This window comes from Bos javanicus, chromosome 5 (genome assembly GCF_032452875.1).
Source record: "Bos javanicus breed banteng chromosome 5, ARS-OSU_banteng_1.0, whole genome shotgun sequence".
Lineage (NCBI taxonomy): Eukaryota > Metazoa > Chordata > Mammalia > Artiodactyla > Bovidae > Bos > Bos javanicus.
The window spans coordinates 107,410,858-107,479,687 of NC_083872.1; the positions used below are offsets into that span (position 1 = coordinate 107,410,858).

At 51.9% G+C, this 68,830-nt stretch overlaps 2 protein-coding genes across 5 annotated transcripts; one reads left to right on the forward strand and one right to left on the reverse strand.

The window, feature by feature from the left end:
- The first annotated feature begins 2,021 nt into the window (after nucleotides 1-2,021).
- On the forward strand, nucleotides 2,022-34,761 carry DDX11 (DEAD/H-box helicase 11). 4 transcript variants are annotated; one of them, XM_061418245.1, is made up of 27 exons: nucleotides 2,022-2,176; nucleotides 7,790-7,937; nucleotides 12,626-12,874; nucleotides 13,547-13,633; nucleotides 13,885-14,033; nucleotides 22,354-22,399; nucleotides 23,186-23,293; nucleotides 23,484-23,571; nucleotides 23,956-24,170; nucleotides 24,654-24,806; nucleotides 25,811-25,857; nucleotides 26,179-26,258; nucleotides 27,079-27,123; nucleotides 27,216-27,283; nucleotides 27,730-27,768; nucleotides 27,932-28,043; nucleotides 28,140-28,271; nucleotides 28,740-28,852; nucleotides 31,097-31,169; nucleotides 31,499-31,638; nucleotides 32,112-32,261; nucleotides 32,515-32,583; nucleotides 32,662-32,762; nucleotides 33,088-33,172; nucleotides 33,401-33,479; nucleotides 33,623-33,777; nucleotides 33,860-34,761. In XM_061418245.1, exons 1-27 carry the CDS (start codon nucleotides 2,025-2,027, stop codon nucleotides 33,887-33,889), a joined length of 2,913 nt encoding a protein of 970 aa, XP_061274229.1. In that variant the 5' UTR covers nucleotides 2,022-2,024; the 3' UTR covers nucleotides 33,890-34,761. The 4 variants fall into 4 exon arrangements, with proteins under 4 accessions (XP_061274229.1, XP_061274228.1, XP_061274227.1 ...); XM_061418246.1 differs by having other exon boundaries at nucleotides 2,023-2,176; nucleotides 31,453-31,556; XM_061418244.1 differs by having other exon boundaries at nucleotides 31,453-31,556; nucleotides 32,515-32,762.
- LOC133248314 (WASH complex subunit 1) lies at nucleotides 34,751-50,578 on the reverse strand. Its single transcript, XM_061418247.1, has 11 exons — nucleotides 50,495-50,578; nucleotides 47,493-47,646; nucleotides 38,313-38,424; nucleotides 37,959-38,105; nucleotides 37,686-37,822; nucleotides 37,348-37,483; nucleotides 37,003-37,204; nucleotides 36,745-36,909; nucleotides 36,182-36,340; nucleotides 35,300-35,368; nucleotides 34,751-35,188 (listed from the first exon to the last, which is right to left on the reverse strand). Exons 2-11 carry the CDS (start codon nucleotides 47,639-47,641, stop codon nucleotides 35,049-35,051), a joined length of 1,416 nt encoding a protein of 471 aa, XP_061274231.1. The 5' UTR covers nucleotides 47,642-47,646; nucleotides 50,495-50,578; the 3' UTR covers nucleotides 34,751-35,048.
- Between the last annotated feature and the right edge of the window lie 18,252 nt (nucleotides 50,579-68,830).

The window sequence follows — 68,830 nt, forward strand, 5'->3', positions numbered from 1 at the left end:
CATTTTCATCATTAGTTCCTCCTCCGGGTTGAGCAGGGGAGTTTTCTTGTCCCTGCATGGTTAATCTAGGTTCACAAACAATATTATTTTTCATCTGTGCAGAGAGCATGTCCTAGGGATCACTAACTTACTGAGCTCACTGGGCAGGATGTGGGGCTCATGCCACCACTGTTTTATTGTCTGGAGGCATGTCTCATGCTTCTGTCACATGGGTGTGTTGCTAAGCACACCTGCTTTCTCAAGTAATCATTAACTTACAGGAGTCTCCCATCTTTCTATATAGAACCCCTTAGTGGGATTAACTATTTAATCACTTAGTCTGTCTCAACCCTGCTGAGGTGGGCTGGGGAGGTGCTGTCCATTCCAGAGGTAAAATAACTGGGTCTCACATTAAGGTCAGACAGGAGCAGGGTCTATGACCAGATTGAGCTTCGGGGCTGCTCCCCCTCCACACTGCGTGGTGGTCCATGGGATTGCAAAGCGTTGGACACGACTGAGCGACTGAACAACCCTCCACATGGCAGTCAATTTCCTGACAGCGGGTTGTGGTGAGGGAAAGTACAAGGCTGACTGCAGGACTGAGCCAGGAGCACAGCGGCTGTCTTCTGATTGGTTGGAGATGAGGTAATAGGGCAGTGTTTCAGGTATCTTAATCTTCAACCTTCTGGTTCCAGACAGTCTGGGTTTCACATGCTTGTGCTCAGCTTGTAGCCACCGTCCTCCCCGGGGTGAGGGTCTCAGTTCCCACAGAACTGCTCAAAGATGGGTGTCAGATTACTATGTATACGTCTTGAGGAGGCTCCAGGGTTGTTTTATCAATGAATGATGCTCCTAACTTCTGTTTAACTGCTCTGTTTCTGTGTTCCTTTATCAATAATTGCCTGTGCCTTCCCTGGGGAACTCAGGAAGGGTATCAAAAGACCAAAGCCCTTTTCTACAAACAAGAAAGAGAACAGGGAGAGGCGTTTTCACCTGGGAAGCCCTTGTAGGGTGCTGCTGGGTTCCAATCCCCCCTTTTCTTGGATACTTTTCAATCCTGAGGGCAACAGGTGCGGGATAAGAAAGGGAGTAAAGTTTTAGATAAAGATGTTAATGAAAACCTGGGCAGAGGAAGCTGGTTTTACCAGGCTCAGTTCCAGGACCAGAATACTGGCTTCCTTAGTCAGCTACGCACCTGGTCCTTAGGTGGTGCCAGGTCGGTTCAGCCGCATCTGTTTGCGACCCCCATGGGCTGTAGCCCACCAAGCTACATGGGAATCTCCAGGCACCAATATTGGAGTGGGTTGCCTATGCTCTCCTCCAGGGGATCTTCCCAACCTACGGATCGAACCAGTGTCTCTTAAGTCTTCTGCACTGGCAGGCGGGTTCTTTACCACTAGCGCCACCTGTTCGATAAACATGGTCAATTGAAGTCAACCGACTGCGCTCAGCATTTATGTCTGCTGCTGCTAAGTCGCTTCAGTCGTGTCCGACTCTGTGCGACCCCATAGACAGCAGCCCACCAGGCTCCCCCGTCCCTGGGATTCTCCAGGCAAGAACACTGGAGTGGGTTGCCATTTCCTTCTCCAATGCATGAAAGTGAAAAGTGAAAGTGAAGTCGCTCAGTCGTGTCCGACTCTCAGCGACCCCACGGACTGCAGCCCAACAGGCTCCTCCGTCCATGGGATTTTCCAGGCAAGAGTACTGGAGTGGGGTGCCAATGCCTTCAGTATCTATGTCTCCCAGCTGGCAAAGAAACACCCCCCACGGATGGCGGCGGAGGGCGCAGAGAAGGAAGGGTACAGATCCCAGGTCACGATCCCTCCTCTAGGGTTCCCGCCCCAGCTGAACGCGCCGGGCACGCGCAGAGACACCAAACGCGAACTCCATCCCCAGGGTAAGCCAAGGAGCGCGCACGCGCAGTGACCCCGGAGCGCAGCGACGGGACGCTCTATTTGGCTATGGAGACAGAGCCCGGGACTAGCCGGCCGCGCAAGCGTAGTGGCGCAACACGGGGACCCGCCCCACCGAGCCCCGGGGTGCGCATGCGCAATGCTGGGGGCGGGGAGCGTGCAGCGCGGCGTGCTGCCCTGGAAGACGCTGACACCGGCGAGGAGCCGGAGTTTCAGGTTCAGCGGCGTCCGCCTGGACTGCTCGCCGGTCTGGCCTCGGCGGAGCAGCCCTCCCGCCGAGGAAGGTGAGCGCGGTGCCGAGAACGTGGAGCGAGATGAGAAAGGGCAGACTGGTGGATCTGCCGGGGAGCGGGACTGGCCGGTGGCGGGAAAGCGTCCTGGGGCGGGGTCGCCGTGTGATCGACAGGTCAGGCACCAATGGGAGGGCGGGAGAGGCTGCGGGGCGGGACCTGGTCGCCAGCTGGTGGCTGAGGGGCGGTTCCGCCGGAGGTGGTGAGCGCGCTTTGCACGTGGTAGTACCTGCTGATCCCTGCAGGGCCACCGAATGCGCCGTTCCCCGTCCCCTGCAAAGGACAGAGTCCCTTGGACTGCAAGGAAATCCAGTCAGTCCATACTAAAGGAAATCACTCCTGAATAGTCATTGGAAGGACTGATGCTGAAGCTGAAACTCCAATACTTTGGTCACCTGATGCGAAGAACAGGACTCATTAGAAAAGACCCTGATGCTGGGAAAGATTGAAGACAGGAGGAGAAGGGGATGACAGAGGATGAGATGGTTGGATGTCATCGCCAACTCGATGGATATGAGTTTGAGTAAACTCCGCGAGCTGGCGTTGGGCAGAGAAGCCTGGCGTGCTGCAGTCCATGGGGTCGCAAAGAGTCTGACACAACTGAGCGACTGAACTGATTGCCCCCTGCAGCTGGGGAAACGGAGTCAGAGATGTGGACTTAAGCGGGGATACAGGCTACTGCTGCTAGTGCTACTGCTAAGTCACTTCAGTCGTGTCCGACTCTGTGCGACCCCATAGACAGCAGCCCACCAGGCTCCCCCGTCCCTGGGATTCTCCAGGCAAGAACACTGGAGTGGGTTGCCATTTCCTTCTCCAATGCATGAAAGTGAAAAGTGAAAGTGAAGTCGTTCAGTCGTGTCTGACTCTTAGCGACCCCATGGACTGCAGCCTACCAGGCTCCTCTGCCATGGGATTTTCCAGGCAAGAGTACTGGAGTGGGGTGCCATTGCCTTCTCCGGGGATACAGGTGGGATCCCAAATTGGGCGGTCTGACCCCCCAGAGCCATCCTGCCACTCGGCGAATCCTTGTGGAGCAGTGGCTGGCCAAGAGGACTGGGACAGATGGAAATGAGTTTGGGTGAACTCCGGGAGTTGGTGATGGACAGGGAGGCCTGGCGTGCTGCGATTCATGGGGTCGCAAAGAGTCCGACACGACTGTGCGACTGAACTGAACTGTGGGAGGCAGTGCCGTGAAAAGTGCAGCTAAATCGTCACACAGTGTGACAGCTCCGAGAGCAGAGCCGGGTGGGAGACAGAAGCAAGACGAGGACGTGGGGTTGGGGCCAGCTGGCAGCTCTCAGCCCTGCCACCCCAGATTCACAGCAGGTGAGCTAGAGCCACGTTGTCTCCCAGGTATGTGGAGTTAAAGCGCTTTAGGAGGAGAACAGTAGGATGGTACCTGGAATACAGGTGTCTCACCTGCTCAGGCTGCCATAGGCTGGGAGGCCTGAACAGGAAACTTCTCTCTCCAGGTCTTTAGGCTGGGAAGTCCAAGGCCACCAGTCCTATAGGGGACAGGACCCCACCATTAGGACTCCATTTAATCCTAATTACCTCCTTCATTTAATGTTAAAATGTTAGTCACTCAGTAGCGTCTGACTCTTTGCAACTGCATGAACTGCAAGTCCACCAGGCTTCTCTATCCATGGGATTTCCCAGGCAAGAATACTGGAATGGGTTGCCATCTCCTTCTCCACATTTAATGTTAATTACTCCCTAAAAGCTCTTTCTCCAGATACAGCCTCACAATGAGGGTTAGGGCTTTTAACACATGAATTTGGGGTAGGGGGAACACCATCTGTCTGTAGCAAGCTTGTACCCAGGTAAATAAGTGATCATCGAAGACTACAGAAAATGAGAAAATGAGTACTTTCAGGACTTGTGTGTACCCTGACGCTGGGAAAGATTGAAGGCCGGAGGAGAAGGGGACGACAGGATGAGATGGTCTGATGGCATCACCGATTCAATGGACATGAATTTGAGTAAACTCCGGGAGTTGGTGATGGACAGGGAGGCCTGGTGTGCTGCAGTCCATAGGGTCGCAAAGAGTCGGACACGACTGAGCGACTGAAGTGTACCTGAGATACCTTCGTGTGTCTTAACCCATTGAGTGAGCGTGAGATTGCCGTTCCTTCTGTCTTCACACTGGTGGGGAGTTCTAGGGACAGCTTGTGTGTGTGTGGGCTCATGTCCAGGCAACCAGCCTGAAGAGATTGGAAAAGTTATACTAAACATCTTTGAAACAGCACTTAGTGAATCCTTTATCCTTGGATTTAGCTAAACCCTTTTTTCACTTATGGTTTAGCTTGTGCTGCTCCTGGAATAATGAGATCCCTAATTACCACCCACAGAGAAGTGAAATAATAATTACTTTTGTTCTTTATTGTTTCGTGTTGTCATTCTAAAGTTTGGTAACCAAGTCTTTTCATCCTACTTACCCTGGTGGGAGGAAGATTAGAAATCTATAGCTCAGGAGCTCAGAGGCTGCTGCTGCTGTTTAGGTGCTTCGTTGTGTCCAACTCTTTTGTGACCCCACAGACTGTAGCCTGCCAGGCTGCTCTGCCCAGGCAAGAATACCAGAGTGGGTAGCTATTCCCTTCTCTGGGGGATCTTCCCGACTCAGGGATCAAGCCCAGGTCTCCTGCTTGGCAAGCGGATTCTTTAACCACTGAACCACCTGGGAAGCCCTGGCTCAGGCAGATATATGTTAAAATCTTGGATTCAAGCACTTGCTGAGTGATTGTGAGCAAATCACTTAACTTTTCTGAGCCCTGGTTTCTTCAACTGTGAAATAGAACTAATAAAAATCCTGACTGCATAGGGTTGTGAGGTTATATGAAAACAGTTTGAAACCATCAAAGAACTGGCCGTTGGACTAGACACTGAAGTAATAGATATTCTCTCCCCATCTCTCTGAATGACAGAAACCCCCTCCCACAGCCCCTGCCTCAGACTGGGTATTCATTTATTGCCTGTTTACTGATTGCCTGCTAAGTGCCAGAGCAACCCTGAATGCTAGGGCAGGGAAGAGCAAGGCAGACAAGGTTCCTCCTTTTATGCTGTTTATATTCTAGTGGGGGAGGACAGTAAATAAGTTCAGATAGTGCTGAGAGCTATGAGCAACAAAAATACAGTGTTTCAAATAATGAGATAAAAGAATGACAAAGCAGAGCAGTGTGTGTGTTTGGAGAGATGTTTGACCACTGCTGCTGCTGCTGCTGCTAAGTCGCTTCAGTCGTATCCGACTCTGTGCGACCCCATGGATGGCAGCCCACCAGGCTCCCCCGTCCCTGGGATTCTCCAGGCAAGAACACTGGAGTGGGTTGCCATTTCCTTCTCCAATGCATGAAAGTGAAAAATAAAGTGAAGTCACTCAGTTGTGTCTGACTCCTAGCGACCCCATGGACTGCAGCCCACCGGGCCCCTCTGTCCATGGGATTTCCCAGGCAAGAGTACTGGAGTGGGGTGCCATTGCCTTCTCCGGTTTGACCACTAGAGGGTGGCAAATAGAGTGAGAGGCCTCTGAGGAGCTGAGTCCTAAATGTCCAGGACTCCAGTCCCCAAGCAGAGAGGGACGGCAGGCACAAGGCCCAGGCTGATTATATCATGGCTCAGCCAGTGGTCTCTAGGCTGTCGAGAAATCTGTCTTTAAAGACAGGAGATTTGCAGGGCAGGGGTAGAGATGCAGATGTGGAGAACGGACAAGTGGACATGGTGCGCGGGGTGGAAGGGAGAGTGGGACGAATTGGGAGATTAGGATTAACATATACGTACTACCACGTGTGAAATAGATAGTGGGAAGCTGCTGTACAGCACAGGGAGCTCAGCTTGGTGCTCTGTGATGACCTAGAGGGGTGGGAGGAAGGAGGGCTGGGAGGGATATCCAACAGAGAAGAGATATATGTGTCCATATATATGTATCCATGTAGCTCATTCCCATCATTACAAGTTAAGTGTTAGTCATGTCCAACTCTTTGCAACCCCATGGACTATACTTGCCAGGCTCCTCTGTCCATGGAATTTTCCAGGCAAGAATACTGGAGTGGGGTTGCCATTCCCTTCTCCAGGAGATCTTCCCGACCCAGGGATTGAACCCAGGTCTCCCTCATTGCAGGTGAATTCTTTACGGTAAAGAATAAATGCCAGTTAAAAATAAAAAACAAAAGGGTTGGGCAGGGGGTGGTCAGATTTCTCTCCTGGGATTTAGAACTAAGAAACAGAAGACTTTGCTTGACAGTGGGACCTGAAGCCAGAAGGTTAAGGGGCTGCAGAGGCAGTGTGCAGGCTAGTGTCTGGGTAAAGCTGAAGCAGCGATTGAGCAGAGGAGGCTGGGCAGGCCCCACGTGGCATGTGTTGGAGCAGAAGAACTGGGAATCCCAAGGCATTTACTGCTGGTGGACTTCCTGGAACCGTCTTAAAACCTGAACCACTCTGCAGTTCTAGTCTGCAAGAAGTACTACCCTGTCCATGGCTTCTGCTCTTGGATTTCCCAGATCGGCTGTATTCTTAATCTCCAAGTATGTATCTTTTCAGTAAATCTCCCTTTTATTGATGCTAGTTCTCTTTTGCTGACACATGAGTTGGACTAGAACAGCCATGTGAACCTGGGCTTGGATCCCTGGGTTTCCTTTCTGAGCTGAGTCTTTTGAACAGTTATTTAATTTCTGTGTCAGGATCCAACAACTATATCCTTACAGTATTGTGCAGATTAAACAAGAGGACAAAAATGGAAGGGCCTGTGGAGTGTTTAACACAGGGCAGGTATTTGGGTTTGTTAGGGCCTGTCTCCTTTCCCTCCATGTTTTAGTGGGTTTTTGATTACAGGCCTACCTCTGCTATTGAACTGTCCTGGTTTTGTCATCCTTATTTTTATCGTTCCACCTCAGTCCTCATTTTAACTACCCCTAAACTCTTAACTGGAAGAACACCGTGCAACTCCCTCTCCTCATAAGTGAATCAACATGGTCACTGGTCTTCCTGAGGCCACTTGTGTAGCGGAGGTGTACATGGGATTTAGATTTATTCATATTTGTACTGAGGTGAGCTGGTCCCGTTTACCTAGCTCAGAGCAGTGACTTCCAAAGAGAAAGAGCGGGGGCCAGGATGGAAGATGGTGATTAAAGGAAGAAAGGGTGTGTAAGAGCTGTCTCAGAGAAACCAGGGTCAGAAGAAGAGGAAAACGGAACATGGTGGCGTGGCCGGGAGGTGTGTCATTATTTCTGCAGCCATTAGGCTTCTCCCATGCAGGCGTGGCTGGGAGGTGTGGCCGGGAGAGAAAGCGTAAATGGCTGGAGATATGACAGGCCATCCAGGGGAAATCTCCAGGCCCTTAGAAAGGTGTGCAGGCAGGTGGAGCGGCAGGGGTTTCTGTTAGGGCTGCCTGGGCCAAATTCCCCTGTGTCCAGTTTTGATGAGTGTCTCTGGATGAACTGCGACTCTGGCCAGGCCTCGTGGAGAGGCCCACAGTTGGAGAGATCTTTGCTTGCCAAAAATGGTCCCCTCTGGGGAGAAAGTGGGTAACTAGTACTAAAGCTGCTCTTAGGAACTGTTCTAGATCTCAGGCCAGTACTTGTCCATCGGAGAGCTGCTGGCTTTCTTTCCCTCCAGGATTATGGCTGACGAGACCCAGGAGGCTGGTGGCATCCACTTCCCGTTTCCCTTCACACCATATGCCATCCAGAAAGACTTCATGGCAGCACTGTACCAGGTGCTGGAGGCTGGCAAGATTGGGATATTTGAGAGTCCAACCGGCACTGTAAGTATGACCAGTGGGGCCCGAGAAGGTCTGGGGAGACGCTGATGACAAGTCAGAGGCCACCAGAGCATGCTCATCTGCCTGCACAGAGAGTCATGGTGTGAAGCTTAGAAAGGTTGTTCTTTTTTTTTTTTTTTTAATTTTTTATTCCTTTATTTCTCATTTCTCACGTGTTCCCCATCCTGAACCCTCCTCCCTCCTCCTTCCCCATACCATCCCTCTGGGTCGTCCCAGTGCACCAGCCCTAAGCATCCAGCATCGTGCATTGAACCTGGACTGGCATCTCGTTTCATACATGACATTTCACATGTTTCAATGCCATTCTCCCAAATCTTCCCACCCTCTCCCTCTCCCACAGAGTCCATAAGCCTGTTCTATACATCAGTGTCTCTTTTGCTGTCTCGTATACAGGGTTATCGTTACCATCTTTCTAAATTCCATATATATGCGTTAGTATACTGTTTTGGTGTTTTTCCTTCTGGCTTACTTCACTCTGTATAATAGGCTCCAGTTTCATCCACCTCATTAGAACTGATTCAAATGTATTCTTTTTAATGGCTGAGTAATACTCCATTGTGTATATGTACCACAGCTTTCTTTATCCATTCATCTGCTGATGGACATCTAGGTTGCTTCCATGTCCTGGCTATTATAAACAGTGCTGCGATGAACATTGGGGTACACGTGTCTCTTTCCCTTCTGGTTTCCTCAGTGTGTATGCCCAGCAGTGGGATTGCTGGATCATAAGGCAGTTCTATTTCCAGTTTTTTAAGGAATCTCCACACTGTTCTCCATAGTGGCTGTACTAGTTTGCATTCCCACCAACAGTGTAAGAGGGTTCCCTTTTCTCCACACCCTCTCCAGCATTTATTATTTGTAGACTTTTGGATCGCAGCCATTCTGACTGGTGTGAAATGGTATCTCATAGTGGTTTTGATTTGCATTTCTCTGATAATGAGTGATGTTGAGCATCTTTTCATGTGTTTGTTAGCCATCTGTATGTCTTCTTTGGAGAAATGTCTATTTAGATCTTTGGCCCATTTTTTGATTGGGTCATTTATTTTTCTGGAGTTGAGCTGTAGGAGTTGCTTGTATATTTTTATATATTGTATACCTGACTTCAGGCTCTACTACAAAGCCACAGTTATCAAGACAGTATGGTACTGGCACAAAGACAGAAATATAGATCAATGGAACAAAATAGAAAGCCCAGAGATAAATCCACGCACATATGGACACCTTATCTTTGACAAAGGAGGCAAGAATATACAATGGATTAAAGACAATCTCTTTAACAAGTGGTGCTGGGAAATCTGGTCAACCACTTGTAAAAGAATGAAACTAGAACACTTTCTAACACCATATACAAAAATAAACTCAAAATGGATTAAAGATCTCAACGTAAGACCAGAAACTATAAAACTCCTAGAGGAGAACATAGGCAAAACACTCTCTGACATACATCACAGCAGGATCCTCTATGACCCACCTCCCAGAATATTGGAAATAAAAGCAAAAATAAACAAATGGGACCTAATTAAACTTAAAAGCTTCTGCACATCAAAGGAAACTATTAGCAAGGTGAAAAGACAGCCTTCAGAATGGGAGAAAATAATAGTAAATGAAGCAACCGACAAACAACTAATCTCAAAAATATACAAGGTTGTTCTTTCTATTTATCATTCTGAGTAAGTCACTCCTGTCTATTAAACAGTTGAACACAGCCCTGGGGTCACAGAAAAATTAGGCTAGAGGCAAATGAGAATTTGAATGGCCGTGGAAACCACAACTCGGAGCACTGAAACCTTCCCTCTTACTCTGGGCACACAACTGAGAAACATAGAAATTAGTCTGGCTTACTCACAGATCAAACACGGGTTTATTCTCCACAAACTGGGTCACCAAGGGCCAGAGTAACCCCGTCTGGAGCCCCGCAGTTTTCCTTCCTTGCCTGGAAGGAGGGGGTTTATTGGAGGTTGACCACTGAGGACTGTTGGGGTCCGGCTCCTCTCTTGCACTTTATTGTTGCAGCAAGTGCCATGTGACAGCGGGCTGCCCGTGCGGGCGTGGCTGTGACCTGGAGGACCTTTCGGGCCTTGCCTCTGTGCCCCTGCCACCTGGGGAGCTTGGCCTAGCTGGCCCGGGGTGGTAATGTGTGTGTTGACTGAATGAACAGAGGAAAGTGACTCATGTCTTCTCATCCGCCGATGGGAGTGTGTCATCTTTTCCTGGGGAGACACAGACGGGGCTGCTCTCCTGGTTCCGTTTTGTTCCTTCAGACGCAGTGAGTGGGAGGGACTCCCTCCTGCCGATTCACGCGGTGTGGATCACGAAGTTGCTATGCGGATGAGGATGTTGTGTGGGACGAGGATGCTCTGCAGGTTGAGGAGTTGTTAAAGCAGCATCTTTCTGCCAGTCTCCAGCCCTCCATTTATAGCCAGTGCACGCTTCCACTGCAGGGTTATGGGTTTGATTCCTGGTTGGGGAACTAAGATCCCAGGTGCCGTGCAGCGTGGCCAAAAATAAATAAATAATGCAGCGCATGGGACTTCTCCCCTCCAAACCCACTGAAAGACTGACCGGGATCAGAAGCGGCTTCCTGTAAATAGATCTGAGGACATTCAAGTCCTCATCTGACCATCTGCCTCACCTGATGTCATGAAGCATCTTTTCCTCTCTTTTTTTTTTTTTTTTTTTTTAATAATTTTTTTATGTTTATTTTTGGCTCTGCTGGGTCTTCATTTGCTGCTTTGGCTTTTTTCTGGTGGTCAGTGGGGGCTACCCTCTAGTTGCACTGTGCAGGCTTCTCATTGCAGTGGCTTCTTTTGTAGCAGAGCATGGGCTCTAGGGCATGTGGGCCTCAGTAGCTGCAGCTCCCAGACTCTAGAGCACAGGCTCAGCGGCTGTGGTGCATGGGCTTAGTTGCTCTGGGACATGTGGGATCTTCCCAGATCAGGGATGGAACCTGTGTCTCCTGCATTGGCAGGCGGATTCTTTACCACTAAGCCATCAGGGAAGCTCTATTTATTTATTTTTGGCCACGCCATGCAGCATGTGGATCTTAGCGCCCCGACCAAGGAGCAGACCTGCACCCCCTGCTTAGAAGCACGGAGTCTCAACCCCTGGACCACCAGGGAGGTCCCTTGTCCTCCTGTCTTTAAAGTCACACGAAACATTGAATCAGAGAACAGTATGTGTAGTTTAAAAAGTCACATTTATCAAACTTGGTTCCTTGGGCTGGTGCTTTGACCTGTCTTATCTATTTCTTAAACACCGTTGGTCTGCATATGTTGAAATCACAAGCCGATGCTGCTGTTTTTCGCTTTATTGGCTGTGGTCACTGGGGCCTCTTTGCCATAGGTAAGATGGAGCTTTCTGACCACCTCTTTCCCCTCCCTCTGCCCACCCTCCTGCTGCAGTTACATATTTTCGGTCTCTTTTTTTTTTCTCTCTTGAATAACTTTTAAGTCAGCAGTTGTCTTTTAAAGGTTTGTGTCACTTTCAGCGTACTTACACCTGTTCTTTTCTTCACCATCCAGCGGTGTCTCAACATTACAGCTCATCATACAGTCATCCTCTTTGCCTGCCTGCCCGGGCTGCCGTGAGAAAACACCACAGACAGTGGAGTAAATGTGGGAATTTATGGTCTCACGTCTGGAGACGTCCAGAATCAAGGTGTCAGCAAGGTCCCTCCTGAGGGCCTGGGGGAAGGATCTGTCCACGCCCCTCTCCTGGGCATGTGGACAGCAAGCTTCTTCCCATCTCTTCACATTGTCTGCCTTCGTTGCTTCTGTGTCCACATTTCCCCTTTTTACTATGCAAGGGTACTGTTGTATATACGGGCTTCCCTGGTAGCTCAGCTGGTAAAGAACCCGACTGTCGACACAGGAGATGCAAGAGACGTGGGTTCGATCCTTGGGTCGGGAAGATCCCCTCGAGAAGGGAATGGAAACCCACTCCAGTATGCTTGCCTGGGAAATTCCATGGACAGAGAAACCTGCTGGGCTACAGTCCATGCGGTTGCACAGAATCAGATGCGACTGAGAACATACACACAGACGCTGTTCCTCCGGATCAGGGCCCACCCTCTCTTAACTCAGGATGTCTGTTTTCTAGTGGGGCCGCGTTCTGAGACACTGGGGTCAGGGGGACACAATTCAATGCACATCAAGGACCCCCAGGGAAAAGTCTGAAGTTTAAACCAATAGATGTATTCTCCAGAGCAATTGGTTTGCTTCAAAATTTCACAGCACTGGAACTCCCGGGGCCAATCACCTTCTGTCTGCACAGATGTGTTGACTGCATCTCTGCCTCAGCAGGTTGTATCCAGGATTTCATGACGTGCCCCTTTCGGTGGGGGAGCCTTAATTCATTTTCTGGGCTATTTATTCAGTTTCTGCCATTCTTCTCATTGTGATGACTTGTGGTACTTACAGGTAGTTTGATAAGCCTCTTTTATTCTTTGAAGAACAGTGAAGACATAAAATTAAAGAATTTCACTTTTATATATTTTTTTTCTTAGCTGTGATCTAGGAAAAGGCCAGTTCCCTTCCCTTTTCTTCCTTTCAGAAGCAGGTCTTGGAGCACCCTCTGATACTAAACGTCAGATGCTTTATTACGACAGGAAAGGTCATTCAGGAAGCTGGGTCTCTTGGCTTCTATGTCTGAGAGGATTTTTCTGCCTGTAGGGAAAATCCCTAAGTCTCATCTGCGGGGCCCTCTCCTGGCTCCGCGACTTTGAACAGAAGAAACGCCAAGAGGAGGAGCGTCTGCTGGGGGCTGGAGCCCCGGCCTCACACAATGGGCTGGCCCCAGCCCTGGGTCTCCCATCCTCCTGCCAGGGGAGCCCAGGCACCTCAGAGGCCACCGGAGAGCCCGACTGGATCACTCAGTTTGTGCAGAAGAAGGAAGAAAGGGACTTGGTGGGCCGATTGAAGGTGAGATTGGGTTATGGGAAGTGGGGCGATCTGGGAAATGGGGCGTCCGGGTGACGTCAGGTGAATCCCAAGGCCGGACAGCCTGTGTCCTTGCTATGGGTCCTCTGGCCACCTCCCGGGTGGATGGTGCTGCGCCCTTACTGTCTGTGGTAAGCTGATGTCACCAGGCTTTCTCTAGGTTGGCGTTCACGAGTACGTGCTAAGTCAATTCAGTCGTGTCTGACTCTGTGCGACCCCATGGACTGTAGCTCACTGGCTCCTCTGTCCATGGAGTTCTCAAGACAAGAATACTGGAGTGGGTTGCCATTCCCTTTTCCAGGAGATCTTCCCAACCCAGGGATCAAACCCGGGGCTCCTGTATTGGCAGGTGGGTTCTTTAGCAGCAGTTCCTTTCATTGCTGGGAGAGGAACCGCACTGTTGCCAGTGGTAGCACAGACCTGGCTTCCCTGGCGCTGGACGCCTTAAGGGCCATGCTGGATGGAGAGCGTGTCCTTTCTACAGCAAGCCCGGGGGCTCAGGGTCTGCTGGCCATGCTGCAGCCGACTGGAGGCCAGCAGGGCAGGGCAGGCTGCCCAGGGGCGAAAAGCCCTGGACCGGGGCACCCCGGCTCCAGAAGCAGCCTGCTCCAGGGCTTCCTGCAGGAGTCTCCCTTCTGGCTTCCCCCGCTCCAGGAGGAGCAGGTCCGGAGGAAGAAGCGAGAAGAGCGTCTGCAGCAGATCCGTCACAATGCGAAGCTCCGGTTTGCGACCAAGCGCATGGTGAGTGTGGTCCCTGGGACCACGTCCAGGCAGCATCTGCCCGCGCAGCTGGTCGGGGTGAGCAGCCGGGCCCTCAGCCCCTTCCCTGGGAGCGGGGCAGCCTGAGCTGAAGGACTGATCCTGGGGCATTGGCACCAGTCGCTTGAGGCCCATGTCAATGGCAGGCGCACTGCCCTTGGCCATGGCTGCCTGATGCTGCCTCATTGTGGGTGGGGCACCGGCACCAAGGTTTCTTTCTCTTTGCCCCGCAGAGACAGGAAGATGAGGAAACAGAGCGTCTGCTCCGGCTCAGCAGTGAGATGCTGGCCACAGGCACAGAGCCTGAGCAGGTGGCCTCTGGGGAGGAAGAGCTGGTCCTTGCAGAGTATGAGAGCGACGAGGAGAAAGGAGTGCCCAGTGGGTAAGAGCATCACCTCCACCCACTGCCCTGCCTGGGTCTGCGCAGGTTTCCAGGGAGCAGCTCCTTCCTCCACCCTGAGAGGCGGGCCCCCTCTTCTGCAGTGAGGCCCCTCTTCATGGCACGGAGGATGCCCACAGTGGCAAGCCCTTTCTCTGCCAGCTCGGGCAGCTCCCTCCTCTCGGTGGTATTTGCATCTCGACTCTGCATTCAGGGCACCGTGGTCCAGCAGGGTGCCAGGCCAGGGCCAAGGCCACCAGCTGGGGATCTGAACCCCACTGGTCTGACTCTTAAGTCTCAGGCTCTAGCACCAAGTCAAGCTGTGTAAGGCTTGTGAGGTAAGCCCTTGAGTTGTCGTCAGGCTGAGTTTTTCTTAACCTAAGGCTTCTGTTGGTCTACGCTCATAGGTTTCTAATTGGTGAGCTATTATTTCCTGAGTGAACTAGAAATGCTGGTTTTGATTTGCATTTCTGTGTTGATCAGTGATGTTGAACACCTTTTCATGTTCAGCTCTGCTTAGTCGCTCAGTTGTGTTTGACTCTGCAACCCCATGGACTGCAGCATGCCAGGCTTCCCTGTCCTTCATCAACTCCCAGAGCTCGCTCAAACTCAACTCCATTGAGTCGGTGATGCCATCCAACCATCTCATCCTCTGTCATCCCTTCTCCTCCTGCCTTCAATCTTTCCCAGCATCAGGGTCTTTTCAGATGAGTCAGCTCTTCACATCACGTGGCCAAAGCACTGGAGTTTCAGCTTCAGCATCAGTCCTTCAAATCAATATTCAGGACTGATTTCCTTTAGGATTGACTGGTTTGAGCTCCTTGCAGTCCAAGGGACTCTTAAGAGTCTTCTCCAACACCACAGCTCAAAAGCATCAATTCTTCGGTGTTTAGCTCTCTTTATAGTCCAACTTTCACACCCATACATGACTACTGGAAAAACCATAGCTTTGACCAGGTGGAGCTTTGTCAGTAAAGCAGTGTCTCTGCTTTTTAATATGCTGTCTAGGTTGGTCATTGCTTTTCTTCCAAGGAGCAAGCATCTTTTAATTTCATGGCTGTAGTCACCATCTGCATCTGATTTTGGAGCCCAAGAAAATAAAGTCTGTCACTGTTTCCATTGTTTTCCCATCTATTTGCCATGAAGTGATGGGACCGGACGTGTGGACCACAGCCTTGTCTAACTCAGTAAAACTATGAGCTATGCCATGTAGGGCTACCCAAGACGGATGGGTTATGGTGGAGAGTTCTGACAAAACATGGTCCAGATGACACCACCCTTATGGGAGAAAGCAAAGAAGAACTAAAGAGCTTCTTGATGAAAGTGAAAGAGGAGAGTGAAAAAGTTGGCTTAAAACTCAACATTCAGAAAACTAAGATCATAGCATCTGGTCCCATCACTTCATGGCAGATAGATGGGGAGACAATGGAAACAGTGAGAAACTTTATTTTTTGGGGGCTCCAAAATCACTGCAGATGGTGACTGCAGTCATGAAATTAAAAGACGCTTGTTCCTTGGAAGAAAAGCTTTGACCAACCTAGACAGCATTTTAAAAAGCAGAGACTTTTGCTGACAAAGGTCTGTCTAGTCAAAGCTATGGTTTTTCCAGTAGTCGTGTGGATGTGAGAGTTAGACTGTAAAGAAAGCTGAGTGCCAAAGAATTGATGCTTTTGAACTGAGAAGACTCTTGAGAGTCCCTTGGACTGCAAGGAGATCAAACCGGTCAATCCTAAAGGAAAGGACTGATGCTGAATATTTGTTGGAAGAACTGATGCTGAAGCTGAAACTCCAATACTCTGGCCACCTGATGTGAAGAATTGACTCATTGGAAAAGACCCTGATGCTGGGAAAGATTGAGGGCAGGAGGAGAAGGGGACAAGAGAGGATGAGATGGTTGGATGGCATCACTGACTTGATCGACATGAGTTTGAGTGAGTTCTGGGAGTTGGTGATGGACAGGGAAGCCTGGTGTGCTGAAGTCCATGGGGTTGCAAAGAGTGACACGACAGAGCAACTGACTGAACGGATGGGACCGGATGCCATGATCTTGGTTTCCTGAGTGTTGAGTTTTAAGTCAGCTTTTTCACTCTCCTCTTTCACTTTCATGAAGAGGCTTTTTAGTTCTTCTCCACTTTCTGCCATAAGGGTGGTGTTATCTGCATATCTGAGGTGATTGATATTTCTCCCTGCAGCCTTGATTCCAGCCTGTGCTTCATCCAGCCCTGCATGTCGCATGATGTACTCTGCATAGAAGTTAAATAAGCAGGGTGACAATATACAGCCTTGACATACCCCTTTCCCAGTTTAGAATCAGTCCCTTGTTCCATGTCCGGTTCTGACTGTTGCTTCCTGGCCTGCATGCAGCTTTCTCAGGAGGCAGGGAAGGTGGTCTGGTGTTCGCATCTCTTGAAGAATTTTCCACAGTTTGTTGGATTCCACAGAGTCAAAAGCTTTAGTGTAGTCAGTGAAGCAGAAGTAGATGTTTTTCTGGAACTCTCTTGCTTTTCTGATGATCCAGTGGATATTGGCAGAGGCCTTTTCTAAATCCAGCTTGAACAACTGGAAGATTCTCTGTCCACGTACTGTTGAAGCCTGGCTTGGAGAATTTTGAGCATTACTTTACTAGTGTGTGAGATGAGTGCAATTGTGCAGTAGTTTGAACATTTTTTGGCATTGCCTTTCTTTGGGATCGGAATGAAAACTGACTTTTTCCAATCCTGTGGCCACTGCTGAGTTTTCCAAATTTGCTGGCATATTGAGTGCAGCACTTTCACAGCATCATCGTTTAGGATTTGAAATAGCTCAACTGGAATTCCATCACCTCCACTAGCTTTCTTCATAGTGATGCTTCTTAAGGCCCACTTGACTTTCCCATTCCAGGATGTCTGGCTCTAGGTGAGTGATCATACCATCGTGGTTATCTGGGTCATTAAGATCTTTTTTGTATAGTTCTTCTGTGTATTCTTGCCATCTCTTCTTAATATCTTCTTCTTTGTTAGATCCATACCATTTCTGTCCTTTATCGAGCCCATCTTTGCATGAAGTGTTCCCTTGGTGTCTCTAATTTTCTTGAAGAGATCTCTAGTCTTTCCATTCTATTGTTTTCCTCTATTTCTTTGCACTGATCGCTGAGGAAGGCTTTCTTATCTCTCCTTGCTATTCTTTGGAACTCTGTATCAGATGGTTATATCTTTCTTTTTCTCCTTTGCCTTTCACTTTGCCTCAGCTATTTGTGAGGCCTCCTCAGACAACTATTTTGCCTTTTTGCATTTCTTTTTCTTGGGAATGGTTTTGATCACGGCCTCCTGTATAATGCTGTGAACCTCTGTCCATAGTTCTTCAGGCACTCTGTCTATCAGATCTAATCCCTTGAATCTATTTGTCACTTCTGTATAATCATAAGGGATATGTATAATGATAAGGGATTTGATCTTTTCATGTACTGTTGACTATTTGTATGTTGCTTTGGAATAATGTTCATTCAGTCCCCCTGCCCATTTAAAATATGGGGTTTTTTTTGTTTGTTTTTTTTTTTGCTATTGAATTGTAGGAGTTCCTAGTATATTTTAGAAATTAATCTCTTAATAGATGAATGGTTTTCAAATATTTTCTCCCATTCCATAGGTTTGCTTTTCACTTTGTTGATTTTTTTTTCTTTTGTCTGGAAACTTTTTAGTTTGAAGTAGTCCCTCTTGTTTATCTTTGCTTGTTGCTTATACTTCTCGTATATTCAGAAAAGTCATTGTCAACACCAGTGTTAAGGAGCTTCTTCCCCGTGTTTTCTTCTAGGAGTTTTGTGGTTTCAGGGGTTACATCTTAAGTCTTTAATCAAGTTTGAGTTAATTTGTGAGTGGTATGTGATATGTGTCTAATTTCATTCTTGTTCTTGTGAATATCTAGTTTTCCCAGTACCGTTTGTTGAAGAGACTCTTTTCTCCATTGGGTATTCTTGGCTCCCTTTCACATTAGTTGACTGTATACACAAGGGTTGATTTCTGGGCTCTCAGTTCTGTTCTACTGGTCTGTGCATCTGCTTTTATGCCAGTTGTTGATTTTCAGTCATTAAGTCGTGTTCGAGTCTTTGCAACCTCATAGACTATAGCACTCGAGGCTCCTCTGTCCTCTGTCTCCCGGAGTTTGCTCAGATTCATGGCCATTGAGCCAGTGATGCTATCTAACCAACTCATCCTCTTCCACCTTCTCCTTTACTGAATGTGTTTATTAGTTCTAACAGTTTTTCGGTCATGTCTTCATGGTTTTCTACATATAAAATCATGTTATCTGCAAACAGATGATTCACTTCTTTCTTTCCAAATTAGATGCCTTTTATTTCTTTTTCTTGCCTGATTGCTCTGGCTAGGACTTCCAGTACTGTGCTGAGCAGGAGGGGTGAGAGTGGGCCCCCTTGTGCCTGATCTTAGAGGAAAAGCCTTTACCACTGAGTGTGATGTGACCTGTGGGCTTGTCACAAATGGCCTTCGTTGTGTCAAGGTAGGCTCCTTCTCTGCAGTTTCTTGAGAATTTCTATCATGAGAGAACATTGATTACTTTTTTAGAGCTATTAGCTTTTTTTTTTTTTTAAGAGAAATTTCATTGATTTATTTTTGGCTGTGCTGGGTCTTCATTTCGGACTCTTTTGTTGACCATGATGGCTACTCCATTTCTTCTGAGGGATTCCTGCCTGCAGTAGTAGATATAATGGTCATCTGAGTTGCATTCACCCATTCCAGTCCATTTCAGTTTGCTGATTCCTAGAATGTTGACATTCGCTCTTGCCATCTCTTGTTTGACCACTTCCAATTTGCCTTGATTCATGGACCTAACATTCTAGGTTCCCATGCAATATTGCTCTTTGCAGCATCTGACCTTGCTTCTATCACCAGTCACATCCACAGCTGGGTATTGTTTTTGCTTTGGCTCCATCCCTTCATTATTTCTGGAGTTATTTCTCCACTGATCTCCAGTAGCATATTGGGCACCTACTGACCTGGGAAGTTCCTCTTTCAGTATCCTATCATTTTGCCTTTTCACACTGTTCATGGGGTTCTCAAGGCAAGAATACTGAAGTGCCATTCTGTTCTCCAGTGGACCACATTCTGTCAGATCTCTCCACCATAGTTGTGAAAAGAAGAGAAGTGAAAAGCAAAGGAGAAAAGGAAAGATATAAACATCTGAATGTAGAGTTCCAAAGAATAGCAAGAAGAGATAAGAAAGCCTTCCTCAGCGATCAATGCAAAGAAATAGAGGAAAACAACAGAATGGGAAAGACTAGAGATCTCTTCAAGAAAATTAGAGATACCAAGAGAACACTTCATGCAAAGATGGGCTCGATAAAGGACAGAAATGGTATGGACCTAACAGAAGCAGAAGATATCAAGAAGAGGTGGCAAGAATACACAGAAGAACTGTACAAAAAAGATCTTCATGATCTGGTGCCAGCCAGATAATCACGATGGTGTGATAACTGACCTAGAGCCAGACATCCTGGAATGTGAAGTCAAGTGGGCCTTAGAAAGCATCACTATGAACAAAGCTAGTGGAGGTGATGGAATTCCAGTTGAGCTCTTTCAAATCCTGAAAGATGATGCTGTGAAAGTGCTGCACTCAATATGCCAGCACATTTGGAAAACTCAGCAGTGACCACAGGACTGGAAAAGGTCAGTTTTCATTCCAATCCCAAAGAAAGGCAATGCCAAAGAATGTTCAAACTACCACACAATTGCACTCATCTCACACGCTAGTAAAGTAATGCTCAAAATTCTCCAAGCCAAACAATACGTGAACCGTGAACTTCCAGATGTTCAAGCTGGTTTTAGAAAAGGCAGAGGAACCAGAGATCAAATTGCCAACATATGCTGGATCATCGAAAAAGCAAGAGATTTCCAGAAAAACATCTACTTCTGCTTTATTGACTATGCCAAAGCCTTTGACTGTGTGGATCACAAGAAACTGTGGAAAATTCTGAAAGAGATGGGAATACCAGACCACCTGACCTGCCTCTTGAGAAACCTATATGCAGGTCAGGAAGCAACAGTTAGAACTGGACATGGAACAACAGACTGGTTCCAAATAGGAAAAGGAGTACAACAAGGCTGTATATTGTCACTCTGCTTATTTAACTTCTATGCAGAGTACATCATGAGAAACGCTGGACTGGAAGAATCACAAGCTGGAATCAAGATTGCCGGGAGAAATATCAATAACCTCAGATATGCAGATGACACCACCCTTATGGCAGAAAGTGAAGAGGAACTCAAAAGCCTCTTGATGAAAGTGAAAGTGGAGAGTGAAAAAGTTGGCTTAAAGCTCAACATTTAGAAAACAAAGATCATGGCATCCGGTCCCATCACTTCATGAGAAATAGATGGGGAAACAGTGTCAGACTTTATTTTTGGGGGCTCCAAAATCACTGCAGATGGTGACTTCAGCCATGAAATTAAAAGACGCTTACTCCTTGGAAGGAAAGTTATGACCAACCTAGATAGCATATTGAAAAGCAGAGACATTACTTTGCCAACAAAGGTTCATCTAGTCAAGGCTATGGTTTTTCCAGTGGTCATGTATGGACGTGAGAGTTGGACTGTGAAGAAGGCTGAGCGCTGAAGAATTGATGCGTTTGAACTGTGGTGTTGGAGAAGACTCTCGAGAGTCCCTTGGACTTCAAGGAGATCCAACCAGTCCATTCTGAAGGAGATCAGCCCTGGGATTTCTTTGGAAGGAATGATGCTAAAGCTGAAACTCCAGTACTTTGGCCACCTCATGCGAAGAGTTGACTCATTGGATAAGACTCTGATGCTGGAGGGATTGGGGTCAGGAGGAGAAGGGGACGACAGAGGATCTGGATGGCATCACTGACTCGATAGACGTGAGTCTGGGTGAACTCTGGGAGCTGGTGATGGACAGGAAGGCCTGGCGTGCTGCGATTCATGGGGTCACAAAGAGTCGGACACGACTGAGCGACTGAACTGAACTGAACTGGGTCTTCATTGCTGTGTGGGCCTTTCTCTAGTTGCAGCAAGCGGGGGCTACTCTCTGGTTGCAGTGCTTGGGCTTCTCATTGCCGTGGCTTCTCTCGTTGCGGAGCACGGGCTCTAGGGTGTGTGGGCTTCAGTAGTTGCAGCTCCTGGGCTCTAGAGCACAGGCTTTGCAGTCGTGGTGCATGGGCTTGGTTGCTCCGCGGCATGTGGGGTCTTCCCAGATCAGGAATCAAACCCGTGTCTCCTGCATTGGCAGGTGGATTCTTTACCACTGAGCTGCCAGGGAAGCCCCAGATGTTGACTTTTGTCAAATGCTTTTCTTACACCTATTGTGATGATCATATAATTTTTTTTATCTTTCATTCCACTAAGTGATTTATGACATTTATTGATTTACTTATATTGACACATCCTTGCATCCGAGGGATAAATCCTACTTGATCATGAAGCATGATGCATTAACATGCTGGTTTGCTGATGTTTTTGTTGAGGATTTCTGTGTCTGTAGTCAGTGGGGATCTTGGCCAGCAATTCTCTTTTCCTCTGTGTCATTATCGACTTTGGTATCAGAGTGACACTGGCCTCATGAAATAAATGAGTTCGGGACTGATCCCTCCTCTTCGGTTCTTTGGAAGCGTTTGAGAATGATTGGCATTACTTCTTTGTTTGGTAGAATTGACCGGTGAAGCCACCTGGCCCTGGGGCTTTTCTGTATTGGTAATCAAAGGCCTGCCCTGAGCCACAGGTTTCAGCACCTGGACAAGAACTGACACTTGTGACCCCACCCAGGGCTAAGGTGCCAGGCTGCTCTCCACACCCCATCCTGCTCTGGGGAGACAGGAGCAGCTAGTGCCCCACAGCCCTTCCTACCCATCCCTGGATTGCTGGCCTGCTCTCCTGCTCCTTGCCCGGAGGCCCCTGGGGGACATGGTAAAGAACTCGAGTGCACTTTGTCAATATTCAAGCAGAAAGTGCACCTCAGGGTCCAGCCAGGCCCCTGATCCCGCAGCTTAGCCTCTGTGGCTTCGATGCCCTGCGTCCTGAGATGCCAGCCTCTGAGGACACGCCCCCCTGGTTCTGACCCACAGGATGTGCTTTGCCCCCTCCCACATCCAGCCCCTCATGGGGGTCATGCCAACTTTGTCCTGGGTGGCCTGTGGTTTAAATCCCAGAGTTGTCCGAACAGCCCTTCACGGACCAGGAGGCTGGCCCTGTTGATAACTCCTCTCTGAGAGCCTCGGGCAGTGCACACTAATGCCTTTTAAAAACGTTGAATTTCTGTGTGGATAAAAACAAAAACTGAAGTCTGAGAAGACTTTTTCCGTGTGTGTGTGTTTTCCTCTCAGAGTGGACGTGGATGAGGATGATCTGGATGAAGAACACGTAACGAAGGTGAGACACAGGGTCCTGGGTCCCAGGTGAGCCACCCGGGTCTGCGGATGAGGCAGGAGCCTCGTCTGCATGTCTCCAACCCCCAAGTTTCCGGGTACTCACTGGGCAGGGCCCCTGGGAGATGGCTGCGCCCCAGGGTGTCGAAGGGCAGCCTCTGGGCCAAGGGCCCAGGTCTCCATGGGGGTGGGGGGAGGGTGGCGAGTGCTCTGCTCCCTGTCTCCAGGGGGTGGGGGGTGGTGGCAGGCCCCTGTCCTTGGTCTGAGTGTGCATTTGCCTGGGGGCTGGGAGCCCTGTATGGTTCTTACGCTGCTCCAGCTTTCTGCACTGAAGACTTTTGGTTTTCTCTATTGACATTAGATATCCCCCCCTCTCCTTTTCCTCTCCTGGTTCTCAGAGGGGCTCAGAGAGAACTGAGCTCAGCCTCCTCCTGCTTTATCCCCACCCAGCCCCCAGCCCCTGAGCCCTGAGAAGTGTGTGTGGACCCTCACCCCCACCCCCACACCTCTGACTCTCAGAGTCCTTCTGGTGTCTGAGTTACCACTGAGGGGACACTCCCTCTCCTGACATGACCGAGCCCCGCAATGCACCCGAGGCAGAAGCCGGGCGTGACCCAGGGGCAGGGGGCACCTGGGGTCTGCTGGCGGTGGGGGGATGGGGGGTGGTCGCCTTCTTTAGGTCTGAGTCCTGGCTGCCCTCCCCGTTCCCTTGGCCTCTTTGGCCCCGGCCGTCCTCCCTGTGTGGAGTGTTTGGAGTGACGGTCTCCCCCGACGCCCCCTCCCCGGGCAGATTTACTACTGCAGCCGGACGCACTCCCAGCTGGCCCAGTTCGTGCATGAGGTACAGAAGAGTCCCTTTGGCCAGGACACCCGGCTGGTCTCCCTGGGCTCTCGGCAGGTGAGAGCCTGGTGCCATCCCACTGGTTTCCATCCCAGAAGGCAAAGACCACCATGGGGCCGAGGCGGGCCTCAGGGCAGGACGGGCCGTGCTGGCCCCTGGAAGGAAGTGGGAGGGCGGGCAGGCCTCGGGGCTCCCTCTGTGTCGCTCAGGCAGCCCCGTTTCTCTTGCCCTCTCCTCGGTCTTACAGAACCTGTGTGTCAATGGGGACGTGCGGAAGCTGGGTTCAGTGCAGCTGATCAATGACCGCTGTGTGGAGATGCAGAGAAGCAAGCATGGTAGCTGCCGACGCCCCAGGCCTCTGGGACCCTCGTGCAGCCCAAGGCGGTGCTGGGAATGGAGAGGGGAGTGGCTCCAGGGATGCGGGAAACGGTGGGAGTGAGGGCAAGGCAGACCCGCCTTCCTTCCTAAAGAGCCTCACTTGGGGAAAAGGGGCCTGTCTGCCTTTTAGTCCAGATCTAGCCCAAAACCCTGGCTGAGAGATGGTTTTGTAGGCCTTTTCTAGAAAGACAGTAAAATGCCTGGATGTTTCAATGAGACCATAAGCAGCAGTTCTGGAAGGTCCATAGGCTCCGCCCCGTGGGAACGGGTCTGGATGGTACAGAACCATTCCTGGCCCTGGGACAGCTGTGGCTTTCTGCCTGTGCCCCTGTGCCCCTCAGAGAGGAAGAGCATCACTGAGGAAGAGGAGCCCACGAGGAGGAGGCGGAGGCAGGAGCCGAGGGCTGCCTGCCCCTTCTACAGCTACGAGCGGCTGCAGCTCCTCCGAGACGAGGTCCTGGCGGGGGTGAAGGACGTCGAGCAGTTGGTGGCCCTGGGCGAGGAGGCTCAGGCCTGTCCCTACTACGGGGGCCGGTTCGCCATTCCTGCAGCCCAGGTGAAGACCAGGGGTTGGGCAGTGGTGGTTTGATGTGAGATAGTGTATCGAGCCCATTTTGCAGATAAGGAAACTGAGGTTGACTTTCCCAGAGTTGCATGGCTCCAGGACCAGAACCCAGGGCTGCCTTGGGGGCACAGAAGGGGCTCTGCAGCCGGGGTCCCAGCCTCCTCCCCCAGGTCCCTCCCCACTTCCAGGGGCACAGAAGGGCCTCTGCAGCTGGGGTCCTAGCCCCCCCACTCCACAACTGCCAGTGGTCCACTGGGCTCCAGCTTTATCTGTTTCCTATTTGGTCCACACAAGGCTTTCTAGGCAGGGTTTCGTGTTCAGTTCACAGTGTGCTGCTCTAGCTTTCTCCTTTCTGTGTCCCCACATATGTTCTGGGCTGGAAGTGGAACCATGCACATGGCTGCAAGGGGGCTGGGCCAACGCCCCTGGGAAGGAAGGGGGTCCCACCCCCTCAGTTCCTCTCTCCCCCTCCAGCTGGTGGTGCTCCCCTATCAGATGCTGCTGCACGCACCCACCCGCCAGGCAGCGGGGATCCGGCTGCAGGGCCAGGTGGTGGTCATCGACGAGGCCCACAACCTCATCGACACCATCACCAACATCCACAGCGTGGAGGTCAGAGGTTCCCAGGTGGGTGGGCCTCCGTCTTCCCGGGCCAGGGCCTGCCTGGGGTTGAGGGGCAGGGCGTGTGCTGAGCTGAGACTGGGACCCCCCAGCAGGATTTAGGACTGGGCCCATCCCGGCGGTGGGCACTCTGCATGGTCCTCCCTGGCCTGTGACCCGAGGCCTCCAGGTCAGAGTGGCAGCGTGTGAGAAGCGGGTCCTCACGTGGCTGGATGTTACTGTTGACACTGCCGTGAGGGATGCTAGAGATGGTTGACAGCCGCTGTTTATTGCTTGTTATGTGCCTTGCACCTCGTTGGCGGGGCTCCCTGACTCTGCATCGGGCTGGTCCTGTTAACTCCGAGAGCTGGGAGTCTGAGGGAGGTTAAGCGCTGTCCCTGAGGGTTTCCGTGGTGGCTCAGACAGTAAAGAATCTGCCTGCAACATGGGAGACCTGGGTTTGATCCCTGGGTCAGAAAGATCCCCTGGAGAAGGGAATAGGTAGGTACCTACTCCAATATTCTTGTCTGGAGAATCCCCATGGACAGAGGAGCCTGGTGGGCTACAACCTATGGGGGTCGCAGAGAGTTGGACACGACTGAGCGACTTTGACTTTGAGGTCAGTGGATTTGACCACTGGCTCCTGATCCTTAAGCCCACATGATGCTCCCCTTGACAGACCTGGGCCAGGGTGTGAGGGTTGCCTTGAACCGTCTCTCTCAGCAGACAGCATGTCCTTCCCGTCCCAGGAAACACTAGCAGAGATGTTCTTTACGTGCGATTATTGCCGTCTGGCCTTTTCCTGACCCTCACTGGATGCCCCAGCAGCAGTCTGCCTCCCCCGTCTCTCGGCCCCACCAGCCGAAGGGCCTTGAAAACCCACACGTTGGTCTGCCCCAGCTCCCCCTTCATTTCAACTGTCCCAAGTGTCCTGAGCTGGCATACTCAGGCGTCAAGGGGTCACTGGCACCGCCCAGGGCGGCTCGCCCAGGTCTGCTCTGCCCTCTCACCTGCGCTGTCTTCTCCCCCAGCTCTGCCAGGCCCACAGCCAGCTGCTCCAGTACACGGAACGATACGGGTGAGAGGCTGCCTCCTAGGCGGGTGGGAAGGCCCCGCTCAGCCCTGGTGCCCCAAAGCCTACCTGCGAGAGGAGGCATCGCTGGGTGTCTCTGGCCTGGGCTCAGAGCGGTGGACCGGCATGCCCTTCACCTCCTGGTTCATTGGGTTTGCATCCCACTAGGCCGTGGAGGCCTTGGGCCCCGGCCAGCCTGTCTTCTGGGAGACCTGGCTGCGGCTTATGCCCCAGTTGGGAAGGCAGCAGGCAGGAAGGCCTCAACTCGGAACCAGGAGGGGAGTTGGGATCCCTCCCACTGATGTGCTCGGGCTTCCCCCCTCCCAGGAAGCGCCTGAAGGCCAAGAACCTGATGTACATCAAGCAGCTCCTGTATCTTCTGGAGAAGTTCGTGGCTGTCCTGGGCGGTGAGCGGCGTCCCTGCCCCCCCAAGCCTGGTGGAGCCTGGTCCCCGGATGCCAGTCAGCACCCCCAGGGTTCCGGTCGCAGGCATCGTCTCAGCCATTGGTTTAGGAATCCTCATCTGTCCCCGCTTAGATCTTTTTAGAACCTGGATGTGTATGCTCCTGTCCCGAGTCCTTTTTACTTGGCCAGGCCTTTTCCTCGGGTGGCAGCACCCATCACGTGTTGTGCTATAAACGTGTGTGTGACCCTGTTGGTGCTGGGACTCAGGCCTCGGTGCTCCCACACGGAGGGAGGCATAGGCGTGCTCACCCTCAGGGCAGTGACTGAAGCCCGGGCAGGGGCATGGCCGGCCGCTGGTTCGTGAGCCCAGCGAGAGGGACTGGAGTCCCTGGCTCCTGGCCCCACGCTCCTTTGTCTTACTCTGTGCACCAGCATCCCTTTACTGAGTCCCTTTACCCATAGAAGCTGAAGTGCAGAAGGGCAGGGGAGTTTCCAGGGTATCTCTCAGCTCGGCACTCTTCACTCGGTCTCTGCCCTGCAACCTGGGGGTCTCCTGCTCACGCCTATAGGAATGGGGGTGGGGGGGTCCCTGTCCTTCCCTTGCAAAGGGTGACATCGCCAGGCTCGAGCTGTACATGCAACACGTGGGTCAGACCTCTGGGCCCCTGGGACATCCTGCCCCCCTCAATGGGTCCTTTGGGTGCTATAAAGGGCAGAAGACCCCTTCAGATGGCAACGCTCTTGCTCGATAACTACAGAGCAGAGGGAGAAGACCGGAGGCCAGGCCCACTGTCCTGACCTGTTTGATTCTCTTTTTTTTAGGGAACATTAAGCAAAATCCCAACACACAGAGCCTCTCGCAGGCAGGTAAGAGCGGGAGGCAGCTGTTGGTGAGCTTCCCTCCGGGATGCAGGCCTTGGTCCCCGGGGGGGACGTCTGGCCCACGTGTTTGTTCTCAGGGACAGAGCTGAAGACCATCAACGACTTCCTCTTCCAGAGCAAGATCGACAACATCAACCTGTTCAAGGTGGGTAATCAAAGGTACCCGCTTTGGGGGTAGGCACCCCCAGGCTCCTTTATTACTCCCCACCTGTGGGCAGGACTCTGCATCAAGACCGTGGAAGGGATCAAAAGTGAGTTCCTTCCGTCCTTGAGCAGCTCAGAGGCCTGAGGGTCAATGGGATAACTTAACACACAGCTCGTGTCAGGAGAGGGGTCGTCAGCTTGGGGTGAAGGGTCACTGTGATGACAGCCGCACTTTTCTCTGTGATAAGCTGGTGCTTCCAGGTCCCCCCTTTCTCCTCTCTGCAGTGATGGGGGCAGTGGCAGAGGAGAGGCCCCAGGCGGGAGGCTGACGTGGCCACAGGAGGCTCCGGGCACTGGGGGTGGTGGTGGGCCCACTCCCAGGCGTGTGGACGGTCTCTCTCCAGCTGTGTCCATTTTCACGGCGCCTCTGGCCGGGTGTTTTTGCAGGTGCGGCGTTACTGTGAGAAGAGCAAGATCAGCAGAAAGGTACCCGACCCTCTGCTCAGCCTGAGGCTGCCCCGCGTGCCCCTCCCTCCTGCCCTGCAGAAGCACCAGGGCACCTGTCCCCGTGTTCACTGGGGGCAGCTTGTGGGCGGGCAGGGAGGCCCGTCCGTCTCCCCTCACGGCTGCTGCTCTCACCCCATCCCAGCTCCTTGGCTTCACAGAGAGATACGGGGGAGTCCTGGTGCCCTCCATGGAGCAGCCCAAACTGTCTGGCTTCCAGGACTTCCTGCAGAGCCTGCAGCCCGGGGCGATGGCGGGTGAGTGGGGACGGGCAGCCTGGGCTGCGGCCTTCCTCACATGCGTCGTCTCTGTCGTGTCTGGAGTCGCTGACCCTCTTCTTTTTCTCTATGCAGCCCCTGCCGCCCCCGTGGAGGTTGGGGAGGACCGGTCTCCGCGGCCTGCTTCCCCGCTGATGCATGTTGAAGGCTTCCTCGAGGCTCTCACCACTGCCAACCAGGATGGCCGGGTCATCCTGAGCCGCCAAGGTAACTGGGAGGAGCCGGGCTTCTTCACCTCCAGTTGGTGTTCATATCTCGCTGGGTTAGGACAGGGAAACGGCCGCCTGTGACCCGCGCCGGCAGTCGAGGGGGCGAGGAGGAGGACGCGGACGTGCTGGGCTGCTGGCCGGCCTCGGCGAGGTTACCTGAGAAGCCGCGCGGCCTGGTGTGAAGGTCAGGGGGGCTGCGTTGGAGTTGTGGCCCCATCATCTACAAGCTGCGTAACTGGGACCAGTTTCTCCCCAAACCTCAGTCCCTCGTGTGGGAAGGGAGACGATTGTGCATCTCCCTCGTGGTCGTCCTGGGGACGAAATGGGTCTCATTTAAAGAGAAAGCGGCATCTGTGTGGCTCCTGTGTGGACCCGACTGGACACCATCTTTGTCTCAGACAGACGGAGGTTTTGGTTGGCGTGCACCCACCCACCCTTCTCCACGTGGCTGTCTTTTTGTCTGCAGGCAGCCTCAGCCAGAGTAGCCTGAAGTTCCTGCTCCTGAACCCAGCCGTGCACTTCACCCAGGTGGTGAAGGAATGCCGGGCGGTGGTCATTGCCGGGGGCACGATGCAGCCGGTAAGGACACGGCCCAGCCTCGCACCCGGATATTGGGAGGGGAAGGGTCCCTGGCCCATAGGGCCGGGGGTGGAAGGGTAGGAGGGTGGGGTGGGCGTGCAGCTTGAGCCGGCCAAGCAGCGTCCACCAGGTGGCGTTGCTATTCTGTCTCTAGGCCAATGTCTGGGGTCAGGCAGACCGGATGTTTCTGCAGCCTCTTCTCCAGAGAAAGCCATCCTGGAGCTTCAGACCCAGGATGCAGTGGCCGTCCTTTGTTGTACCCACCCTACATACAACTCTCTTTCTCTCTTATAAACTCAAGTTTTAATATACCCATTTTAGGGGAGTCTAATGGGAAATCAGTAATAGATCGTAATCCCACCAGGAAAAGACTGATTTTGGTGTACGTCATTACTACAGAATTTGAACGTGTAATTGTCACAGACATACAGACACATTTTGAGAACAAAAGTGGTGTCTCCACACTCTGCTATTGTCATTCGCTTTTTTCACTCAGCAGCAAAACGTCTTAGGCGCTTTTCCTTGTCGGCAGATTGGCATTTACCTGCCCAATTCTGGCTGCACTGTATTCCGTTACGTGACTGTGTTGTTATATATGACCGCTCTTCAGCGGACAGACTTAGGACTTGGTTTTCAGAAGCTGCGAATCCACAGTGATGTTTCTGTATCAAAGCCAGTCATTTTACTTGACTTTACACAATGCCTGTTAAGCTGCAGTTTGGTTTCTTACAGCACATTAACATCATTCTTTGCTCTGTCCCACAAGGTACTTAGAACAGTTGTAAAATTATACCAACACTCAAACAAACTGTGGATTGAATTCGTTTACCTGCGTTTATTCTTTGCCCTTGAAGCTCCCCACCAAGGCAGTGTGGTCACTAGGCGTGGAAAGCCACTTGGGAGCCAGCTCTGCTCTGTGCAGTTGTGCTTTGAGTTTGACAGGTAGCCAGGCTTTCTTGGTTTGTTTTCAGTTTCACAGTTTGCCTTTTTACTTTCTTGTGTTCTAAGAGATGTCCGCATCCGCATGGTTCAGAAGTCAGAGCTGTAACAACACATACTCAGTCTCACTACTGTTCTCTCCAAACTTCTGTTCCCTGTTCCCACAAGTAATCCTTTAATTAGCTTCTGATCTGTCTCCCCAGTGTTTCATTGTGTGTGTGTGTGTGGTGTGTGTGGGTATCACTCCTCAGCCTTTTGACCAACATGAATTATATTATGGGGCCTTCCCTGGTGGTTCACTGGTAAAGAGCCTGCCTGCCAATGCAGGAGATGGAAGAGACGCAGGTTCGATCCCTGGGTCGGGAAGATCCCCTGGGGAAGGGCATGGCAACCCACTCCAGTCTTCTTGCCTGGAGAATCCCATGGACAGAGGAGCCTGGCGGGCTATAGTCCATAGTGTCACAGAGTTGGGCATGACTGAGCAGCTTAGCACGGCACAACAACTATATATATATTTTTTTTTTTTGTAAAAATGAGCAGATACTTTCCCCTGTGCTTTCCTACTTGCATCAGCGGCAGCACGTGCAGCCCTGACTTCCCCGGCACGCCCACCCTCGTGCACGGGCTGGTCTGCATCCTTCCCGGGGCTGCATGTCCTCTGCTGGGTGGAGGCAGGGTCACTCCTTCAGCCAGACTCTCTCTCGAAGTACAGATTACAAACAACCTCACGGGAATAATCCCCGTGCATATGTTTGGTTTGTGGAGCTGTGCTTCCGGGGAGATGCCCAGATATGGGATTATGGGTTAAAAAGTAAAAATTGTCTGATTTGTTAAGTGCTGTCAAAGTCCCCTCCCCAGGAGTTGTTCTGCTCCGTATCCCACCAGCAGCCTAAAAGAATACCTGTTTCTCCAGAGAGTACTCAAATTTGGGGAATTTGCCAGTTTGATAGGTGAAAAAACCTGGACCTCTTTAAAAAATACAAATGTGTGTGTCTTCTCACTACAGATTCTTACTCAGTAGTTTGGGCTGGGCTTGACCGTGTATATATATATATATATTTTTTCCAAATAGTGATTCTGTTGCACAGCCAGGGCTGAGACCCACTCTGCCAGGTTGCTGAATTTCCCCCGTTGTTCCCTCAGGTGGTTGGAATGAGGCCGCCACCGGCTATCAGTAGTTTTGTCTTTTCTTTCAGCGAATCTGTTACCAGGCTTTCCCTTGACCTCTCCCTCCTGTTCTTATGCGCTTGCCCCCTCCCGGCCCAGCCCTCTGGGAGGTGACGGTGTTGGCCTTGTGGTCTGCAGGTGTCCGACTTCCGGGAGCAGCTGCTGGCCGGTGCCGGAGTGGAAGCGGAGCGAGTGGTGGAGTTCTCCTGTGGTGAGGACCCAGGCCCGGGGCGGTGGCAGGGGGCCCTTGTCACAGTCCAGCCGTGTGTTGTGATCAGCCAGGGGCTAAAGCCATGGCGGTAGGGCTGGGGGAAGGGGAGAGCTTCTGGCCCTGAGTCCCTCTGTCTGCACGCGGAGGCCTGGGCGTCCCAAGTTGGTTCTCCGTGGGAGTGGGGCAGAGGGCGGGTGCTGGAAGTTGCTGGTCTGGGTCTGGGAGACAGGGCTGGGGGTGGGGGGCATTCTCCATGGACTTAGCCTCACTGGGTCTCGCCCAGGTCACGTGATCCCTCCAGATCACATCCTGCCCCTCATCATCTGCAGCGGGCCCTCCAACCAGATGCTGGACTTCACGTATCAGAAGAGGGGGCTGCCTCAGATGGTCAGTCCAGCCAGCGTGCCTGCCGGTGGCCTTCATGGGGCTGGAAGATGGATTTAGGGCTGGGCACTCTGGCCAGTCCCGGGTATTCAGGCTCCGGGTCTCCCATCTCAGGTGGCACAGGCTGAGCTGTGTCTGTGTGGATGTCTACCAGGGAGGGACTGAGCCGCCCCCTCCTCACCCTTTAGCAGAGTGTACGAGCAAGCTGCTTACTACCTTGGTTCTCTTGCCATGTGGCTCTGTGGGTGCCACCTGGGCAGACATGGGAGTCCTGGGCTCACCTGGGCGGGTGTGGGGGTGCCAGGCATAGCTTTAGGGTCCTGGCTGGGCAGGGATGGGGGTGCTGGGCACAGCTCCAGGGGCCCGTCTGCAGTTTTCTGTGCCCGATTTGTCACAGAACCATCAGCTGGGCCTGTGGTAGGGAGGCTGGCACACGACCCACTGAGGTGGTGCCGCCTGGCTGCACCCCATAGCCGATCGCAGCCACCCTGGCCTTGGTCCGTGGGTTTGAGCCTTCAGGGAGGGGCTGCAGGATTGGCTCTCGTCTTCCCTCCCTAGATGGACGAGACGGGCCGCATTCTCTGTAACCTGTGCAATGTGGTGCCAGGAGGGGTGGTCTGCTTCTTCCCCTCCTACGAGTACCAACACCAGGTCTGCGCCCACTGGGAGAAGAGCGGCCTGCTGGCCCGCCTGACCATCAGGAAAAAGGTGAGTGATCAGCACTCAACCACCTGAGAGGATGGTGGCACTCAGAGTTCCTCCTGGGGTTTCTCATGTGCGGGGCCTTCCTTTAGTGTCTCATGCCTACTTCCAGTCCTGATACCAGGCCATGGGGGGGGGGTCCCTTCAGGACCCCGGCTCTGTGGGCTTTTCCAGTCCCCACAAAACTTTAAGGCTAAGAGTGACCCAACACCCAGGCAATCTGTGACCCTTTTCTGGGAGGTGTTCTGTTTACCTTCAGATATTTCAGGAGCCCAGGAAAGCAAACAGGGTGGAGCAGGTGCTGCTGGAGTACTCCAGGTGCATCAAGGTGAGGCTGCGGGTCCCCAGGGCCCTGAAGGGGGCGCCCACAGTCTGGCGCTGCAGCTCTGGGCTGGTGTTCCCGCAGCACTGCGGCCAGGCCCGGGGCACGGAGACGGGTGCCCTGCTGCTCTCCGTGGTTGGGGGGAAGATGAGTGAAGGCATCAACTTCTCTGATGACCTCGGGCGGTAAGCAGTGGCTTCTCACCCCTCGGGCTCTGACTCTGCACCTGGGCTGACAGCTCACGTCCACAACCGCGAGGGGCCTGGACTCACCAACTCTGGATTGGGCCCTTTGGGGCCAGCTGGAAAACCAGGCTGCCCTCAGTGGATCAGGACTTGGTTCCCTGGTCTAGACTGGACGTCTGGGCTGACGAGAGAACTTGCTCCAGGTGGCAGGGATGAGGGGAAGGAGAGGCCAAAGGAAGCTGGTGATGGTGGGTGAGGACAGGCCCCTCGTCCTGGGCCTTGGGAACCGCCCACATGCCCCAGCTCATGTGTGCCTCCGCCCTAGGTGTGTGGTCATGGTGGGCATGCCCTACCCCAACATCATGTCTCCAGAGCTGCAGGAGAAGATGGCTTACCTGGACCAGACACTTGTGAGTACCCCCGTGCCTCCCACAGCCGCAACTACCCCTCGACGTGTGTGCCTGTTTGCCCCAGAGGGACGGACGTGCTTCCGTACTTCTGGGTGTCTTCGTGCCGTCACCTGTTGTATCGGCTGCTGGTGCCCATGAGGCCCACTGGTCTCGCCCCAGAGCCTCGGTCAGTCATGACCTCGAGGGAGGCAGACATCAACCCTGATGGGTCCTCTCTGCCCTTCGCAGCCCAGAGGCCCAGGCCAGGCCCGCCCTGGGAAGGTGCTGGTGGAGAACCTGTGCATGAAGGCTGTCAACCAGTCCATAGGTGAGCCTGGGGTGGTGCTGCTGGTGGGAGGGGTGGCTGCGGGCTGAGGTGACAGGAAGGAGCAGTTTCACCTGCGTCTCTCCGGCCTGAGCACTGAGCAAGGGGAGGGGCACAGTAGGAAGACCCGTCCCCGTTCTGTCCAGGCAGGGCCATCAGGCACCAGAAGGACTTTGCCAGCATAGTGCTCCTGGACCAACGGTACGCCTCCCCAGCCATCCAGGCCAAGCTGCCGGCCTGGATCCGGGACCGCGTGGAGGTCAAAGCCACCTTTGGCCCTGCCTTTGCTGCTCTGCGGAAGGTCAGTCCTGCCCTTCTCCTGTCTCCCTGAGACTCTCCCGCCCCTGCCCCAGTCTGGTGTCATGGTCTTTCCCTCTCTGCAGTTCCATCGAGAGAAAGCTGGCCTTTGCTGACTGGTGGTCACACCGCTGCCTGGTCGCCAGGCCCTCCCTTTACCTGCCCATGGGCAACTTCATCATGAGCTTGGTCTGCAGGGATCCTGCCTGAGAAGGGACTGCTGTGGGAGCCCCTTTGGGACTCAGTGGGCTGCCAGGATGCAGGAATAGGTGGACCAGCCAGCAGGAGACAACGAGGCTGACCCCGAAGAAACAGTGACCCCACCATTCCTGGGCTCACCCCCGGGCAGCTGCCCTGCCTGGATGGAGTCTGTCTTCTGCTCATGGGCCCGCTGATTCCTGGCTGGTCTGTGAGCGGCTGTGGAGGCTGCAGCCACCCTGCCCTGGCCTGTTTCGCAGAATCCACATTCTCAAAGGTGAGATGGCTCTTCCAGCCTCTCCCTTTCTCACTGAAATAGCTGTCCCAGACCTTTCACCCTCGGAAACTCAGAATGTTATCCATCCCCACCTCCTGGTGTCTGCAGGGCCGTTCTGCCCCAGCTTCCGGTCCCCTCAGCCACCGTTTCTCTAAGTCCTTAAACTGCTCCCCAACCTCCCAGCTTCACTTCCTCCCACACTGCTGGCCCTCACCTGCCCCTGGCCCTGCCAGCAGGATCCTCCTCCTGGCCTGGCTCCAGGGCCTCCCGCTCAGCCACGGAGCAGACGCCAAGACACCACCTCCCCTGACATCAGCGATTATGCCGAGGGCCATTAGGCTCTCAGCATGGCTATTTTTAGAGACCCCGTGTCCATCAGGGAGACACTTGCCTGTGTGGAAACAGCCCTCCCTCCGTGCAACACCCCCCCCCCGCCACCTAGGCCCCAGCTCCAAGGGGCGTCTGCACAGCTAGGGCTCCTTAATTAAAAGTGCACTGCTGGTTTAGGCTCGCGTCTTGCATCACTTCTTTATTGATTCATGTACTGTTTTACCGCAGTCTCTCTAGGGAGGAGGGGCACACGCTGGTGAAGGGGGCTGGAGCAAAGGCAGAGGTCACCCCCCACCACTATGCCTCCCCCTCTCCCCAGTTTGGCCTCCGAAAGCAACCTCCTTGCTCCTTGAAGATCCCAGCAAGAGAGCTGGAGAGTCCTCCATGACCCTGTCCCCCAAGGAGCCGGTTCAGCTGTTGTGCACGGGGGTGTGGTGCACCCAGGGACCTGGGGGAGGGTAAGCCCAGCCCTAGGACTCCCAGTCATCCTCATCTTCCTCGCCCGGGGGCTGTTGTGGGGGAGGCAGGGGCGGGATGGAGTCTGACATCCGGGCGAAGGCTCCCCCTGGCCCCTCGCTGGCCCCGGATCCAGGTCCTTTCCCGGAGATGCCTGGGAGGGCAGACACTGGAGTGAGGAGCTGGTCTGGGGCACCAGGCCACCCAGGCCCTAGAGACCTGAAAACCGTGAGGAAGGAGGCGGCACCGGGGTCCTGCTTCCTACCTTTGCGCCTCATGGCCAGCTTGTTGAAAAGGTCCGACATCAGGTCCCCGCCCTGGCTGGTGGCTCTCACTGCAGTGGGCAAGCATGGGGACAAGGTGAAGGCACACGGGGTGGGCTCAGTCCAGCCCATGTGACACCCCGGGGCTCAATCCTGGGGTCCTCTGCACTGTCAAAACCCTGGCCCCTCCACAGCCACCAGGTCACCACAGCTCCTGGAGCACTGGTCAGTGATACTAGGGAAGCAGGTGACCACTGAGTAACGGAGTCGCCACCGCTCTGAGTCAGGCACAGGGAGCGGAGTCGCCACGGCCCTGAGATGGGCACAGAGCAGAGTTGCTGCCGCCCTGAGACGGGCACAGGGAGCAGAGTCACCACCTCCCTGAGACGAACACAGGGAGTGGAGTTGCCGCCGCCCTGAGACAGGCACAGAGCTGAGTTGCCGCCACCCTGAGACGGGCACAGAGCTGAGTTGCTGCCGCCCTGAGACAGGCACAGGGAGCAGAGTCACCACTGTCCTGAGACGGGCACAGGGAGCAGCGCTGGACAGAGGAGCCTGCCCGGGGTCCCCGTCCGGTGCTCAGAAGCACAGCAGGGATGACTCAGGGCTGGGATCCCAGAGCACGGCTGCTTTGGGCCCAGACGTGGCATCTGTCAGCACTGGATGCACAGCTGACGTAGCCTGGAGCCTCAAGGGGCCTCGAGAAGTGGGACACAGCCAGGTCCCCGTCTCTAAAAATATCCCTAGTCCCTGTTTCCTTGGACAACTGGCCGAGTCTAAGCAGGCTCCACCACCGGGCAGGAGGGGCCCACACACGCCGGGGCAGCCTGCACGGCCCCTGGAGACGCGGGCAGAGCGCCCTCCTGCAGCGAGTCCAGACTCACCTTGCTCCTGCTCCTTCTGCTTCTTCTTCTCCAGCTTGCGCTCCTTGACACTGCGGAGCTTGGCCTTGCCGATGCCCCCGGCCTGGCGGATGGACTCTAGCAGAGTGGCCCGGCCACTGGAGGGGTCAACCACTTCCTTGGGCGCTCCCTGGACCGGGGCTGAAGGGTGGAAGGTGCGAAGAAGAAAGGCTGCTGGGGTGGAGCCAGGCTGTGGGCCAGCACCACCCAGGGTAGGTGCCGAGGTAGCCTGGGGGACACACCACTGAAGGGTGTGTCTTCACACGCGGGGACTCTCGCTGTATTTTCCATGGTTACTAGCAGCCCTGTCACTGGTTCAAGGGGAATGGGGGTCCAGGCTCCCTCTACCCGGAAGGTTAGAATTTCAGGGCCCCACAGATACCGTTCGGAACCACTACTTTATGAACTTGGGAAAATGTGATTTTGAAATCAGAACTATTCTGAAAATCTAGAATTGATGACCACTTAAGCTACAGAAACCCCTCCAGGGATCCAGAAGTTGGAGGCGCCCCTCCCCCACCCACACGCCCCAGGACTGCCCCTACCTGAAGGGGATGCACCCCCGCTGTCGTCCCCCCTGGCGGGCTGTCCTGGCGGGGCCTGTGGCGGGGGCGGAGGTGGGGGGACACTCATCAGCACGGCTGGAGCTGGGGGAGGCGGTGGAGGTGGCGGGGGCGGTGGGCGTGCCGTCAGCACCCCATCCTCGAGGTCTGGGACAGAAATCGAGAGTGTCAGGTACCTTAGGAGGCAAGAGGCTAAGCAGGGCAGCACCCACCCCAGTCCGTCCCCAGCTCTTGGCCCACCTGGCTTGAAGGGCTGGGCCACCTCCGTGTGGAAGGTGGGCAGCTCGGGAATGGCGCCAGGGGCAGAGGGGGCGATGCCAGGGCCCAGATCCGCGCTGTACATGAGGTCGTCGGCCACGCCTGGCAGGTCAGGCAGGTAGGACGGTACGTCGATGTCCGGCACCTGGCCCAGGTCGGGCACGTAGAAGTAGTTCTCTGGGACCTGTGGGTTTGGGAGGGTGAGGAACCTTGGAGGTTCCCAGGCCCCCAAGCACAGCTGGGCGGGTAGGGGGCTCATCAGACCCCTGGTCCAGACAACACTGGGGGGCCACACCTCCCCCACACCCAGGCATTGTCTCCGTCCACCTGCCGCTCCAGCTGCTCTCTCCTGCTGATGGACAAAGGGGCATCGAACAGCTTCTCCCCTGTCTCGGCCCCCAGCATCACGTGGGTCTTGGTGACGGCACCGGCCAGGGGGTCCAGGAAGACGTACTTCTTGTACCTGGAGAAGGCAGAGGGCAGGGGATGCAGCGCCTGTGCTCGGCCCTCGGGCTGGACCACCCTTCTCACATCGCTAGGGCCACAGCTCAAGTCAGGATTATGGCCTCCCAGGCCTTACGAGCTTCCTGGTTCCCGGGCCATAGACTTCTGCTGCACCCGAGCCTGGAGACCCCCCGGTCCCCCGCCCCCCCGCCCCCACTCACAGGTTCTCGGTGGTGTTGAAGAGCAGCAGGGAGCTGACAGAGCTGATGTTGCTGGGGAGCCCGCCCAGCCCTTCCTCAGCCTCGTCTTCAGGCTCCAGCTTGGTGTTCACACACACGGGGAAGAATTTCAGCTTCTCCTGGGGTGTGGGGAGATGGGAATTGACTGAGGGAGACAAGTTTCGGCTCCAGGCCAAAGTGCTCCCCCCACTCCCCCAGCAGTCAGAATCCTCTGGGGCCTCAGTTCCCCCCAGGGTGCAGGGCACCCCCGTAGACCTGCAGGGCCCGCTCGTCCAGGGGGCGGTGCTTGCTCTGGATCCTGTGGCGGGGACGCCTCTGCAGGCCGGGGTCCTGGGCCCCCATGAAGATGGAGCCATACTCCTGCAGGCGCTCAGGGGCAGGGTACTTGGCGCTGGAGAACACCTGTGGACACAGGGTGTCTGGTCACTCCTGCTGGGGCCTGAGAAGCTCCAGCCATCCTGGGTTTGGGGTGGAGGGATTGTGGGCAGGAGGAAACCTGAGGGGTAGCGGAAGCAGGGACCCGGCAGCTTCAGAGGCATGGGGAGAGGGGAAAGAAGAGGACTTTGGGGACCACCAACCAGCCAGAGAACAGAGCTACACGCTTGCTACCTTGATGGCTTTCTTGCTGCCCTTGATCTTCTCGATCTTGGCCTGGGCCAAGGACACCCTCTCCCCGATGGCCTGCAGCTGACTCCGGCTGAGCTCTACTCGCTGGGAGATCCTGCCACCAAAAAAAAAAAAAGGCAAAACAAAAACTAATAACCAGGGCTGGAGGCTCCTCCCCAAGCCCCTGCAGCCTCTGGCCCCCCTTCTGTTTCCAACAGCAAACAGGCGAACGAGGACTCGGGTAAGGGCTTGTGCATGAATTTTGTGTTTTGGCCACGCCCCACAACATGCAGGATCTTAGTACCCGACCAGGGATTGAACCCATGCCCCTGCAGTGCAAACACAGTCTTAACCCCTGGACCGCTAGGGAAGCCCTCAGGTAAGGGCTCTTAAAACAGCAATATCCTGCTTGTCAGGGCTGATCCTGGAACTGCCCAAGTGACCTCGATCAGGACCATCCAATCTGAACGGTCTGGGAACAGACTATATTCTGTTCCCTGGAGCTCTGGGCAGGGACAGGCAATCACCCTGGCACCAAGCTGGCACCTGTACGTGCCACCTGAAAGGATATAGTGCCCACCCACCAGGGCTTTCATTCTCAGGCCCAGGTGAGCAGAGACAGAATCTTCATGACTGACATGGAGGAAATTAGAGCTTAGCGAGGCTGAGCAACAGGCCAGACTGGCCCTGATTCCAGTCCCAGAGCTGTCCATAAGGAACCGCCTGACTCAGGGCAGGCGGCTCTGGGTAAACCCTAGTCCCCATTGAGGTTCTCACAGCTGTGGGTGGGCTGCCAAAGGGCTGTCCCTCCCCTTGCCAGGATTAGCGGGCTCCGGCAACAGGGTACCCTTTTAGTTCCTGAATATGCCCAACGCTGCCTTGTCATACGGCCCAGCCGTCTCCCCACACGGCTGGTCCTTCACTCCACTCAGCCCCTGGCCAAAGCCTCCCGGAGACAGAGTTTAAAACTCACTGTCACCTTCCAACCCCTAGCAGGCTCTATTGTTACACACTGCCACCTGTCACCATCACAGAGACATCATTTTGCCAACAAAGGTCTGCAGAGTCAAAGCTATGGTTTTTCCAGTAGTCATGCAGGGATGTGAGAGCTGGACCATAAAGGCTGAGCACCAAAGAATTAATGCTTTCCAACTGTGGTGCTGGAGAAGACCTTTGAGAGTCCCTTGGACTGCAAGGAGATCAAACCAGTCAATCCTAAAAGAAGTCAATGTTGAACTGATGCGAAGAGCCAATGCACTGGAAAAGACCCTGTTGCTGGGAAAGACTGAGGGCAAGGGGAGAAGGGGGTGACAGAGGATGAGATGGCTGGATGGCATCAGTGACTCCATGGATGTGAGTTTGCGCAAACTCGGGGAGGTAGTGAAGGACAGGGAAGCCTGGCATACTGTAGTTCATGAGGTCGCAAAGATTGGACATGACTTAGCAACTGAACAAGAACCACCTGTCGCCACGTGTCTCCTGCCTGGGGGCTCCTACACTTGGGGCTCTGTTCTCTGCTGTGTTCCCAGCACGTGGCACTGTGCCGGGCACCTGAAGGGCTCCTCTGTGGTCACTGAATGGCCAACACCACATGCCCCAAGGTAAATGCACACGCACCTCACTTTCACTATTCAGCAGCACAAGGTTCTTCTCACTTCCCAGGAGCCCCAGCCCACCCCACCAGGGTGCCCTCTGCCCAAGAGCCCCCCTACCTCCAGGAACACCAGCCCCTGACCACGGCCACAGCTGGTGGATGGCAGAAGGGCCCGCGGTCTCTGGTCAGTGACCACGTGGCGAGGGAACTCAAGGACTTTTTACCAGCCCTCATCAGCCAGTTTCACAAGCCCAGGGTCTCCACCCCGATGAAGTCTCCTTGATTACTCCTGTGGCCGCTCGTGTGCAGGGGCTTGGGGACACATAGGATGGGCTCCAAGCATGTACCCAAACCAGCTTAGTTTTCCTTGACAGGCTGGTCTGAGTGGGGCAGCAACGCATACCAGAACAAAAGGCACAGCTTCCTTCCAGGAGATATGGAACCAGTGACCTGTCTGGGCCCACTTTCTGGCAGGGAGGACGGGTTCTCTACTTGCACACAGGCCATCTCCTCTAGTTCCCAGCTCAGCCCCATGCTGCTGGGGGATGAAGCAACCTCACACTTAACGTAACGGCGGCATAGAGGGTGGACGTCAGAACTGGACACAGACAGAGCCTGCTCTCTGTCTGATTTCTCACAGTTGCAGACATCAAGCTTAACAGTGAGCCCTGGCAAATTTCTGGAATGGATTATTAAATACAGGGTCCTGAGAAATCTGAAATGGAAGAGGTGGATCCCCGGGGCCAGCACTGTTCTAAATTTACAGCGTTTTCTGACAGGGTTATTAGCCTGGTGTATGAGGGAAAAAACCTTACACAGTACAGCCTGAGTCAGCAAGGATGCTGATGGCTTCTCACAAAATCCTGTGGACGAGATGGAGCTGGGGGCTGGAGAAGAGCACACATAGGAAAAATCAGAGCGAGCCAGGGAACAGCAGCACCTGGAAGGCACCGTGGGCTGATTTCAGTCGTGAACAAAGGTCTCTGGAAGGGCCTCGCACAGCTCACCTAGTGCTTGATGAGGAAGCTGGGGTATCCAGTGAGAAGGCCCCCAAAAGGTCTGCATGGCGGAATCAAGACCCACGTGAGCTGAAAGGCCAGGAAAGGTGACACTGATACAGAATGACTATGAAGCTCAGCACTCAGGCTTAAAAAGCCAAGTGCACAAACGCAGCGGATAGAGGTTGAGCAGGAGTTCAGGTGAAGGAGGACCTGACGACTTTGGTCACCTAGGCGCTAATGGCAACCTGGACTAAGGAAGTGAGTGCGTGGAGCACACGGCACCATGTTCCTTTCCCACCTTCTTTCAACAAACAGGACGTCCACTCTCTTGGAGGCACGGCAGAAGAAGCAGAGCCCTGGATTCATGAGCTCATCTCCTGGACATCCCACTCACCCACAGCCGTGTCCCCTTCAAACCAGGTCCACACGTTAAAAGGACCCTGAATTCCCTTCCGGGCTACAGGCTCTGCCTGAGTCACGGTTGCATCACTAGCACCTGGGACAGCGCCTGACCTGGAACACAGCAGCTAGGTAAGACGTGACGAGGTAACGAACGTCCAGAGGAGGGTGAGGAGCAAGGTGAGCAGTGAGAAGCTCACGTCATACAAGGTAAGTGAAGGACATTCGGTCTAAAGATGAGATGACTTTGAGAATGTAACTCCCTTCAGATAGCAGAAGACCTCAAGTGCTGTCAGGTGGGAAAGCAATTGTCACTGCAGAGAGTGGGTGCATCAGAGTCCGCAGTGGCGGTGGCAGTGGGTGTGACATGGACGCAGACCTCAGTGCTGCAGAGGAAAGCATCCCCGTAAAGATGAGATGACTGAGAATGTAACTCCCTTCCGATACCAGAAGACCGCCAGTGCTGTCAGGTGGGAAAGCAATTGTCACTGCAGAGAGTGGGTGCATCAGAGTCCGTGGCGGGGGGAGGAGCAGCGTGTGTGACGCGGATGCAGACCTCAGTGCTACAGAGGAGAACGTCCTCGTAAACCACTGTCTGGCCTGGGAAGCCATCAGACTCCAGCCGGATGCCCACTGTCAGGGTGCTCCGGGGTGGACTCCTGTGAGGGACAGGACGGAAGATGAAATTCCCAGAGTTCTATTCTTATCTAAGTAATGTCCTGCTTGTTGCAAAGGCCTCAGGCAGCCCAGTCTCAGACCAAGGGTGAGAGAAGAGGTTTCAGCTGGCGGGTCATCTCTCCTGATGGCAGGGACAGGCTGGAAGGCAGTGTTGGGAAGGAAGGCCTGCGGGGGCACATGGGGTGGGGCCCGAGAGCCAGGACTGATCAGCAACATCCACTGTGAACAAGACGGTGCCAAGAGGGTGGCTTGTTTGTTCCTCATCTAGACCCCACGGCTCAGCTTCCAGGCTCATGCCTGCAGCTTCGTCCGCACAGTGTCACCAGGACCCCAGCAGGGAGGGGCAGGCTCAGCGGGTCTGCTCAGAGCCTGGGGCAGAGAGAAATCAGGCAACACACGCCTGTTTCCAAGGAGACAGACAGCTGCCATGTCCCCAAGCCCTGGGGACAGGAGCAGTATGGCCGTGGGCAGGTCACTTAACTGGTCCATGTCCCACCTTCTTCAGATGAGAAGCAAAGCTAGTAACTTCTACATCGGAGAGCTGCCGCAAAGGTCAAAGTCAGTGATGTGTGTCTCATGACCCAGACAAGCCAACAAGTCCCCAGAACATGGTCAACACCTGCCTGGACCACCCACAGACTGGGTGGGGTGAGGGGCCCCAGGCAGTGCTGAGTAGACCCGGAGAAGAACATTCCAGACTCCAGACAAGGACACGGCACACTGCAAGGGAGCACCGTGGAGGGCAGAGAGTTCCTCTGCCAGGGCCTGGGGCGTGAGGCGATCAAGGTCAACGAGGCCCCCAGGGGGCCAGGACAGCGCCTGGGCTGCCTGTCCCATCACCTCCGAAGCTGAAGCTGATCCCCACAACCCTCTGTGGAGATCGCCTATGGAGCCAGGCAGGCCCAGGGCTCCCTTGGGGCTGCTGATGCTCCCAGCATCATACCAGTCAGCTGCTGGTGGGGGGCGGGGGAAGACCCCCAGCCCTAACTGCCACTTCCCTCCCCTCCCCAGCACTCCGCCATCAGCCCTCTGAGCAGCTCTTGCTTTCCCCTGGATCTTCTCCACTAGCTGGGGTAATTAAGAGCGATCTGCTAATTATGCAGGCGGCTGATTGAGGCCTCCTAACCCTAGGAGGCACCAGGTGCCAATTGGGGGGAGGAGGGGAGCATGGAGGAAGGGGAGAGGATGGAGGAAGTGAGGAGGAAGAGAGGGGAGGGGAGGTGGTGGGGGGAAGGAAGAAAAGACAAGGGAAAAGCTCTGCAGAGGGCAAGTGGTCAGGCTGGGGCCGCCAGAAGGGCCGTCTCGAAACCCGCCGTTCACACAGTCCACTGCACTCCTCCTGCAGCCCCTCTGCACGTCATCTAAGTCATGTGGAGCAGGTGACGTCTCTGGGTAGCTATTTTGGGGCTGGCATCTCCCAGGTGACGAGGGGCAGGTGAGGGCGGGAGGTCTGCTAGGCAGGAGAAGAGGCTGGGGAGGGGCTGTGAGGAGCGGTCCGGGCGCCTGCAAGGTCCTTGTCATTCTCTCCAGCTCTGTAGACTTGGCTGCGGCAGAGCAGAGCGGGAGAAGGACCCGGCTCGGAATGCTAATACCCGATGAGCTCACCTGCCTGCAGAGCTGGGCACGGGCTCCAGGGGGGCCAAGGGCTGGGCCTGGGCCTGAACAGAGGGGAGGGGAGGGGAGGGGAGGCGAGGGGGCTCCTCTCTGCAAGAGGAGTACGTTCAAGGGGAGCGATTCCAAGCTGGGGTAACATCCCCACTGCAAAAGCCCATGAGGACAGAAGAGCCTCAGGCTCGTAGGCAGCTGGGGGATAGGGGGACAGGGCTCGGCATCCCCACTCCTTGTCGTCCCCTCCCCCTCCCCGCCTTGGACCTCGTTCCCAATCTGTCACCATGTCCCATCACCGTTCCCTTTAAAGTGTCTCTTACCCGCCTGCCCTGCACCGCAGCCACCTCCTTGGCCCCTGTGCAGCTGCCTGATGACCCCTCCCAGCTCTCTGTCCCATCACTTCCTGCTCAGAACCCATCCAGGCTCCCAAAGCCCTGCGCTTAAGCTCAAAGCCCCGTCCAGCTGGGAGAAGCCCTCACAGCCCTGATGTGGCCCAGCTCTCCCCTCACCCACTCCTCCCACCAGGGACCGTCCCAGCGTTGGGGGGACATGAGAAGGGCTTGGTGGTGGGGGGCGCAAACACAGAGGCTGACTTTCACTCCATCCTGCAGTGAAGGAGCGGACCGCAGGGACAGTGGCTTCTGGGCTGGGGTGCTCAGGTCCCTGCCGCCCAGGCAGCCTCAAGCCCCTGGCGCCCCTTTCCAGGTCCCATGCAGACCGCATTCCCTACCCCTCAGCAGAACCTGCCCCATGTGGCCCCCCTTCAGGAGGCCTTCCCTGACCCGGGAGCAGGCGGTCATGTTCCTCTCACCATCTGCTCCCTCATTTCATCACAGCCAGCCTCCACTGGGGATGCCACTGCTCCCACAGGCCTGGTCCCCACATTTCAGGTTAAACCCTAGGTTCTGGGGATTAGGCATGTGACCAAGGGCTAGGCCAGCCGCTGTGTTACCCCCACGCTGCCCCAGCCATGGCTCTGGGACCGCCGTGAGGCTGGGGCTTCTGCGGAGGCGCTCTTTCCTGCTGGACCTGAGCTGTGGGCCCACTGGTCCCCTTGCCAGAGCAAGGCCTGTCTGGGAGTGGGGCCAACCCAGAGGCAGCAAGCAGGGAGGGGATGAAAGCAAACCGGTCCTCACGACATCACTGAGCCCTGCGGCTCCAAAGCCTGCTCTGCCGACTGGTTACTTTTGCTTCAGTTGGCTTGGGGAATCTAACTGATAAATGTGCTGCTAAGTCTTGCTCCTCTCTCCTCTGGATCCCCAGGTGCCCACACAGTGCATGCTACACGGCTCAGAATCAGCTCAGCCGGTGGCTCTCCCCTGAGATGACGCAGCCCCTGAGCACAGGGACCACATGGCCATGCACCATCGGTATCCCTCAGTCCCGAACGCCGGGCGCCTGCTGGGAGAGGGGCAGGGCCACCGGAAGTCAGCTGTTTAGGGGAGCACCCTGCCAGCCCTCGGCCTCAACGAGCCCACCACCCCTCCATGTGACATGGCCTTCCTGCCCTCTGCTTCTCCCATCCAGGAGCAGAGGAACCTGGAGATGTCTACAGGAATGGAAAGCACGCTAAGAATCCAGTGCTCCCCTCAGACAGACAGGCACGCAGTCATGGTCCTGGTGAGGAAACACAAGCATCTCTGACGGACTGTTTCATCACGAGGTGCGGGGCGACCGGACTCTGGCACTAGTGGCTTTTAAAGGCCTGTGTCCTCTTGCTTAGGTGACCCTGGATATATTTAGCACCTAACACTTTCTATAACTATTGACAACAGGTAATGGAGGGCTAGCATAGGCGGCAAATGAGCAGAGATGATGTTACCAGATAACAAGAGAGAACATTTACTGGATGCTTACTATACACCAGGCACTTCGGTTCCTTTACACATTTCAATTCATTTCATCTTAACAATGATCCTCTGAGGAAGGCACCATTATCACTGCCATTCTATGGATGGGAACGTTGAGGCTTTATAGGGAGGTTAAGAGCAAGCAAATGGGGAAGCCAGACTGGAGCCAGGAAGTCCGCTCCAGAGTCAACCCCCTTAATGAGGCCCCACTCTCAGTTACATTCACATCCTGGAGAGGCCTGGGGCTGCTGCTGCTAAGTCGCTTCAGTCGTGTCCGACCCTGTGCAACCCCAGAGATGGCAGCCCACAGGCTCCCCCGTCCCTGGGATTCTCCAGGCAAGAACACTGGAGTGGGTTGCCATTTCCTTCTCCAATGCGCGAAAGTGAAAAGTGAAAGTGAAGTCGCTCAGTCGTGTCCAACCCTCAGCGACCCCATGGACTGCAGCCTTCCAGGCTCCTCCCTCCATGGGATTTTCCAGGCAAGAGTACTGGAGTGGGGTGCCATCGCCTTCTCCAGGGCCTGGGGCAGCCATGTGCATTAGAAGGCAGCTCAGAGGCATTAGAGTCAAGTGGATCTAACGTTGGGACTCTCTGTCTGGAGACAATGGCCCCATTTTCTGCCTCCACTGGGGAAGGCTTCTGGGAAGAGGTGGGGTTCCAGTTGGTGGAGGAGGAGACTGCACGCTGCAGTGGTGGGGGTCCCTGGTCTGGGATACAAGCAGGGGACAGTGGGGGAGACTTGGCCAGGACAGGGACCTGAGTCAGGCGGTCAAATGCTCCAGCCGGGGAAGCACAGCGTGGGCATCCAGGGAGAAGCGCTAGCCCATCTTAGTTTGCTCATGACCAGAGAAACAGGACCTTACACAGGACAAAACTAGGGAACCTTTGCAGAAAACAGCAAACACCACGCACACACGTTCAACCAACACTGAATGAAAAATCACAAGAGCCTGAGAGCTGAGCTGGATCAGCGCTAGGGGTACAAACAGCCACCACTCCCCACCCGGGATCACTGAGGAACCGAGGCCACCTGCCAGCCTCACGAAGCCCCTTGCTCCAGCCACACTGGCTTCCACTCAGGCCCCTCTCCACTTTAGTTCATGCCCTTCCTCCTTTCTTGAAGGTTTTCCCCCCAGCCTACCCACTCACGATATCTCCCCTCCCCCAGTCCGGCTTTTCCTCACAAATGTCTTCCCTGACCCTGCAGACCAAGTCAGGCCTCTTATCACAGAGATGGGGTAATTCCAGAGCCTGGAGCTCCAACACCTGGGTGTGACTCCTAGTTCCACCGCTCAGGCAAGTCTCCTGACCCTTCTCCCAGTTTCCTCATCGACAAGTGGAAATAACAGACGCTCAAACAAAAAGTTGTTGAGGGACTTCTCTGGTGGTCCACGGGCTAAGACTCTGTGCTCCCAGTGCAGAGGGTCTGAGTTTGATCCCTGGTCAGAGAGCTAGATCCCACATGCCGCAACTAAGACCCAGCACGGCCAAATAAATAAATACATATTGAAAAAAAAAAACGTTCGGAGTGTTGAATGAGTGAGCACACTCAGGTCAAGGGTGGCACACGGTTAATGCGATACAAATGTTAGGTGTTGCAAGACAGTAGAGACTGGCTTTACCACAACTGTAACCAACACTCGACTGATCACTTAGAGTCTGTCTCTGCTGCTGGAGCGGACCCTCCAGCTGGGCAAGGATGCTGCCTTATTAAAGGGCCCAGAGCCTTGCACACAAGAAATGCTGGATAACCAACCATGGGCTGACTGGCAGAACAGGCGAAGGAACAGGGCACCCTAGCAAGGGAAGAGCAGTTGGGAGAGTCATACCACCGCCAGGGCCCACGGATGCATGGGGAACCCCAGGGCTAAGCGGGATGGTAAACAGTGAGCGCTTACAAGAAAAAGTTCTAAGCAGGGCACCCAGCTTGGCCCCCTGGGCACAGGGAAGCCAGCTGGGTCCCCCTCAGGACCGAGAGTCACCACAGAGGTGCTCCGAGAGGATGCCTTTGGGACTGGCGAGACGACTGCCCGGGCCAGGGAGCAGCACCCACCTGCTGAAGATGTCTCCGGAGACCTTCTGGAGGTACTGCAGGGCATCCGCCACCTGCTGGATGGCCTCCTCTCGCCGCAGGTCTGGCTGAATGAGGGGCACTGCATAGGTCTGACCGGCCAAGGAATGCTGGGTCCCCGTGGGGGTCATGGTGCCTGGGGGAGAGAAGGGAGCATCAGGACCCCCCTATACTTGCTCACACCCACCCGGCACAGGGCCAGGTGCAGGAGAAGAGCATGCATGCAGCCCCCCATCCCAATGGTCTGCACGGCTTCAGCCTGGGTGGCAGTCGGGGGGCTCCCAGGAGCTGCTGTTCTGCCAATGCTGGTTGAGTGAACAAGGGAAACTGTAAGGACCAGAGACGGACACAAGGCATCAGAGGGCACTGACTGGCTGCCACAAGGTGGGTGCACGGTACCTGGCTAGGTGCCCTTGCCCTACCTCATCTCACCTCAACCTCCCAAGCCTGGATGAACAATAAAGAAACCGTGGCTGCGGAGTGAAAAAGAGGGATGGACTGCAGGGCAGTGGGGAATTGCCTGTGTCTACTGCCGGGTACTAGCAAATGGCACCGGTTCTGCAAGAGCACAGAAAATATGGACTCTGGGTTCTTCCTCTTCTGGTCCCTGGGACCAGCTCCCGAGAAAGGACAGGCAATGGCGGGAGGCAGGGATGTCCGGCTTCTGCTCTCCCAGATTAGAGCTGCGCGTGGGGTGGGGGGAGGCAAGAGGAAGGAAGGACACATGGGAGGTGGACGGGAAGGAAAAACCTTCCTTCGAACTGCAAGAGGAGGGCAGAGTCAGTCTATTTATACTGGCTTTAATTAACTCCGCTCCCTGGTGCCACCAAAGCAGCAATCACTGCAGACGGCACTGATGTGATTGGCAAGAGAGGCATCGGGCAGAATATTAAGGCACCAAGCCCCTATAAATAGGCCTAATCATGGCCCCTCGGTAGAAGACCGTGAAGAAGACATTAATCAGCTTGGCACCATGGCCCAGACCTGCTCTCCTAGGTTGCAACAGAAGTGTGGGTGGGGCTGGGTAAGTCAGTCCAGGGTGGGTTTAGGAGGCTTTGTTTGAGCTTCAAGTCCTGTGTGACCTGGGTTAAGTTGCTTGCCTTCTCTGAATCTCTGATTCTTTCCACTTCTCATCCCACAGACTGAGAATGGCACTGCCCTCTGAAAAGTGGTTAGGCTCAATGCTTCACACCAATATCCTCACCATGCTGGAGCTTACTCCTTCTCGCCCTTTGCTGGCTTCCCCCACTCTTCCTTCCACCCAGCTTGTTCTCTCCTACCCTTCCGAGGCCAGCACTCTTCCTGGTCTGAGATGACCAGTCTGCTCTCCAAGCCTTTCTCCAGTGGTGAACACCGCAGCTTCCTACACCTGAGCCTGCCTAGCACCCTCGTCAGGATTCTCGGAGTAACTCCTCACCTCCCCACCTCTCCTCCCATCATCAAGTGACCAAAGTGGAGCCAACTGATCCCAAACCACCCCCACCCCTGCCCCTCTTTGCATTTGCAGTGATGCAGCTCTGCTGGGCATCCCAGCTTAGTTCAGTAGCTCAGTTTTCCCACCTGTAAGACAGAGGGAGGAAAAGGCAGAAAGAAGGTACTTTCTGTGCTCATCTTGAGATGCACTTCTCATGGTCAGTCACCCACCTAATGTGTGTCTGTCCACGCACCAGGGGGTGCAACAGGCACAAAGCCCCCCGGGAAGGAAACGGCAAGTCTGTCAAAGAACTCAGAGCCTGAGTACAGGTGTCCAGAGCTTTTACTCATTCTGTCTAACAACTATCTGATCAACTATCAGGCACTGGTCCTGACCACAACGGAGAAGAGTAAGACGCCATGCTAGCTGTGAAGACAGCCTGGAAAACAATTAAACAGTAGGTGTTAATGCTCTAATCCAGCTGTGAACCCAGTGCTAGGGGACAATGAGGAAGGAGCAAGTGGGGTCAGGGAGTCTGGAAAAGCTCTTGGCAGAAGCTGTGTCTCCCTACCAGGCCTGGGAGAGAGGGCAGGGAGAGCATCCCACGGAGAAGGGGCAGCTGAACAAAGGTGTGCAGGGAAGGGCAAGTGGTTTGGGCAGGGAAGATAAAACCATCCTTGGAGGAGGAGCAGAAAGACAGTGGCCAGACTGTGAAAAACACTGATGGCAAGGAGTACGATTGGAGCCTCAGATCTGCCATCCGGTATAGGGGCCACAAGCTACAGGGCTCCTGAGCACCTGAAATAAGCGATGCTCGTCTGAATGTAGATGGAGTCGAAGTGTAAAATACACACCGAACTTCATACTTCCTACCAAAACGAAGAAAATATCTCATTAAAAATTTAAATACTGATGACATCGTTGAAAAGACCATACTTTAAACACAGTGGGCTAAGTAAAGTGTATTACTAAGTTAATTTCGCTCTTCCCTTTTAAAGTCACACATGTAACTCGTAGTTTCTTGCACAGTATTTTTTTCCTTGACGGCGGACGCTACCTTTGACTCTACGGCTTAGAGAATCTTGGTGAACACTGTGGATTCTCAAAGGAGAGTGAACATACAGCAAATCGACTCTCACAAATTCTGCTTTTACAATAAATTTGCAAGTGTTGGCATACCGACACCAGCTGCGGGCAGGAACCCAGGCAGGGTTATAGCGGTGTGGGGTCAACCAGGGGCCGGGAGGGACGGCCACAAAGGGAGGGTTCTGAGAGCCGGGCCAGTGGTGGGCAGGCCCGCGGGGCGGGAGCCGGGCCCTCCTCGCAAACCGGTCGGGGTTCCCCGGGGCCCCGGGTCGGGGAAGGGGGAGCGGCGACGGCGCGTACGGAGGCCCAGTCCGGACCCAGCGGACTGACGCACGGCCCGTCGGCGTCCGAGGCGGAAGTCACCCGGCCCGGGCCTCCCGGCCGGCGTCCCCTGAGGCCGCTCCCGCCTCCGTCCGTCCCCTCGGCGACCCGCCCCCAACACCCCCTCTCCGTCCCGCCATCCCAGCCAGGCCTGCGCCCTCACCTGCGTTACGCCCGCCGCTTCCGCGACGCGACGCGCCGGGCCCCCGCAGCCGCCCGCTCCGCCTCCTGGGTGATCCCGGCCCGGAGCTCCGGCCCCGCCTCCAGCCGTCAGTTCCGCCGGCTATGCGCCGCGGGTCTGGGCCCCCAGCAGCCGCCGGTCCCCTCAGCACCTCCTTGCCGGGCGGCCAGACGCGACCCCCACGCAGCCCCGCCCCCGTGCCCTCTGCCCCCTCTCCCCGCGCAGCCGCTCCCTTCGCCGCGCGGCCCCGCCCCCGTGGCCCCGCCCCCGCGCGGCCCCCGCCCCCCGGTCCCGCTCCACCCACTTCTCTGTGATGCACTTGATTGTGTCTTTCTCTGCCCGTGTTTTCTGGGCTTGGCCTCTGCGGGCCGAGCTCCCCAGAGTCCGCCCAGTGCCCGCCCTCCCTTAGATAGTAAATGCCAGACACAGAAGGACCACGCTGTGCGAAGTGCCCCATAGCCGCCAGATTCAAACAGAACCAGAGCTGTGGTTGCGGTGGAAGCGTTATGGTTTAATGGGTTCAGAGCTCCTGACCATCTGTCCTGGACTACACTTTAGTCAGGCTCCTCTGAATCCTCTTCCCAACTAGGCCTCCACTTGCGTAGCCCAGTTTTAGCAAGAATCCTGTCACTCGATTTAGCCGGAAACCTCCGCCCTCTTATCTGGCCAAATTCCTTCCTCCCTTACCCGCCACCTGCCCCCCATCCCTGTCCCCAGGTGATGTCCCACCCCTCACCTGCCCGCCTGCAGCGAGAATCCTAGTCTAGAATTACCTAGAATTATCTCTTGATTATATTCTTTGCAGCCAAAGATGGAGAAGCTCTATACAGTCAGCAAAAACAAGACCAGGAGCTGACTGTGGCTCAGACCATGAACTCCTTATTGCCAAATTCAGACTTAAATTGAAGAAAGTAGGGAAAACCACTAGACCATTCAGGTATGACCTAAATCAAATCCCTTATGATTATACAGTGGAAGTGAGAAATAGATTTAAGGGCCTAGATCTGATACATAGAGTGCCTGATGAACTATGGAATGAGGTTCGTGACATTGTACAGGAGACAGGGATCAAGACCATTCCCATGAAAAAGAAATGCAAAAAAGCAAAATGGCTGTCTGGGGAGGCCTTACAAACAGCTGTGAAAAGAAGAGAAGTGAAAAGCAAAGGAGAAAAGGAAAGATATAAACATCTGAATGCAGAGTTCCAAAGAATAGCAAGAAGAGATAAGAAAGCCTTCTTCAGTGATCAATGCAAAGAAATAGAGAAAAACAACAGAAGGGGAAAGACTAGGGATCTCTTCAAGAAAATCAGAGATACCAAAGGAACATTTCATGCAAAGATGAGCTCGATAAAGGACAGAAATGGTATGGACCTAACAGAAGCAGAAGATATTAAGAAGAGATGGCAAGAATACACAGAAGAACTGTACAAAAAAGATCTTCAAGACCCAGATAATCACGATGGTGTGATCACTGACCTAGAGCCAGACATCCTGGAATGTGAAGTCAAGTGGGCCTTAGAAAGCATCACTACAAACAAAGCTAGTGGAGGTGATGGAATTCCAGTTGAGCTCTTTCAAATCCTGAAAGATGATGCTGTGAAAGTGCTGCACTCAATATGCCAGCAAATTTGGAAAACTCAGCAGTGGCCACAGGACTGGAAAAGGTCAGTTTTCATTCCAATCCCAAAGAAAGGCAATGCCAAAGAATGCTCAAACTACCGCACAATTGCACTCATCTCACATGCTAGTAAAGTAATGCTCAAAATTCTCCAAGCCAGGCTTCAGCAATATGTGAACCGTGAACTTCCTGATGTTCAAGCTGGTTTTAGAAAAGGCAGAGGAACCAGAGATCAAATTGCCAATATCCGCTGGATCATGGAAAAAGCAAGAGAGTTCCAGAAAAACATCTATTTCTGCTTTATTGACTATGCCAAAGCCTTTGACTGTGTGGATCACAATAAACTGTGGAAAATTCTGAAACAGATGGGAATACCAGAACACCTGATCTGCCTCTTGAGAAATTTGTATGCAGGTCAGGAAGCAACAGTTAGAACTGCACATGGAACAACAGACTGGTTCCAAACAGGAAAAGGAGTTTGTCAAGGCTGTATATTGTCACCCTGTTTATTTAACTTATATGCAGAGTATATCATGAGAAACGCTGGACTGGAAGAAACACAAGCTGGAATCAAGGTTGCCGGGAGAAATACCAATAACCTCAGATATGCAGATGACACCACCCTTATGGCAGAAAGTGAAGAGGAACTCAAAAGCCTCTTGATGAAAGTGAAAGAGGAGAGTGAAAAAGTTGGCTTAAAGCTCAACATTCAGAAAATGAAGATCATGGCATCGGGTCCCATCACTTTATGGGAAATAGATGGGGAAACAGTGGAAACAGTGTCAGACTTTATTTTTCTGGGCTCCAAAATCACTACAGATGGTGACTGCAGCCATGAAATTAAAAGATGCTTACTCCTTGGAAGGAAAGTTATGACCAACCTAGATAGCATATTCAAAAGCACAGACATTACTTTGCCAACGAATGTTTGTCTAGTCAAGGCTATGGTTTTTCCTGTGGTCATGTATGGATGTGAGAGTTGGACTGTGAAGAAGGCTTAGCGCTGAAGAATTGATGCTTTTGAACTGTGGTGTTGGAGAAGACTCTTGAGAGTCCCTTGGACTGCAAGGAGATCCAACCAGTCCATTCTGAAGGAGATCAGCCCTGGGATTTATTTGGAAGGAATGATGCTAAAGCTGAAACTCCAGTACTTTGGCCGCCTCATGCGAAGAGTTGACTCATTGGAAAAGACTCTGATGCTGGGAGGGATTGGGGGCAGGAGGAGAAGGGGACAACAGAGGATGAGATGGCTGGATGGCATCACTGACTTGATGGACGTGAGTCTGAGTGAACTCCGGGAGTTGGTGATGGACAGGGAGGCCTGGCGTGCTGGGATTCATGGGGTCGCAAAGAGTCGGACACGACTGAGCGACTGATCTGATCTGATCTGATCTGATCTCTTAAGTAAATTTCCATCCACCCCCATCCCCTACCCTACTGTTTGTCCAGAAGTCCCCACTTGCCTGCTGTTTTGGGTCTCTAATGACCTCTCTTTTCCCCTGTTGCCAAGTCCCAAAAAATCTGCTTTTACCATTTCAATGACTGTGCGGCTCTGGTTTCCTTTCACATGTTGGTTTGTGACGATGACAGAGTTCTGGATATTGCTGATGGTTGCGCGACGAGGTGAATGTATGTAATGACACTGCACTGTACACTGAGAAATGGTTAAAATGGTAGATTTTATGATATGTCTTTGTTTCAACAAGAAAAAAGGCCTAGATGGTTGTTTAAAAGACTTAAAAAGTTAAATACATAAAAGCAGCATCAGTGCAAAGATCCTGTAATAGTCCCTCCTGGGGTCCGTTGGCTTGCCTCAGAATTCTTGTCCCCTCTCTTTTAGGGTTGCCAGATGAAAACAGAAGATGCCAAGGTCATTTGAATTTCAGATGAAAAAAAAAAGTTTTTTATTTTTATTTTTAATATAAGTATGTCCCAAACCGAGCATGGGTCACACTTACATTAAAAAAAAAAATCATTTGTTGTTTATTTGAAATTCAGGATTAAGTGTTTTGGTTTTTTTTTTTGCTAAATCTGGCACAAATTTCTCTCTACCGTCTTCCGATTACTCTCAGAATTTTGTCCTCCTTCCCTACCCCTCTCTGCATCCTTCCCTGGGAGAGAGTTAGGATGAAATGTCTTTTTTGCTGAGTAGACCCCAGTGTTTGCAGGCTGCAGCATACTGTTCCCACCAATGATAGGAAAGAGATGGGTTTGCACTTGTATTATAGACCAAATGTGCACCCCTTCCAACACATTAACACCTAACCCCCAAGGTGACAGCATTTGAGCTGGGGCCTTTAGGAGGTAATTAAGGGCAGATAATGTCACGAGGGTGGGGCTCTCATGAGGGGAGACAGCCCTGATGAGAAGAGATACTCTGTCTCTCTGCAACAGTAAGGACACAGACAAAAGGGAAAGGGGCTCTCTCCAGGAATCAAATCGGCCGGTACCTTGATCTCGGACTTTGGAGCCTCCAGAACTGTGAAAAATAAATTTAAGCTGTTTAAGCCACTCTATGGTATCTTGTTTTTGACTAACACAGCCTGCAAGCTTGTTTCCCCCTCACTCCACCTGAGCTGAACTGATTGGCTTAAGGTATCCAGAACACATCAAAGAGGGACTGATGGGGTCTCGGCCGCTGCATTTGTAAACTGGGGTTAAGGGTTGAGCACGGGAGAGAAAGGATGTCTAAGTGCTCTGTGATCTGTGAAGTGTGTTCAGACACGAAGGGCTCGGGATGTCTGTCTGTACATAGACATGTGCCCACATACTCCACACATCAAACCCAGCTGTCTTCTCACAAAAGTGCTACAAGACAGCACACCCGCCCGGAGCAGCCGGCTCACCCTCCAGACTACTTACCCTCACTTCATCCAAGTCCTCTACCTCATCTGCCACCGACTGGCTAGCCCACACTTCATTTCAAAGTTTTCCTAGGAGCTGGATTGCAAAGACATTTAACCTCAGCCACTTGAGCTGTAGTGATAATGCTGAGGATAAAGAAAAGCTGAGTGTCGTCTTAATATGTGGACACTGGGGCCCCACCTGCCGCTGGGAACCCATCATGTAATTCTATTCACACAAAATATCCAGAAAAGTCGATGCAGGTTGGTTGTTTCCAAGAATGAGGGGAAGGGGTAATGTGAAACGGCTTCTTAATGGGTACGTGTGTGCTCAGTCGTGTCCGACTCTTTGCGACCCTATGTACTATAACCCACCAGGCTCCTCTGTGCATGGGATTCTCCAGGCAAGAATACTGGAGTGGGCTGCCATGCCCTCACCCAGGTGAGCTTCCCCACCCAGGGATCGAACCCGAGTCTCTTGTGTTGGCAGGTAGGTTCTTTACCACTGAGCCACCTGGGATGCCCTGCCTAATGGGTACAAGTTTTTAATTGGGGGTGATGAAAGGTTTCAGAGCTACACAGAAGGAGGGGTTTCACAGCATTGTGTGTGCACTAAATGCCACTGAATTGTTCACTTTAATTTTTTTACATTTATTGAATCCTTATTACAAGCACATCTACAAGACGTATTGTTTGATGGTTTGGGGAGTGAAAAAGAATTTAATGGCCTGATTGGGAAATGAGAGACACAGATGAAAAACAACACAAGGCCATATCTTACAAATTTAGTTGATAAAGAGTAAAGCAAGGCTGTATTATTGACTGCATGATGATTAAAACTTTTTGTGCTTTCTTTTTTAATATAATTTTTATTGGGCTATAGTTGATTTACAGTGCTGTGTTAGGAGCTGTTCACTTTAAAATGGTCAGTTTGTATGGCTGTCACCTCACTCTAAAAACGAAACTGATAGACAAGGCTGGGGCATGAGAAATGCTGTCTGAGCACTAGGGGAAGAAAGGAAGCAAAAAGGTAAAATACAGATGTGAGCCCAATCTACTTCTTTTTAACAAAAATTCCCTAGGAATCTTCATCCAGCAACTTTCTCTAACATCTTATTGACCAGGTCTAGACCACATGACTTTGGCCAGCTGCAAAGGAGACTTGGGATATGAGTCTTTGTAACTGGGGTTATTACTTATCTGAACAAAAAAGGATTCTATCCCTGGTGGCTCAGTGATAAAGAACTCGCCTGCCAATGCAGGGCACGTGGGTTTAATCCCTGAGTTGGGAATATCTCCTGGAGAAAGAAATGGCTATCCACTCCAGTATTCTTGCTTGGGAAACCCCATGGACAGAGGAGCCTGGCAGGCTATTGTCTATGGCGTTGCAAAGAGTCAGACACAACTTAGCGACTAGACAACAGTTAGGAAAGAGTGGATAGAAAGAGGGTATTCAACTGTGCAGTGTCTGCTAGAGACACCTAACCTTTGCTTATGTTTGCTCAGAGAGGGGTTTCTGGAGGATGTGATGCCAGACATGAAGCTTAAAGGATGAGCAGGCGTGACCCCAGGGAAGGAGGGTGGGGTTATAGGCATTCAGGAGTCTATTCATCAAGGTAAGGCTGGCTGCTGCAGCAACTGGAAACAATCCCATCACTGCTCATCAACGGGATATCCAAATCCATGGAGGGCTTTCCTTCAGGCTTTAATTCAGTGGCCTGAGTTCTTTCCATCTATGGGTCTGCTGCCCTCAACAAGGGGCTTCTGGGGTTGGGAAGGGAAAGAACATGAAGAGCACATGCAGGGTTTGATGGAGCAGGTCTGATAGCAGCACAGATCACTCCTGTTTATCTTCCACTGGAAGGACTCTGCTCAAGTGGCCACATCTAAGTGCAAGAGAGGCTGAGAAACAGAGTCTATCTATTGATGAGCCAGTATCTGCTACAGTGATCAGGAGGTGAGACAGTGTGCAGAGGGGGGTGTGACCCTAGACCATCAGCAATTTGGTGCTGGTGAAGTTCAAGGTGAAGGGGCTGGAGATAAGATTAGACAAGAAGTAGGAACCAGACCACAATCAGTTCAGTTCAGTTCAGTCTCTCAGTGGTGTATGACTATTTGCAACCCCATGAATCGCAGCACGCCAAGCCTCCCTGTCCATCACCAACTCCTGGAGCTTACCCAAACTCATGTGCATCGAGTCGGTGATGCAATCCAGCCATCTCATCCTCTGTCGTCCCCTTCGCCTCCTGCCCCCAATCCCTCCCAGCATCAGGGTCTTTTCCAATGAGTCAACTCTTCACATGAGGTAGCCAAAGTACTGGAATTTCAGCTTTAGCATCAGTCCTTCCAATGAACACCCAGGACTGATCTCCTTTAGGATGGACTGGTTGGATCTCCTTGCAGTCCAAGGGACTCTCAACACCACAGTTCAAAAGCATCAATTCTTAGGCATTCACCTTTCTTCACCGTCCAACTCTCACATCCATACACGACCACTGGAAAAACCATAGCCTTGACTAGACGGACCTTTGTTGGCAAAGTAATGTCTCTGCTTTTGAATATGCTATCTAGGTTGGTCATAACTTTCCTTCCAAGGAGTAAGCGTCTTTTAATTTCATGGCTGCAGTCACCAACTGCAGTGATTTTGGAGCCCCCAAAATAAAGTCTGACACTATTTCCACTGTTTCCCCATCTATTTCCCATGAAGTGATGGGACCGGATGCTATAATCTTCATTTTCTGAATGTTGAGCTTTAAGCCAACTTTTTCACTCTCCTCTTTCACTTTCATCAAGAGGCTTTTGAGTTCCTCTTCACTTTCTGCCATAAGGGTGGTGTCATCTGCATATCTGAGGTTACTGATATTTCTCCCGGCAATCTTGATTCCAGCTTGTGTTTCTTCCAGTCCAGCGTTTCTCATGATGTACTCTGCATAGAAGTTAAATAAGCAGGGTGACAATATACAGCCTTGACGTACTCCTTTTCCTATTTGGAACCAGTCTGTTGTTCCATGTCCTGTTCTAACTGTTGCTTCCTGACCTGCATATAGGTTTCTCAAGAGGCAGGTCAGGTGTTCTGGTATTCCCATCTCTTTCAGAATTTTCCACAGTTTATTGTGATCCACACAGTCAAAGGCTTTGGCATAGTCAATAAAACAGAAATAGATGTTTTTCTGGAACTCTCTTGCTTTTTTGATGATCCAGCGGATGTTGGCAATTTGATCTCTGGCTCCTCTGCCTTTTCTAAAACCAGCTTTTTTCTGTCAGCTCTTTCTGACAGAATGTGGTCCACTGGAGACGGGAATGGCAAACTACTTCAGTATTCTTGCCTTGAGAACCCCATGAACAGTATGAAAAGGCAAAATGACAAGATACTGGAAGAGGAACTCCCCAGGTCAGTAGGTGCCCAGTATGCTACTGGAGATCAATGGAGAAATAACTCTAGAAAGAATGAAAGGATGGATCCAAAGCAAAAACAATACCCAGTTGTGGATGTGACTGGTGATAGAAGCAAGGTCCAATGCTGTAAAGAGCAATATTGCATAGGAACCTGGAATGTTAGGTCCATGAATCAAGGCAAATTGGAAGTGGTCAAACAGGAGATGGCAAGAGTGAACGTCGACATTCTAGGAATCAGCGAACTAAAATGGACTGGAATGGGTGAATTTAACTCAGATGACCATTATATCTACTACTATGGGCAGGAATCCCTTAGAAGAAATGGAGTAGCCATCATGGTCAACAAAAGAGTCCAAAATGCAGTACTTGGATGCAAGCTCAAAAATGACAGAATAATCTCTGTTCATTTCCAAGGCAAACCATTCAATATCACGGTGATCCAAGCCTATGCCCCAACCCGTAACACTGAAGAAGCTGAAGTTGAACAGTTCTATGAAGCTTCTATCACCAGTCACATCCACAACTGGGTATTGTTTTTGCTTTGGCTCCATCCTTTCATTCTTTCTAGAGTTATTTCTCCATTGATCTCCAGTAGCATATTGGACACCTACTGACCTGGGGAGTTCCTTTTCCAGTATCCTGTCATTTTGCCTTTTCATACTGTTCATGGGGTTCTCAAGGCAAGAATACTGAAGTAGTTTGCCATTCCCTTCTCCAGTGGACCACATTCTGTCATAGAACTGTTTAGAACTAACATCCCCGAAAGATGTCCTTTTCATTATAGGGGACTGGAATGCAAAAGTTTGAAGTCAAGAAATACCTGGAGTAACAGGCAAATTTGGCCTTGGAGTACAGAATGAAACAGGGCAAAGGAGAATAGAGTTTGCCAAGAGAACGCACTGGTCATAGCAAACACCCTCTTCCAACAACACAAGAGAAGACTCTACATGTGGACATCACCAGATGGTCAACACCGAAATCAGACTGATTATATTCTTTGCAGCCAAAGATGGAGAAGCTCTATACAGTCAGCAAAAACAAGACAGGGAGCTGACTGTGGCTCAGATCATGAACTCCTTATTACCAAATTCAGACTTAAATTGAAAAAAGAAGGGACTAGACCATTCAGGTATGACCTAAATCAAATCCCTATGATTATACAGTTGAAGTGACAGATAGATTTAAGGGACTAGATCTGATAGAGTGCCTGATGAACTATGGACAGAGGTTCGTGACATTGTACAGGAGACAGAAATCAAGACCATCCCCAAGAAAAAGAAATGCAAAAAAGCAAAATGGCTGTCTGAGGAGGCCTTACAAATAGATGTGAAAAGAAGAGAAGTGAAAAGCAAAGGAGAAAAGGAAAGATATAAGCATCTGAATACAGAGTTCCAAAGAATAGCAAGAAGAGATAAGAAAGCCTTCCTCAGCGATCAATGCAAAGAAATAGAGGAAAACAACAGAATGGGAAAGACTAGAGATCTCTTCAAGAAAATTAGAGATACCAAGGGAACATTTCATGCAAAGATGGGCTCGATAAAGGACAGAAATGGTATGGACCTAACAGAAGCAGAAGGTATTAAGAAGAGGTGGCAAGAATACACAGAAGAACTATACAAACAAGATCTTCACGAGCCAGATAATCATGATGGTGTGATCACTCACCTAGGCCACACATCCTGGAACGTGAAGTCAAGTGAGCCTTAGAAAGCATCACTACAAACAAAGCTAGTGGAGGTGATGGAATTCCAGTTGAGCTCTTTCAAATCCTGAAAGATGATGCTGTGAAAGTGCTGCACTCAATATGCCAGCAAATTTGGAAAACTCAGCAGTGGCCACAGGACTGGAAAAGGTCAGTTTTCATTCCAATCCCAAAGAAAGGCAATGCCAAAGAATGTTCAAACTACCACACAATTGCACTCATCTCACACGCTAGTAAAGTAATGCTCAAAATTCTCCAAGCCAGGCTTCAGCAACATGTGAACCAGACCACAATACTGGGTACCATTATCTGAGCTCCTGCTCTGTGCTGGGCAATGCACTTGGTACTTTACATCTATAACTTCAGTTGATAAGGGGCCTGACCTGAGGAGAAGAGGTGGGTGATCTTCTCTGTTTATTTGTTTTGTATGACAGTTCTGTTGCTATTTCAGTCACTTGGTCATGTCTGACTCTTTGTGACCCCATGGACTGCAGCACGCCAGGCTTCCTTCACCATCTCGCTTGCTCAAACTCATGTCCATTGAGTCGTGATGCCATCCAGCCATCTCATCGTCTGTCATCCCCTACTCCTCCCACCTTAAATCTTTCCCAGCATCAGGGTCTTTTCCAATGAGTCAGTTCTTCGCATTAGGTAGCCAAAGTGTTGGAGCTTCAGCTTCAGCATCAATCTTTCCAATGAATATTCAGAGTTGATTTCCTTTAGGATTGACTGGTCTGATCTCCTTGCTGTCCAAGGGATTCTCAAGAGTCTTCACCAGCACCACAGTTCGATGGCATCAGCGTTCAACCGTTTTTGTTGTTCAGCTCTGACATCCAAGCATAACTACTGGAAAAACCATAGCTTTGACTACATGGACCTTTGTAGGCAAAGTAATGTCTGATTTTAATATGCTGTCTAGGTTTGACATAGCTTTTATTTCAAGGAGCAAAGTGTTTTAATTTCATGGCTGCAGTCACCATCCACAGTGATTTTGGAGCCCAAGAAAATAAAGTCTGTCACTGTTTCCATTGTTTCCCCATCTATTTGGCATGAAGTTATGGAACCATATGACAGTCCTACTTCCTAACAAATGTGTAGCATTTTCTTGGGTGCAAAGCACGTGTTGGTACACAATAGTTACTACTTATAAGAATTTGGTAAGGAAAATATTCCCATCATTCCTATGTACACTTGGAGGAAAATGAGGCTTTGAGAGGCTTAAAAACTTGTCCAAGTTCAGCCAAGGCCACCTGTTAGCAGACACTCTCACCAACTCCTGTATCAGCCCCTGAAGAGGGCCACATGTGCCACAGTGGGCAGTTAGGACTTGAGCCAGAACTCCAGTGGCCGGTGGGTTCAGAAGAAGCCATCTCTTTCTGATGCCAAAATTGGACTCCCTCAGATTTGCTCCGACTTATCTGTCATCAGTGGCATCTGGGGGGTGGGATGGACTCTGTGAAACCATGAATTTGTTCTTCTTGGGCAGCACCAGGTTCTCCCAGCTGAGGAAACTCTCCTTTTTCAGAGGGAGCAGACAGGGGACTTCCAGGCCTCCCTCTGACCCCCAAATGACCCACTTTGGGACCTCATAGCTCTCCTGACACCCCCAATCCCAGCCTCCTCTGCAGCTTTGGAGGACCAGAGCTGGGAACAGAGTGGGACAGGCACCAGCCAGCCACAGGTGGCGCCAACTTCCTCCATCACGCACAGTAAGACAGCACTTTCAGAAGACCACAAACGTATCTTCATTAAGAATCAGAAGAAAAAAATGAACTTCAGATTGAAGAAGATATTTGAGTATTAACATTTTCATCTGTGTACCAACATAGTCAGAGAATATGATATTTAATATTTTTTTATGGAGTAAGATTCCCACAAATGTAAAAGAACCAACCCAGTCCATTAGAGTTGTGATGAGGCTGGTGTGTGAAAGTGAGGAGGAGGAGAGGATGTGGATGTGTGTGTGTGTGTGTGTGTGTGTAGAGAGGGGTGTGAGTGTGTGTGTAGAGAGGGGTAAGAGTGTGTGTGTGGAGAGGGGTGCATGTGTGTGTATATGTGGAGAGGGATGTGTGTGTGTATGTGCAGAAAGGGTGTATATGTGTGTGTGTGTTTGGAGAGGGGTGTGTGTGTGTGTGTGTTTCAGGGCAAAGACTGAGGACCTAAGACCTCAGGCTCTGACTCTCCAGCCTGTAGCCCAGCAAGCTGCCTATGTCCTTCTGCTCAACTCCACACTCCAGGACGTGCCCTTAGCCCAGAGCCCAGAGCCTGGTGCCCAGTGCCCTGAGTAGATCTACAAGTCAGGAGCTGCACCCCCGTTCCTGGCCCAATGTCCACAGCCCTGAAATCCCACCCTGTGGTTGCTGGGCACCAGGCAGCAGGACTAATCCTTGAAATAGCTCAGGGCGGATTATCCCAGCTTCTCAGCAGGAGCGCGGCCCAGCTCAGCCCCAGGGAAGGGGAGGCTGGGGCAGGGTGGCTGCCCACAGTGGGAAGACCCAGGAAGGTGAATGAATGCCCAGCAGAGAGCCTTTCCTGATGGACCAGCAAAAAAGGGGCTCCTAAGGGGTGGGGCTAAATATCAGAGGTGGGATTATGCAAATCAGGCCAATTCCAGCCAGAGATCTGAAGCTTAGAAAAACCTAGCCTAGGGGAAAGAATTTAATTTATAAAAATTTAAAAGTATGAAATGTCAAATAATCCCTTAAGGTGCTTATTTAACAACCAAATCATTCTGACACAATGAATCAAATGTAAAACGTTCCTCCCCCCCAGCTCCCCCCACCCCACCCCCTACGTGATCTCTTCTTTCCCCAGTGGTCTCCCACCCATGCTGTCCATGCTCCTTCCCATCTCACTAACCCAGCAAATTCTGAAATCCCACCTCCCCTGGGGGTGACTGGAGGACAAGACCCGGTTTCCTGGGGCCCGAGTCAGTGGGGGTAACCGGAGAGAGCCCAGGCAGCAGAGGCTTACTCCCTGGTGGCTGCTGGTCACAAGTGGGTGTGGAGCATTAGAAATGCGGCCTGTGTGTGCAGCTGAGGAACTGACTGAACTCTTAATGTGCTTAATTTTCAGTAAAAATCAATTTAAAAGTCGGTTGCAGATGAACCAGTTGGTTGGGGTTGGACGGAGAGACTGTCACACAGAGTGAACTAACTCAGAAAGAGAAAAACAAATATCGTATATTAAGACATATATGTGAAATCTAGGGGAAATGGTATAGATGATCTCATTTGCAAAGCAGAAATAGAGATAGACATAGAAAACAAATGTATGGAATGTATGGATGCCAAGCAGGAATGGGTGGGGGGGTGTGTGTGAGGGATGAATTGGGAGGTTGGGATTGATACATATATACACACTGTTAATATATTATGTATAAAACAGGTAACTAATGAGAACCTACTGTATAACTCGGTGCTCTATGGTGACCTAAATGGGAAGGAAATACAAAAAATAGGGGCTATAGGTACATGGAACAACAGACTGGTTCCAAATAGGAAAAGGAGTACAACAAGGCTATATATTGTCACCCTGCTTATGTAACTTATATGCAGAGTACGTTGTGAAAAACACTGGACTGGAAGAAACACAAGCTGGAATCAAGATTGCCGGGAGAAATATCAATAACCTCAGATATGCAGATGACACCACCCTTATGGCAGAAAGTGAAGAGGAACTCAAAAGCCTCTTGATGAAAGTGAAAGTGGAGAGTGAAAAAGTTGGCTTAAAGCTCAACATTCAGAAAATGAAGATCACGTCATCCGGTCCCATCACTTCATGGGAAATAGATGGGGAAACAGTGGAAACAGTGTCAGACTTTATTTTTGGGGGCTCCAAAATCACTGCAGATGGTGATTGCAGCCATGAAATTAAAAGATGCTTACTCCTTGGAAGGAAAGTTATGACCAACCTAGATAGCATATTGAAAAGCAGAGACATTACTTTGCCAACAAATGTTCGTCTAGTCAAGGCTATGGTTTTTCCTGTGGTCATGTATGGATGTGAGAGTTGGACTGTGAAGAAGGCTGAGCGCTGAAGAATTGATGCTTTTGAACTGTGGTGTTGGAGAAGACTTTTGAGAGTCCCTTGGACTGCAAGGAGATCCAACCAGTCCATTCTGAAGGAGATCAGCCCTGGGATTTCTTTGGAAGGAATGATGCTAAAGCTGAAACTCCAGTACTTGGCCACCTCATGCGAAGAGTTGACTCATTGGAAAAGACCCTGATGCTGGGAGGGATTGGGAGCAGGAGGAGAAGGGGACGACAGAGGATGAGATGGCTGGATGGCTGATGGACGTGAGTCTGAGTGAACTCCGGGAGTTGGTGATGGACAGGGAGGCCTGGCGTGCTGCAATTCATGGGGTCGCAAAGAGTCGGACACGACTGAGCGACTGATCTGATCTGATCTGATAGGTATATGTATGGCTGATTCACTTTGCTGCACAGTAGAAACCGACACAGAGTTTCTGTGTAGAGTACAGTAGAGCAACTGTCTCCAATTAAAAAAAAAGAGAAAAGTTGATACTCCCTCCTTTCAGTTATTAGAAAAAAATATGGCTGAGACAACTTGAATTTTCAATGTAAATGCTGTGAAATTAAATACAGGCCATGCATTTCCGATTAAAGTTTAGCATCCACACTGAAATATGCTCTAAGTGTAAAATGCACACAGAACCTCTAGGACTTAGTATGAAAAAAATAAAATTTTCAAGGACCTCATTAATAATTTTGTATATGATTACAAGTTGAGAAGATAATACTCTGGATACATTGAATTAAATAAATATATTATTGAATTTCACTTTTAGTTTACTTAAACATTTTTTTAAAAAATATTTTTTGTTGTTGGAGTATAGAACCCAGCCCTGGCCACCACCCTTTTGTTTTTAATCGAGCTATAATCCACATACCATAAAGATTTCCTTTTTTAAAGTATACAATTCGATGATTTTTAGTATAGTCATAAAGTCAGCAACCATCCTCAACAATCTCAAAATATTTTCATCACACCAAAAAGACATCCCGTACCCACCAGTAGTCATCCTCATCCTTCCCTCCTAGCCCCTGGAAACCAGGAACATGTTTTCTTTCTGTCTCTGGACATCTTATTGCAGTTCCTTCCTGCCCGGATACCTGCCCTTCACCAGCTGCGAGATAATAAACATGGGGACTTCCCTGGTGGTCTGGGGACTAAGAGAGCTCCCAATGCAGGAGGCCCCAGATTTGATCCCTGGTCAGAGAACTAGATCCTGCCTGCCGCAGCTAAGTCTCAGCGCAACTAAATAAATAAATAAATAAAGATTTTTAAAAAAGATAATGTGTGTGCTGTTTTAAGCTTTTTAGTTTATGGTTAAATTATTACATGCAATAGATAACTAATACAGATTTCAGTAATGAAAATGGGGCACTGCTTTAACAAATCCATAAAAATGTGGAGTGCAGAGGGCAGAGGCTGGAAGAGTCCTGAGGAGCCTGACAGACAGCACCTTGGATCCTCAAAGAGCCTGTCGGAACTGCAGGCTTCCAGCACTTGCCGGACAGGCCTCAAGGGAAGTGAGGGTTTTACTATGAGCAGATGGAAGAAGGAGACCCTTGGGGAACAGCAGCAAAGAGCTAAGAAAAACTGTCTCTTTGCAGGGACTTGGAAAACGGAAAGGGTAAGTGATACACTGGTTAACAGAGTGGAGGGGAACGAGGGCTGCAGGTTGCTTCCTGTTTTTTCCTGCTAAAATGTGAGAGGAAAGAGATTAATGGAAGAGAAGCTGTTTTTTTTTTTTAAATTTATTTTTGTATATTTTTTGGCCATGCCACATGGCTTATGGGATCTTAGTTCCCCAACTAGGAATTGAACCCAAGCCCTACGGCAGTAAGAGCATGAAGCCTTAACCACTGGACCACCAGGAGATTCTCAAGCAGAAGCTGGTTTAAAAAGCCATGGAAAGAGAAGTCGGACTTGAGGATTTTGAGAATTTTCAGTCTCCCCACGTGGCACAAGATGCGAACGTGAAGAAACGACCTCCAGGAAGATGGACTAGAGAAGAGCTGTCTAGAGGAAAAGCAGAAAGTGTATAATTTTTCCTTAAAACCTCACAAAGGACTTCCCTGGTGGCGCAGTGGATAAGAATCCACCTGCCAATGTGGGGGACACCAGTTCGATCCCTGGTCCAGGAAGATTCCACAGGCTGAGGAGCAACTAAGCCCATGTGCCTCAACTACTGAGCCAGCACTCTAAGGGCCATGTGCCCCAACTATTGAAGCCAGCACGCCCTAGAGCTGGTGCTCCACAAGAGAAGCCACCGCAATGAGAAGCCCATGCCCTGCAAGGAAGAGTAGCTCCTGCCTCATTGCAACTAGAGAAAGCCAGCGCAGCAACAAAGACCCAGCACAGTCAAAAAGAAATACATAAAATAATTAAGGAAAAAAAGCCCTCATGGAGCTCAAAGCATCTCAGCAGCATTGAATCACGCAAAGGGCTGCTTTGAGAGACTGGGGGTGTGCCTCCCAGAACCAGAACCCCTTAGTCCAAACACAGAGCTTTGAGGCAGCCGGAGGGGGTCAGCCCTTGGTGATCTCAGCTGGGGCTGAGGGGAGGGAGGGCTCATCTCACAAAGATCTGGGGTGTGGCTTTTGACAGGCAGGGTGAACCCTGTTGAAATCCAGGGAAGACACACACAGTATGTTTTTTTTAAGTCTTTGAATTTGTTACAATATTGTTTCTCTTTTATAATTTCTTTTATTGATCAGGAGGCATGTGGGACCTTGGCTCCCAGACCAGGGATCGAACTCACATCCCCTGCATTAGAAGGCGAAGTCCCAACCCCTGGACCACCAGGGAAGTCCCAGACATACGCAGTCTTGACAAAGGCTTATTCAGCAAAAGCACTTCCTGACTGGACCTTCAGGGCAATGGGAGGCTGTAAGATCTCCCAAATTCTACTGGCAGGAAAAAGCTGAAAGAACTACTCAGTTGCCTTTCAGTGGAAAGATGAGCCCAAGGGCAGAATGTCGAGCCAACAGACGAGGATTCGTTCTCAGGTCTTGAAATGTAGGCAGGGAACATGCAACTCGGGCCCAGCAGAGTCTCCGTGGACCAGTCGTTCCTTTGTGCTTCCTGTTGCCCCTTTCGGAGCTGTTGTCCTGCCATTGCGTCTTGTGCGTGTGTGGGTGGGTAACAGGTATCTTTACTTTTACAAATCAGCTAAGAGGAGCACCTCAAACCAGCTCACTGACACCTGCACCTCAAAGAATATGAGTTAGGGGCCTCCTCCTCGCTTGGTGACTGGGCTCAGCATGGGCCCAGGCCTGGTTGATGGCTCTGGGTTCAAGCCCCAGCTTTCCTCCCTAGTGCTGTGCAACCTTGGGGAAGGCACTCCACTTCTCTGAGCCTCATTTTTCTGACATGCAAGGTGTAAGGACGCGTGTTAACTGTTGGTGAAATTATTAGTCACCTACCCCACCGTTGTCTTTTCTTCTCTATCCTGTTCGCTCAGTGAATCTTAGCTATACTCATGGCTTCAGTTTTTAAATTGTGGGTTTTTTTTTTTAAGGTTTAAGTTACAGGCACTAAAATTCACACATTTCCATGTACAGTTCTGAGAGTCTTGACATACATACAGCTGTGTGACCACCGCCACAATCATGGTGCACAAAACAGCCCCATTATCCCCCAAAACCCGTGCCCCATCCCCACCCCTTTGTAGTCAATTCACGCCCCTCTCTGCTCCAGGCAGTCACTGATCTGATTCCTATCAGTAAAGATTAGTTTTGCCTGTTCTAGCATGTCATGTAAATTGAATTAGGCATATGTACTCTTTCATATCTGATTTCTTTCCCTAAGCATACTATTTTTGAGGTTCATCCATATTGTTCCACGCAGCCGTAGTCTGTTCCTTTTTGTTGACACGTAGTATTCCAGCGGGTGCATACCCACAGTTTGTTCATCTATTCACAAGTGAAGTACATTTGGTTTGCTTCATTTTGGGGTTGTTACGAATAATGCTGCGGTGAACATTATTTGCAAGTCTTTGTGCGGCTGTCTATTCCAGCCTCTCGCATGGCTGTAGTTTCTTTAGCTGAGAACTCCAAACCTCACTTCTGGGCTCTGAATGAAGATGCCAATGGCATTCTCAATACTCTGTCAGGATGTTCCAAAGGAAACTTAACTGAACATAAAGGAAAACTCATAAACTTCTCTCTCACCCGTCCTCCACTCTCCAAACTTGGCCTCTATCACTAATACATGTCTTGTAAATGACCTCACCACCCACACAGTGGCTAGGAGCAGAGCTTAGGGGTCCTTCCGGATGTCCATTCTCCTCTCTTCTTGCCCCCTCCATTCACTCCATCACTTAAAGCCATTCAACCCTCTCTCCCCACTGCAGCCTAAGACACCATCGTCTCTCACCTGGATCACTGCAGTAGCCTCCTTTCTAACTAGTCTTGCTCCTTTCAGGCTGTTCTAACATGTGTTGATGAAAAGTCAATTAATTACCAAGTTAAGAAGAAAAAAAAAAAGGTAATTTTATTTGAGTCAAACTGAGAATTATAATCCAGGAAGCAGGTTATCAGAAAGCTCCACGAACTGTTCTGCTGTTAGAGGCAGTCATACCTGTTTTTGAGACAAACGATTGTACATCAAAATGACATACTGATGTTTTACATAAAACTCACCAAGGATGCATGGTCCAATACATACAAAGAGGGGGGTCAGCTCTGCATGACCCCCTGCAGAGCTGGGACAGAATGCTCTTCTTTT

What these genes read in the sequence shown, in the direction of transcription:
- DDX11 (XM_061418243.1), top strand. Translation starts at nt 2,025, where the DNA reads ATGCGCAATGCTGGGGGCGGGGAGCGTGCAGCGCGGCGTGCTGCCCTG. An exon ending in GTTCGTGGCTGTCCTGGGCG is followed by an intron (nt 26,259 to 27,078) that starts GTGAGCGGCGTC and finishes TCTTTTTTTTAG; the next exon opens with GGAACATTAAGCAAAATCCC. An exon ending in GGCACTCTGGCCAGTCCCGG is followed by an intron (nt 31,639 to 32,111) that starts GTATTCAGGCTC and finishes TTCCCTCCCTAG; the next exon opens with ATGGACGAGACGGGCCGCAT.
- LOC133248314 (XM_061418247.1), bottom strand. Translation starts at nt 47,641, where the DNA reads ATGACCCCCACGGGGACCCAGCATTCCTTGGCCGGTCAGACCTATGCA. An exon ending in TTCAACACCACCGAGAACCT is followed by an intron (nt 37,484 to 37,685) that starts GTGAGTGGGGGC and finishes TGCCTTCTCCAG; the next exon opens with GTACAAGAAGTACGTCTTCC. An exon ending in GAGAGCAGCTGGAGCGGCAG is followed by an intron (nt 37,205 to 37,347) that starts GTGGACGGAGAC and finishes CCAAACCCACAG; the next exon opens with GTCCCAGAGAACTACTTCTA.